Genomic DNA, 60,948 nt, shown 5'->3' on the forward strand with positions numbered 1-60,948 from the left:
AATTTTCAGACACTAGTTGGCTCTATTGTCGAATGCTGAGTGCTGACGTGTTTCTGCAGAGATTCTGGGTGTTATGGCCCTCAGTCGTTTTCTTTCGTTGTGCTTTCAATATCAGACTTCTTATCTGTAGAATCAGCTCCAGTCACTCGATTGCGGCTTCGAGCTCCAGGCTGGTACAGCTGAATAGCTGGACGATCCTAAAGTGCAAAAGGGGATGTGTGATAAGATAATGGGTTTGTATTAAATTAATATATAAATAAATAAATCTTATTACCTTATTCCGCAGACGCTCTCTTTTAACACTGTCCTCCTTATTTTCTTTAGTGGATTTTTCATTCGGAGGAGAGTCTGTCATGTTAACTAACTTTTTCTTTTCTATACCATGCTCCTTTTCCCTTTTAAACTCATCTTCTCGCTTTTTGTATGTATTTTCCCCATCTTGGCGCTCCCTCCGCCTTCTGCGCTCATCATCCTGACGCCTAAGGCGCTCCTTCTCTCTAAGTCGCCGTTCTTTCTCCCTGTCTCGCATTTCTCGATCCCTATCTCGATCCGTGTGATCTTTGTATTCTTTTCTCCCTTCTTCATCTCTGTGTGAAAAAACAAACACATCTTTATTATTTATTCATATTTACAAATTAAATGGCATAAGAATCTTACCTTCTGCCTCGATCGTCTTTGTAGTCGTTGGTATGGCGTCTCTTGTGGTCAGTAATTCCTACTGGTCTGTCGTCCTTATTTAGTTTCTCTGGTTTCTTGAACTTTTCTTTTGTTTTTTCAGAATCTCCATCATCAGAACGCTCTGGCTTTTTGAGCAACTAAAAAAAAAATGTGACAAGAAGTTGTTCATGTGACCAATTATTTTTATTATTATTAATATAAAAAGAAAACTACATGCCTTGATTTTTGGTTCATCTCTGACTTGGTCCTTGTCTTTCTCTGGAGTCTTTTCATGTCGTTTAAATTTCTCAGATTCTTTGCGTTTTTTCCTATCCTCCTCCCTCCACTTCCGTCGTTCTTCATCACGAAGACGCTTGCGTTCCAGTTCTCTTCTTCTTCTTTCCTCTTTCTTTTCCTCCCGCAATCTCTGTTTAATTGATTTAATTATAATGTTGGAATCATTATACACAAACCGTAAAGGCTTACATTACCTGTTTATTCTTTAAGAAGTCAAGCAGAGGAGTAGATTTTTTCCCTAAAGAACACAATAACTTGAATAAAATAGTCCAAAAGCCATAACACATAAATGCAGTAACACTCACCAAGTTCTTTGGATTTTGCTTCAATTTCCTCCAGCAAAGTTTCAGGTGTGCACGTCAGTTTTTCGTCATTTCCATTGTAATACTCAAGAAACTTTTTGTAATCAAGATCTTAAAAAGGAATACGAACAACCATTACAACACCATAACATTAGAAAACTATAAATTGTACTTTACTCATAATTGCTTACCTTCCACTATTGTTCCACATTTGGCATCCTTTTTCTTTGTTCGTTTTTTGGCAGTTTTTTGAAAAGGAGCAAATTCTACAACAGCAGGATATTCCTGCCCTGTGTAAGAGAAATAATAAACAAATAATTAACACAGCACATCTATCACTAAGACTAAACTAAATTTTAAGCATGTTTAACATACCTTTACTGTCAATGAATACATATCCATCAAACCGATCTCTGAACAATACGATGTCTTCCTGATTTTTAAAATTAATATAAGCTCTTGCGAAGAGATGGGGATAAAGGCTGGATTTTTTCACAGAATTGTAAAGATACAATTAACAAACTTGATTTGCAAATAAGTATGCAATTTATTATTCAAATAATTATACCTGGTGTCATTAGAGAAAAACTCCATGTAGTCCATTTCAGGAAGAGGCTGCAACTGTTCCTCAAGCTCCTCCTTGGTGATAGTTGGTGGTAATCGTCTAATGATGATCTAATACAAGTTAATTGGATTAATTAAACATATAATAATTATCAGATAACAATATCAATCAATACAATGCCATAGCGTTAACGCTATAAATTGCTGAAAGTAAGGTCCCTTTCAGTAGCTAACTTAGTAATTTAATATACTTAACGTTAACGTTACCTAACCACAGGATAAGAAGTTTGAACAGTTATTCAATTGTATTGATGTAAACTGCTAGCAACTTTTACCTTTGTCATGGTTTCTCGCTTTTCCTTTGACTTCTCTGACTTTTCGCCATCTTCACACTTGATATCAACCCGTAAGTCTTTCGGTCGAGTATTTTCTTTATCTTCCATCATAGATGCAACAGTGAAGTGTTTTAAAGTTTATTTCTTCTCATGCCTCACGCTTGTTTACTTTCTAACTCGTTAGCCGCTAGCAGCAGATGCGATAACAAACTTCCTGTTTGACGGTTAGCTGCAGTGCTGCATCACCACCTGAGGGGGCGTCATACACATGTTTCCTTGATCTTCAAACACGTTCAATCTCTTTTTTTTATTTTTTACTTCAGCATTAAGTAATCTTTCTAACACAACAACATTATAGAACACGCTAGCTAAATAGCTGGCATGTTCTATACAATAAAAACAATCAATAATACATTACGGATGTAGGTTTCCAGTTGCTTTCTAAATAAGATCAGTCTGTAAAGTTAGACAATGACTTAGAAACCTCTTTTCTTTTTTTCCATATATATTATTTTATTCGAAGATAATATTTGCATCAGGTGTATTTAGCAAATATGAGTGCATCGATAACTCTGAACTACTGGGCTTTTTTACTTTGAAAATCTAAGTATCACACTTCCTTTCATGAGGTCGTAGGGACGTTCGACATTTTGTTAGCTATTTTGCTAAATTTAAGGCTATCCGGCTTGTCCCGAGAAAACGTGAATGATCTCGAGTAAATTTGAGTCCTAAAATTCATCATGTGGTATGAAATATTGCCCGGCTTTGCCATTATGACTGGGTGCTTAATGATCCCTGGCATCGCTACAGCAAACATTCATAAGTTCACCAACGGAGGAAAGGTTAGTGCCCGTGTCCTGCTCATTGAGTCTGCGGCACACATCAGCACAACAGCGCATTAAGTGTAGTATTTATCTCCTAGGAAAAGAGGATTGTTCGAGTTCCTTGGCACTGGTACCTTATGGAGAGAGACCGACGTGTATCTGGAACTGGACGTTATTACGACTCCAAGGTTAGAGCCGCTTTTACGCATGTTCTGGAAATAACGATTTATATATGCAGTTGTATATACACTAGTTTAAAGGTTAGTTAAACCTGTACTCTGGTGGTAGAAAACACTATAATTGAAGATGTGGGAAGTTCATAATTGTATTTATTTATTTTCTTCAACAGGGGCTTGAGAACATCCACTGACTTCCAGACCTTCAAATGATTTTTTTTTTTGTAAAAATGTTGTAAAGGTTCTATTCTTTCCTTACCAATTTATCTAGAATAAATTGTATCACACAAGTTTTAAATAAAGTATGTATATGTGTACAGTATACAAATTGTTAAATTTACCTTTCACAAAAATTAGTCTCTTATGGCATACAGGGGTATTTATTTAAATCTTGGATACACACATTAATATATACAATCAACACAAAAACAAATTTAAAAAAAAGGTTAGAATTGGCTTAAAATGCTAAAAGAAAATACTACTCAAGTTACTTCTCATCTTTGCCTTTTGTTTTTCTGTACACCATTTCTCTGAAGCTTGACAGGATCTTGCTCTCTCTCTTCCTCCTTTCTTCCTGGTTAAATGATGCCAGAGCTCGCTTTTCATCCGCACTGTAAATCTGGTTTTCCTTTCGTAGACGTACAGCTTCCATACGACGATGTCTGTAGAGATACATTATTTTACACATAACAAAAAGGAAAAAACAAACATTTCTCTATCCCTTTCAAAGAAAAATAATTCTTTTAAAAAGGTAAGGATTTATTTTTGATGGTAAAACTATTTCTAGTTGAAAAAGAGATAAATTTCCACTAGTTCAGTTGAAGCTAAGTGACAAACATATTAAGGTCTTCTTCACAAACCTGCTGCCGCTCATCACATAGCCAGATTTTTCAAAGTTTGCAATCTCATCACTAGTGAGTCCAATTTCTCCTCTTCTTGGAATACGTTTGCCAGCTTTTACATATTCTGCCATAGCGGCACCTTCACCTGGCAGCAGTGCGTGCCCAAAGCTGAAGGACACAATTCATGTATTAGTCATAAATAACACAAAACCAGGGACATTAAGAGGGCAAATGGACTCACTCCAGTGGTTTGTCATCCTGGGACAGATGTGTGAGGGGAGCTTCGGGACCAACGACATGCTCATCAATACAAGTTTTCTCCACCCACATTACAGCTCCAGCATCATCATCATCCTCCTCCTCTTCGTCCCCAGATTCTTCACTGCTCGCCGCGCTGGACTCCTTACGGTTCTTTTTAGTCTTCTTTTTCTTGGACTTTTTGGACCTTGAGGCAAGAGCAACATTTGAGTTTTTAGAATCAAGACAAGCTAGATAATACATCTGTTTTGAACAAACTTTTTGCTCTTCTTTTTCTTCTTCTTTTTCTTAAGCGTTTCTTCTGTGCAAAAAGCAAAATATTATTTCCAAATGCCAATTATTGAAGGCAATTGACGATCATTGCATATAAATAATTCCTTTCATACCATCAGACTCAGATTCCAGGTCACTGTCCTCCGAGTGCTTTTTGTTCTTTTTCTTTTTTGATTTTTTTTTCTTCTTCTTTTTCTTCTTCTTTTCCTCTGTAATGTAATAACCAAGCTATGATCATTAGTTTGAACTCATGTATGAACTTGTGTTTTTGGAGAATATACAAATTTCCAACTACCTTCAGAACTTGATTCAGAGCTGCTGTTTTTCTCATCATCTTCAACAGGGGTAAATTCATCAGAACTATTCAGAACAGAAGAGTAAGCTGTTAATATAGTGATTTATAAAAAAAATAAAGGCGCAGTACAACTTACTCTGGTTCTTTCACTCTAGGCGAATATCCCCAAACTTCAGGACAACCCGATTCGCCAATTCTTTCTCTTTCTTGTAGTCGCCTTTGGAAACAAATACAACGTTACTCGAAATGCAGAAAAATAGGAACGGATGGCGACACAGCATTTGATCTTACCTGGCAATGAAAGCTTCTTGCCTCTGCCTCTGCGCATCGTCTCTTTGCTCTTCATAATAATATTCCTCCCTGAGCCCACCACCGTGCTCCCGCTGCTCGGACCAGTGGTGGTTATTGGTAGCCGCGTGTCGCTCCCTGGACCTCGATCTAGATCTGGACCGACTTCTGTGTGGGGTTCCGATTCTGAATCGCTTGAGCGTTTTCGCCTCTCGGAACCGCCGCTCACGGTCCTCCCGCTCCCGCTCTCTGTTCCGTGGTTTAGGGAGTTTGGGGCCAAAGCTATCCGGAGACAAACTGAGTGATCGACTACGACTTCGAGTCCGCGGCCTCCGTGACCGAGGGCTCCGTGGGCCACCGGAGCTGGACCGGTCCGAGGATGGCATGTCGTTATCGTGTTGCCACGTGTGCTCTAATCGACAAAAAAAGTTAAATAAAGGCCTCACACTTGAAGTTTACATTTGAGAAACAACCACGGAAACAACAAGAAGAACGTGACTGAGGAAGTGACGCATTTTGGTCCCAATGCAAAAGTGCTCGTTAAAAATGAGTTAAAAAAACAATGGTTCCGTTTCAGGAGAAATACATTTCTAAAATACACACACACAATATCTGTTTTTAATGTGGTTATTTACATATATATACAATGAATCAAAGTTTCCCAGTACCTCCAAAATGTAAACTAAAATAAATAAATAACCAGAACGCTTTAAGCGCGACTCCTTGTGGTGGACATGTTGTGAGGCGTTGTGCGTAGCGTTCACGTAGACGTAGCCGCCACACACAGCGCCTCTTCCACTGCTCAGAGGCTTTTGTCTGGAGACTGTCAAGTTACGGTTCCTCAAAGATCTCGCTTTATTTTGTGTGGGAACATAACATTTGCAGGTAACAGTTAAATGACCCTTGATGACTGATGTAGAAACATTTAGTTATGTTATGTGCACGCTGTCTTTTATACTAACGCGATGAAGGCCGCTTTGAATGATAAGAAGCAGGAAGCGAATGGAGCTAGCAGCAGCATCGACAATGTTTGCTATCACTAACCCGAACCAACAAATAAAACGCTTATCTGTGCTGAAAATAAACACACTTTGAATGCAGCAGTCCTTTCAAACGATAAACTGCTTATCGTGAAATAAAATAAGAGAGAATTTGGCCAGTTAGGTGAATGTTAGCTCAAGTTCACATACCCTGTTTTTTTTTTTGCATAGCAATAATAATTTACAATGTGTTTCTTAGGAGCTCGGTTAACATATTGTAGTTGTGATTAGCGTTATTTTTTGGTGTTGAAGAGTCACTGATTATTTTTTGATTAGTCAACCGATTATTGTGCAGTGAGATTTTTTTTAAGTTCCGTTTGAATCATATAGGTTTAAATGTGCTTGATAGAGAACAAATAACGCATTTTTTCAAAACTCATAACGCATTTTATTTTGCGTCTGTATAATCCAGATTAATATAATGGTCAATGATAATTTATTTGTTAATTATTCCAATTAATTAGTCTAGCTTTGTGTCAATGTCAATGATTTATGCTATGATAAAGCAATGGAGATGTTTGCCAGTGTTTTCCACCAATGTCAAATGCGTACATGTGTTATTGGTTGTATAAATTTGCAATTAATCGTAATACATCGTTATACTTTTTTTTTTTCTTCTAATAGATATGCCGAGCCTTAAATTGATATCGGCCACGGACACCGAGTACTCCACAGCTGTGCTAAAGTCATTGAATGAGCAGCGAAATAATGGACTATTTTGTGACATCACAATTATCATCCGGGACAAGAAGTTCAGAGCCCACAAAACCATCTTATCTGCCTCGAGTACATACTTTCATCAGCTGTTTACGGTGGCTGGACAAGTAATTGAACTTAACTTCATCAGAGCAGAAATCTTTGAAGAAATTCTTAATTACATTTACACCTCTAAGATTGTCAGAGTTCGATCTGACAAGCTTGAGGAGCTCATACAGGCTGGGAAAATACTAGGAGTGAAGTTCATTGCTAACCTGGCTACACCCTTATCACAAGTGAAAGGGCTCCCAGGCTTATCCAAAGAACCCGAAAACAAGACGGATGCATCTTCAGAGGTGATGCCAATAATCACAGAATCCTTTTCAATATCTTCGGAGGAATTCAATCAAACCTCAAAACCTGACGAAGACGATGAGGACTCGGACGGTGATGTGATGTTCGTCTCACAAACAACAACAGCAAAGCAGAAAGTTAACACAGAGGTTATTGATTTAGAGTCTTCAGAAAACATAAATAATGTAGATTCACAACAGGAAGACTCTGAACCACAGAAAACCTATTCAGTAAAACCCCCTCATTCTAAAGAGAACAGCAGTTCTAGTGGCAACTCCAAAGATTTGTCTTCCCCTGGAACTACAACCACCGCACCAACTACATCCACAGGCCTCAACCTTGACACTTCAGGTCTGTCATTATCTTCCTTAAACAAAGATCTTTTGGCAGTTCACAGAAAGCAAGTAGCAGCTCCTGTCTCTCAGCAGGATGATGTTAAAATAAGACTGGTTGATGTGCCTGATGCCTCTAAAGTGTGTACAAGTCAAAGTCAAACCAACACATCCATCAAGGTGGGAGCAAAACAGACCGTAACTCTAAAAACGGCAGCAGACATTGATTCTATTGGTTCAGTATCTCCAGATTGTCGAGTATACGCCAATATTGGAGAAAATACATATGACATAGTCTCAGTAAAAGATGACCCAGGAGAAGGAGGATCTAAAACGTATAATGGGAAAAGAGCATATATGACCACCCCCAACAAAGCCACTGATGAAGGATCATATTCCCCCACAATTGGACCATTAAAGAAAAGCAAAGTGGATGATAGTCAATATTATGAGCTGGTCATGGATGGAAAGACTTTCTATGTTTGCGTGGTTTGTAAACGCCCCTATGTGTGTATGACAAGTCTTCGTCGTCACTACAATACTCATTCATGGGAAAAGAAGTATCCGTGCCGACACTGTGACAAGGTATTTGCCTTGGCTGAATACAGAACTAAACATGAAATCATCCACACAGGAGAGAGGAGATACCAGTGCTTGTTGTGCAAAGAAATGTTTATGAATTACCAGTTTCTAGCAAGTCACTGCAAGTCAGTTCACAACCAGGATCCAAGTGGGAGAAAGGCAAAAGACGAGGCAGAAAATAATCTTTACCGGCTTTATCCATCCAAAACTGTGAAAATGAAGCCGTACTCTTGGGTCTCAGAAGAAAAACCATCTGACATAAGAACTGTAATGACTGAGGACGGCAGTGTGCATATCACAACTACACATCAACAAGACTCCACTCAGAAGAGAATGTTAAATTGGGATGACATATTTTTAGAGCCAGATGCAAATTCCCAACCTGGGGGTTCGATGAATCATAAGCAAGATCCTGAATATGACTTCAGCCTACCAGAGACTTACTAAACAACAGTCTTTTTACATGCCCCATCTCCTCTGTAACAAATGTAGCATGTGAAATTAATAGAACATATTACCGAAAATAAATCTGCAGAAGAAAAGTTAAAATGTTGCATTTGTTTTTGAAGCCTGCAGCAAATAAAATAAAATAAACAATTATTATTTATTTTAATATAATAAGGGGGAAGAATCATCAGACCAAGGGATATTCTATGGAAACTTTTAATTTGTATTTTATTATTATTGGAATTCTGGCAGTGATTACTGTGTGTAATTTTAAACAGTCAAAGATTCACCTTTTAGCTGATTACTGTGTATTTTTATACTTTAAACTACTTTTTATTATGATTTTTTTGCCAGTGGCAACATACTTAACATACTTAAAAGTATACAACCTGTATGCAGATTCAACTTTACTGATAGCACTTAGTGTCACTGAAGCAGATTTTTCATAGCCAGCTTTTAGGAAGAGTATATGTCAGTCTGTAAATGTAATGTCAATGCTTTATAATAATATGACCATGGTTTCAATGTTTGTGAATAAACACAATGGTTTGGTTTGTAATAAACATGGGAGTGTTTATATTGTATATTTTAAAGAAGAAATGCCATTTGATAAGCAAGGTTTTTTTTTACTTAGGAAATAAAATGTTAATATGCTACTCATGCTTGTTTGTTTTCTTATTGTTGAAGTCTTTACGCAAATATGTTCTGTCTTACATGGTGTTTGCTGTGTTACTTCGCTGCTTTGGCCTTTTATTTTTAAGGTCGAAGTTGAGTTCCTACGCTGAAGCAGTTGAAAAATGTCTGAGGCTAGTGAACTTAAAACATTTTTTTAACCTATAAAACAAAAATTCTGAAAATATTGAATACAGAATCCAAAGTTGACCTTAAATAGGACTGGTTTCAACAGCATATCAAAAATTGAAGTCAAGGTTATTTGTTTTTGTTTTTTTGTTGCCTACAACTCCTGAAAGAACCAAAATAAGGCAGAATACTGATTTACTGTGGTTATATTCTTCATTCAAGATACATTAAGTTCTGTTTGCTCCAGAATTGCTATTACTATTTAAATTTACCAGATTTGCTTTGACGTTACTAATCTGGATAAATAAGAACTTTCCGCCCACCTTATATCTGAAATAAACATGGCTTGAAATATTTGCTGACTGTGAACATTGAGTAACATAACAAACAATAATTAACAAACAGGCCAAAATTACACAATAAGGTTGACTATGTACAATCCCCTCTGATGTACATACAGTAAGTTACAAGTTGCATTTTTACAGTCCCTGGTCAAGCATTTACACATGGCATTAGGCCTCCACAGAGAATGACAGTTCTGTGACGTTTACATTAAGGCAGATACTTGATGTCTGTAAACAAACTCGTTTTACAAGTTACAAGTACAATAGTATGTTCATTGATATGCTGTTCGTGTTCTGGGCACATATGACCTGTGTCCCTGTATTCAAACTCATGATCCCTTGTGCAGGCCGGACCATTCATTTTCAGAGACCAGAGGCGCATCTCTCTTTACAGTAAAATTATGAGGCCCAAGTGCATGGTGCTTTTCTTGCTGTATCCATGCTGCTGTTTTAAGTGTCTGACCATCTTTAAATGTTTTAGGGGCTGTATGGGGGGGGTTTCTCATCTGGGTGGTTGTGAGGTGGTGAGTAACGAGGAGGGATCATAGTGGGCCATAGATGACTGGCTCCAGACTGAGATTCATCAGACAGGCCCGAAGAGTCAGGGAACACGTAGGACCCCTGCAAAAGACAACATTTTCAGACCAAGGATAAGATTATGGCAAGAGAGTGAGAGAGTATCGGTAGATAAAATGGCAAACGATACTGTACCTGCATGTCATAAGCTGTGTATTGTGGTAGGCAGGGGGCAGTGTTGCAATAAGCATTTCTTGAGTTGGAAGGGGCAGGAGGCTGTGTTGGGACAGGTACAGTGACAGCTTCTGGTTCAGAAGTACTTTCTGAAGAAGCGGAGGGTGTCTATTAAAGAAATGTAGTTTATTTAGAGCAGTTATGTAGGCGTATCATTAATAATAATAATAATAATGACAATTCTGTTTTAGATTACATTAGACCAGTGACATTTCATTCACCTCCTCAAAAAAGTGGTGCCTTAAGGAAATAATGGATTTGAAATAGGGCTGCAGGGTTTTAGAAAAAATATCAAATTGAGACGTAAAGTGGATTAGATTTTGTTGTTGTTAAAATTCACATTTTAAACACGTCAAGAGAATTGACAAAAATACTGAAGTAGGCCTGCAAACTTACACTAATAAATTAATTACATCTATTTCAGCATATATCGGCACAGCTCCAAACCATAGAGTTAGTGGTTTTTATGCAGTAAAAGTCATTCATTTTTATTGGGAGGAAATTGTAGCGCTTCAAAAATGTGCAGCCTTTCCGATTTACTAATTTTGCTCATTCAAATCGTGATTCGACTGCGATTAATCTTGCACCCCTGGTTTGAATTGTGACTTAAAAGGTCAAAACAAGGGTCAAATCCAGGCATTCACATTTCAGAGTGGCACTATTTATCTGGAATTTAGGTCTATTTAAGACAAGGGGAGTCAAAATTGTGACTTTAAATATCTGTCCCATCAGCTTTTTGGTAATACTGTATAAAGAAGGATTCTAATCTGACGCAAAGCACTAGAAGTATTTGTCAAATTTGATGTAACCCTTAAATGTCCTACCAAGTCTTTGAAACCTCCCAGCACTGCCGCAGTTATGATGCCGAGGAAAAGAGCCACAATGTTCAGGATAGTGGCCGACCAAAGCAAATGGTACAGATGGACCACGTCTTGGCAGCTCTTCACATCGGTGTATTCATGGTAGCCTCCATGAACCTCTACACGGCTGGACCAGTGGACAGGACAGAGAGGACAACAGTCAAGGCCCAAGCTGCTGAAAGGTTTGTGTCAAATAATTCTAAGCAGAAATGTGTTTGGGAAATGGATTATATACAGACAGTGATTTATGAATGGGCTATCAAGTTTACTACATTTGTGTTTACATATGAGAGAGGGAAGCAAGCAGCTTAAGCTTCAACATCCAAATGAGCACATTGATGCTTGTTAAAACAAAAGAAAACTGCACATGCATTTGAGGTACATGATAATTACATGTCAGGCACAAAACAATATGACTTATAATTATGAAAACTATTAATATGACCGCTTATACAGGTCTAGAAAAAGAGACGTACTTCCAAATCATGGAGGATTTCCTAAATTTTTTCAAAACATCTTTATTCTGAAGTCCCATTAGAGGGTGCTCTCTGAAAAAGTCAAAGGGGAAAAAAGTTCTAAAACATAACTGTAAAAAAACAAAAAAAACTTACCCACAAAAACTGCACAGTATATGAAAAGTCTAATCAACATATCACAGCAAAGCAAACAGCACCTCACTGTTGTTTAAACGTGTAATATATACTTACTTGCCACAGTGGTACAGGTCACAGCAGTAGCAAGTGTTGCTCTTCACTCTGAGGTTACAGATTGATCGTGATGTTGATGTCTGACAGGGGACCTGGGATTAGCACATTTATTAGACATGAATTCTATTGAAGCCTTGTATAGATTTGTGAACGATAATATTTGGATTATAAAAATTGTGTTTCTTACATCTCTTTCAGATGCAGTCTCACTGGAGTGATAATCACAACGGCCAGCATATAGAGGCCTGAGATCCTAAAAACAATAAGGTTTTTAATTCATAGACTTGATTAAAAAAAAAAACATTATGGAATGACTCACTAAGAATTGTTCCTGATTATGCCAATTAATTTGACTTTAAAATAACACTACTAAAAGATGCTTATTTTTATATTTATTGGACACATTGTTACTACATTGCAATATACAACAAGAGGCTCATTCAATTTATGCCACAACAGAGATGATAATGATGGTCATGTCCATTATTTTACACTAATTGTTTTTAGAGTGCATTAGAGGTTTCCTGTTTTATGTGCCTTGCATCAAAAGCAAAAGGCTGATTTTTCCAGAAAAAATCCCATTGTTGAGGGTGGGGCTCCATATCCACCACACATTACATTGCTCTCTCCTTTCAGAAGGGCATGCATTTAACTATGTCATTTGTGATTGTGATGGAAGCACACATAAGTGAAACTCGTATGATTTATCAGTTCATTAAGTAATAATGTAAGTTGTTCAAATTATAGACAATACTTACAATGTGTCTTGCAGCAAAAACACCATCTACTATTGCACAACAAAAGGCAGCAACCACACCAAAACTAATGAAGATGATAGATGCCACAAGCTGTAAAACAAAAGATAAACCTTTTTATTTTTTACTTACCAAAACAACAAGAAAAGTCAAACTATCCTTGATTATGCAAACAGAAAAGGTGAACACATGAACACAACCTATTCATGATGTTACATGACTGGGAAAATAACTCAATAGTACTGGCTTACTGTGGTCTTCAGGTACATTTATGCAAAGGCTGAATTAGGGGCTCTAGGTTGAATAAAGGACAGTGGGAGGCTGGATTTTCACCTTGCTTCTAGTATAGAGCCTGGCACGGTGCCCAGTTCCTTGTGGGCACTGCAAGGCTTATTCTTCCCCATTTGCTTCACTGTCCTCCGCACATTCTTCAATGAGATGGTGTGTATTCAATTACAAATCACCCCACCCTGTGCCGCCAGCCTGTTAGCATGCACATCCGACATAGCAGAGCCAGTACTCTATAGCCTTACATACAGAAATTACTGGATGTATTGCATTTGGAAATACATAGTAACATTTATACATCAACCTTGCTTTAACCTTCTATGGCTGATGCTATTTTTGGTGTTCTCTGTTATATTATGCCAGATATTGGCAGAATATTTCAGACCCACACCATGTCTTTGCTGCAACTGAGACAGGCCACTTCCTTTAATTGGGCCTGTGGTAGGGCTGTATAATATGTCAAAATGTATATTATAGCCTGATCCTGATTTTATCATGAATTATGTACTATTTAGATTTTTCTATTCCCTTAAAGAAATAAATAGTTATCTCTCTGTGATTGGTTGAATCAGTCACTCACTCAGACCATGACAGAGGCTGACCAAAAAGTGTCTTTGTTTGAGGTCAGCTGCATTAAACAGAAACATTGAATCACAATATAACGACAATATACAAAAATAGCAAACTGTCACAGGGATCAGATCCCTATTTGATTTTTATCACCATATCACCATATTAGCTTGAGGTTAACACAAACAGATAAAAAAAAATATTATTTCATTCCTGACTTTTGTTTTTAGAGTTTTTTGAACTGTCAGCTTCATACCTGTATTTGGTTTCATTTACAATTCAATATAGACAATATAACTCACTTCTAATTCAATATTATGCTAGATGATAGCTAAAGGATAGAATGATCAGCCTGGCGATCGCAGACACATTTTGCATAAAGACTTTGTGGTAATAAAGAGCTCATAGAATATGGGGTGTACAGTGACAATTTGGATTCATTGGGATAAGTACATTTAGACTGCAGTCTGCAGTATAATGGAAAAAGATGTCGTAGTGCAAAGTCCTTCTTTGCTTTTGCCATGACAGACCCTCCCACCCTTCTCATGTGTAGTTTCCTTCCCTACATTCCCTCATGGTCTGTTCTCCTCTCCTTACACTCGTCTATTTCTAGCTGCATCTCCAGTCAAGCTTCTGGGATACTTTCTCTTATCCACAACACCTCCAGGAGTTTTTATACTGCCACAGTATGGCTACATCCTATTGTACAATTACACTGCTGCAAAGTCAATCGGAGCTTAAGGCAAGTGACATTCATTTTATGCAAAATAAAGATTCAAGCTGTAAAATGAGACCAAGAACAAAGTAGATCATTTCTGCTTACCATTTGCCTCTTGTTCTCTATCAAATGAGCACCAATAATCCCCAGAAATGAGCCAAAACCAAGCTGTAAAGAGGAAATAAAAAAAACTGTTATTGCTGTTATAGAAACCTGGTGCTTCTTGTAAACATACTTGGACAATGAGCTTAGGAGAGGCTTTCATAAAAAAAATAAAAAATAAAGCATGGACTTCATTATTTTTGCTTCAAAAAGTGGGACAGCCTGTTTTCTTCTTTTTCCATAGACATGTTTCCACATACATAAACCAGAACAAATAATCTAAAATGTTAGTGTAATTTTGTACCTGATTGATCTTCTCTTTCTCAAGTATAATGCTTAAAGCCAAGTGCTGTGAAGTAAACTAATTGATGGAGCAATACTAGACTTCACTTAGCCACTAATGATGACGATGCTGAATAATGAATGCTGGTGAAAGTCACCCCTTAGGGACACTGAGTTATTAATTTGGGAAGAGCTCACAGTGTCAGAGCTGCTGTGCACTCACTATGACTCCAGGGTAGTAGCCGCCCACGGTGATGTTCTGAGTCCGGGTGGTGGCAGCTGATCCAAACACAAGTATGAGCACAGATACAATGAGCAGCATCACTGTGACTGTAATAGATTTCCTCTTCCTCCTTTTGAATGAACCTGAAAAACAAACAAATAACATTAATGACATAATAATAATAATAATAATAATAATAATCTGCAGTTGTTATCTTATATTAGGTCATTGTCAAATTATGACTGAAAACCTCAGGCTAAATTCTCCTAATCATGAACAGTGAGAAGAGTGAACTCTGACCTCTTGTCCCATGTGGCCTCGTAGTAAAATCCCATTCATGCAATTGACGGTGTTATATATATACATGCCATATAGGATAAGGCCTATAGACTATACGTGATTGTACGGACAACTCAGATCCGATGTGTCTCACGTGGTTTCTGCGCGTGTATGACTAAAGTGTCAGTTGCATGCACAGGCCTGACTGTCGGGCCACAACAAAGAAACGTCTACTATGGCTATGCTGTCATCGTTGCTGCACCTGCAGTGACGCTGCGGCCCAAAATGGTGATGCAACGAGTGTTTCTCCGTTTTAACAAAGACACAACAATGTTATCTTTCCGGACCAACAGCCATTACCGAAATATCAATTTACACATTTAAAAAATATATACATTTGATATTCAGTTAAAATGTCCTATTTGACGGACTAAGGGAGCTTGAAGCGTGCGCAGACACGCGCTGACCTTGCACCTACCCATGCTTATCTCGGACAGAGAGAGCCCGCTGGACTGCAGGCTCTGGACAGGAGGCATGACAGCTGGACCCAGCTCCTCGGGCTGCACAACCTACTCGCGCGAGCTGGACCGCAGGGAAAGAGAAAAGGCTACTTGTTTACAGTCGTCACCAGGCGCACATGGCGGGTCCTTGTGCTTTGGCATTCTCTGTCAGTCTGTCCACCGTTATTCAATCCATCCGTGTGCTGCACGGTCCCCGTCGCCGCCGCACACTCCCCCTGTATTTGGTGGTGAATGATCCTCTTCGATGTGGTTGTATCACGGCTGCTGTCTGAGCCTGTGCGCGCTCCGTGCGCGCTCTGTGTGCGCATGTCACGGGCTTTCAACGCTGTGACTAAAAATGCAGAGCTCTTATTCACTGAAACCATTAACATGATTGCCTTAACACAGAAGGAGAAGACTTCACTATTCTCTTAATAAGCTATGGGTAGCCTGCTAATTTTAGCCTCTGAATTTATATATGGATTACTACAGTTTACTGGGCACCAGGGTAAATCTGAGAAAAGAATGCTGCAAAAATGCTAAATGTTTTACTTCAAATATTGTCATATAAACACCCAGTCATTATAAAAAGGTAAAAACGTAAAAGTAATATGGAAAACTGAAAAAATAATTTACTGGTTCAAAATGCAGCAGCAAGATTACTAACAGGAACAAAAAGAAGAGAGCACATTGAGCACATTACGCCAGTGCTGGAGTCTCTTCACTGGCTCCCCGTCGAGTTTAGAATCAAATTTAAAATTTTACTCCTGACCTACAAAGCCATAAATGACATGGCCCCATCCTACCTCAAAGATGCTATAGAACCATATCATCCAAACAGAGCTCTTCGCTCTCAGAATGCTGGCATTCTGGTGGTCCCAAGAGTCTCTAAAAGTACTGTAGGAGGTAGAGTGTTTAGCTACCAAGCTCCTGTGTTATGGAATCAGCTCCCGGCCCATGTTAGGAACAGAAATATAAACCCACAGCTTTAGCTACGCTGCCCTAGGAGCAACTGTGCTGGGGGAAGTATGACAGCTTGAGCACTATCCTCTTCTTCTGACTACTTATTCTTTCAAAAATATTTATTTTTTAATTCCACTTGCAAACTGTTCACCGCCTTCTTTTTCTTTTTCTCACTCCTGAGGACCTGTGGACCCAGATGCCCCTCTCCTGGTGAAGTGGTCCCTGCCCCGTATGGACGGTCCCTCATCTGCCTGAAGAGTGGGTCCAGCTCGACTCAGACGGTCCCTCTTCTGCCTGAAGAGTGGGTCCAGCTCGACTCAGACGGTCCCTCATCTGCCTGAAGAGTGGGTCCAGCTCCAGTCTCCCTCGCGTCCGTCTGTCCGTCTGTGAGAGTCGGATCTCTCCTTCACTCTGGAACTCCTCCAGGTTTCTACTTTTTCCCAAGCAGGTTTTTTTTGTAGTTTTTCCTGGCCGAGAAGGAGGGTCTAAGGACAGAGGACTCTGGGACATCATCCCTCGCCACCACAGACATTGTTTGACTCCATCGCCACCACAGACATTGTTGATTCATTTCTCACTGTGGCCCTCAAAGGCAACCATTGTTGTGATTTTGGGCCTTACGAAAATAAATTGAATTGAATTGAAAATGTGTCACAATTTGCACCCCTTTACTCCGTGCCTTTCCTCCTTTTGCCAAAAGATCTTTATTTTCAGTAAAGTCATTTTGAAGTATGTTTTGAATAATTAGCCTGCTCTATGGTCCAACCATGCCCCATTTCTGGAGGGAGAAAAGACGATGTTCCTTTTAAAATTGTGTTATCCACAATGCTATGATTGAGCAAGATGTTTACATGTCCTAAAGCGGCAAAAAAGCCCCAAAACATGAAAGTCTAGCAAATAACACAATTTCCTCAGAGCCATTTCCCATTTTGTGAAACTTAACAACAACAGTAGAGAATTAAAAAAAAAAAAATCTACATTTCAAGTAAAATGGAGTGCAAATAAGTGGCCCTCATATTTTATATGAAAATATAAACTTAAATCAAATCAGTTCTGTAATCCCCCCTTTTTTCATTTATTTTTACATTTCATCCAAAATATTTCAATATTTTTAAGTATTTGTACGACAAATTATATCATATAATAATATTAACATTATTACATGAATAATTATTGAGGGGAGGTGTCCTCTCTTTTTACTTTTATCACTTAATACAATATATAAGAAACAATATATAACAAATATAGCGCTACATATTTGAAAAAAACAAAACACTAAATGTTGCCATTTAAGTTGGTTTAGGGTATCTTAAAAAAAACAAACTTTATGAGAGCATGCCAAAAAAAATTCACACAAATATTACCTTTAATTGGGAAAAATATAAGAAGTCAAATCTCTCCCATTTTAATTGGCTAGAAAAGTCGAACCTGCCCAGCATAGCAGAGTTTTGAGCTCCCTCTGCTGACAGCAGTGCTTCATGGCGCTGATGGGAAGCTGTTACACAAAATTCCTGGGACGAATTGGTCTCTGCAACTAACGAATGTGTGTCCACTTTATGAACATGGAGGTGCATATAATACTGAAACCATAGGCTGTGATATCTGTAAAATACCACTTGATCATGATAATTCACTGATAGACTGGCTTCAATTTCAGTGTCAAGAACTAACTTTCATGTGAGCAGGGCAGAGTTTTTTTTTGCCTCACAAATTTCAGGGGTTAGGGTTAGGAACATTTTCCATGACGCAAGTTCTCCTTTTCATGTTAAAAAAAAAAAAAAGTTCCCTCTCCTCTTTACACAGTGGACCAGGCTACGTGAGCCGACTGCAGATAGGAGCGGGGATGAGGAGCACCATGAGGTTGACCAGAGCAGAGCTTATGGTAAGCAGCTGCCGCCAGAGTCTATAGAGCGGCTGGTGTTGGCAACAGACATCAGTATGCATGCATGTGCTTTAACATCACTCATGGCTCAAAAGCATCTTTAGTTTTCTACACTCAGAAATAGCCTTCACTCAATAAAAATGTAAATTGCACTTGTTTTATTATAGGCCTGCGGTAACACATTGATGACCAATTGTCTTGTGTTGTAAATAGCAATAAATATTGTATTTAAATGTAGGCTTACCCCAAGCTTAATAGACAATGAGTGATGGTGTGTGTTCAGAATTCAGTGCTGCGGCCCGGGTCATTCACTGCCAAAACGTTTCTGTGAGGAAAAAAAGTTATCCCACCCCCAGTTTCTCTCCCACTGCTCAGTCTCCATTCAGTATGATGCGCGCCTAGCTGAAGGAGGTTCTTTATTCCACACCTATAACTTTCTAATGAAATCTCCAAATACCTTTTGACTTTTTGATCAAAGGTGCTTGGGCAAGCACAAATACCTTTAACAAAAAATTAAGGTATGTCATTTTTAATTTCCTTTCATCTCCTTACATTTACTCAATGTTGTGTTTGATCTTACAATCTAAATATAAGGGAACACGTGATATACATATTTGACCATGTTTTTTTAGAGAACTGTAAGGAGTACCTTTCCTTTTTGTGGTGGATATGGAGCCGACCCCCACAGAGGGAGAAACAGAAGCTCAAACTCAGCAAGTTCAACTTCCAGAAGAAGTTAAACCAATCAAGCTCTCTAGAAGTCCAGTGAGTCGCATTAATCCTGCTGTCGATCATTTAGTTTAAATGTGAATATAGAGGGAAAAGTCTCTTGAGTATTGTGTGGTCTGGATGACCTTTTGATCTGCTGCTTACAGCTGTGTCAAGCAGGAGGGTCCAGGAGTAGAGCTCTCTATTAGCCTTAGAACATACCACTATAGTGTATGAGACAATACAACGTCTCACTCCCAAAGCTATGAACAATGGAGTACTAGTGATGTGATTATATTTATATTTTAGCATGCTTAACTCCATCAGGCTGGTTGCAAAACATTGCAACTGAAGGTCTTTCTCTTTTTGTTTTTAACAGCCTCACAAAGTAATACTCAAACATGGCCAAGAGCTGGAAGAAGAGCAGGAAGAGTTGGCTGAGCACCAGCCGCTGGAGCAGGAAGACCTAAACTTTGAAAAATTCAAGCGTAGGCCATTACCTCAGAGGACCCTCCACCAGAAAATTGATGACGTAAAGACATACCTGTGGAATGCAGAGACCAAGGAATTTATGGGCCGCTCTGGAAAGAGCTGGAGTGAGTTCATATAATATTACATGTAATTTAATCAATAACTTTAACCTTTGCCAAGAGTAATGGTGGGTTGGTGTTTGTACATCATACTCTCTCCTCAGTCCAGTTACAAACCAGCTTACTGTGTGTGTGTGTGTGTGTGTGTGTGTGTGTGTGTGTGTGTGTGTGTGTGTGTGTGTGTGTGTGTGCGTGCGTGCGTGCGTGTGTGTGTGTGCGTGTGTCATGCACAGTGTTGACTTAGGTGCATGGATGATTCTGACTGTCCTGACAAAAACAGACTGCCTGGGGACATGTCCGCAGCGGGAATGCACTGTTCTGGGCCTTGGATTGGCCAGAAATCAAATTCCTCTGCATCTTTCCATGCTCCTAACTGCCTCTTTCCCAAAGCTATCTCACCTTTGTAATTGTACATGTTCTTGGCCCTTCAGACACAATATTTTCAAAATTCTTAAGTGTTACTGATGGAACAGTCCGTTACAAAGTTGCAAAGATGCATTTTGCATTTCTAGTCATGAGCTAACATCATATAGCAAGTTATGCGGACAAGGCCAATGTTCTGCCCACAGCCAGTTGGAGCACTAACCAGTGTGCACACACTTGTGCAGCACGGGGCCCCTGTCCCTGAGGAAGAAAGGACCTGAGGTTGAAGTCGTTGTTGTGTGCCCTGTGTAATAAGTGACATAATACCAAAGTGGGGTGATTGGGGCTCCTTGGAGCTGGCTGGGCCTCTATGGCTGCAAAAGACCTCCACTACGATGGCAACCGGAGGTTCACTCTGTTCCTGAGTGAATGGACCGCTGGGAGAATTCTCACTGAGCTTAAACAGTAAGGTCTTTGTAGCTACAGAGACACAAGGCTGGCTACGCTTAGTCCCCTGTGAAATTGCCTGCACAGCAAAAGCTATTACATTTAAGGCACGTTTGGCTTGATTAATTGCCAATAGATTGTTAGTCAAATGTTCCCTAGTATGTTAGTTCACACAGGTTTTGCTGGGTTACAGTAGAGAAGTATGTTGACATAAAAATCTATAAAGCAAGTGGCATTCTAATGTAAATACTTGTTTTTCTCTTTTTTAGGCCTCATCCTTCTGTTCTATGCTACACTTTATGCCTTTCTTGCAGCTATGTTTGGAGGTTGTATGTTTTGCCTCATGTGGTCCATTAGTCCCTATCATCCAACTTATAATGACAGAGTGATGCCACCAGGTAAATACAGTACAGCCCGCTCCTTAGAAATGTTTTTGTTTCGTTGTGTTTACTTGTCCTTGTGTTCATTGCCTGTACCTAGTTCTCGGCACAGTTGACTGTCTTTGCGTCTCCACTGGCAGGTATGACGATGGCTCCACACCTGGAAGGTCATGACATCCACTTTAACGCCTCTGAGCGGAGATCATGGAAGAAGTATGCGCGGTCAATGGACGAACATCTAAAACGTGAGTCAAGATTGTAACTGAACACATTAGAATTATATAAAGGTGGGAGGTCTGGCGTTTCTTTCATTAGTATTTTGCAAGGCATGCTGGGAAGGAAAGCCTCTTTGTGATCAACCATTGAGTACTCTTTTTCACACCCCGCTTTGTCTGACTTCCTTGACCAAAGCCTCAAGTTTGGCAGGCCATAGGGTTTATTTATGCCCCTCCCCTTTGTGGGCCCCTCCAGTCACCTCTCTGTGCTTCACTGCAGCATACAACGATGGAGCTCAGGACAAGAAGAATATCCGCTGCACACAGGATGGGAAGTATTTCATGCAGGATGACCTAACGGAGAACGAGGAGAGGAAAGCATGCCAGTTTAAGAGGTCCTGGTTGGGGGACTGCTCTGGGATGCAGGACCCTCACTATGGCTATTCTCAGGGAAGACCATGCATCCTCCTTCGAATGAACCGGGTAAGGCCAAGACATATCATAGACATGAACTTTGCAAATGTTACTTGCAGTTTATGATTTGACTAGGAAAAAAACTTCCTTTGTGGTCAAGTTTTGTATTTATTTTCTGATTATTTTTGGCTCCTTTGCAGTGAACACAATTTGCAAACTAGGAATGTGCTTTGGCAATATGGTGTAACACAAAAAAATGTATAATAATAGTAAAAATATACTTTTACTAAATATAACATGTTATATAATACAAAAATTATGATTTACATATATAGGCATATAAAATATACCAACATGACAATCACATTACAACCTGTGAGAGTTAAAGTGTTACTGGCCAACAAATATATCTCAGCATTTTGAATCATGTCAGTGTCAAGCCCTGTTGAATTTGCTTTTCTATGCTTCAGTAGTAAAGTATAGTCATATAAAACGTATCATGGGAAACGCTTACATAATAACATCTTGTGCTGCAGATTCTTGGATACTTACCTGGGGAAGGCAAACCAATAAACGTGACTTGTGAAGTTAAGGTACAGTTTTTCTAATAACAAAGTTCACATTTTGCTAATGGCAATTAAAGCCTTTTTTCTCTAGAAAGGACCACCTGAAGCCCTTGGACAGCTGCAGTTCTTTCCAAAGAGTATTTTTGATTTGAAGTATTATCCTTACTATGGAAAACTCCGACATGTAAGTAAAAGACTCTTCTACTTGAGATTTAGATTCAGGTCCTATGATCTTATATGTGTGTGTCTTTAGGTAAACTACTCTTCACCAGTGGTGGCAGTGCGTTTTGCCTCGGTGCAGTACGACACTCCCATTACAATACTGTGCAAACTCAATGGAAAAGGCATCATCAATGACTCGCCCACTGACCGCTACCTGGGCAGTGTTGCCTTCTCTTTGGTGATAGGAGCATAAGGCGAGTCCATCACTGCTTACAATACAACAAAGCATCACATCATGGCCGCACAAAATATCTGTTTAAGTTTAAAGCATTTATTAGTTGTCAGCCTGTTCAATATTATACTACATACGACATATTCTGCCTTTAAGAAAGATCTGCTGCTGGATCTGAGAGATCCAACAGCTTCCTGTGTGCTTCGGTTACCAGCACCTTCAGTCAGAAGCTCATGACCAAGACTTACAGTGAGTTACAGCTCATGTCTTTAATAGAAATATTAACCCCACTAGCCCAATAGTTAGTATCTGACAATGCAAATTGTTTGACCTGAACATAGATTAGAAATGCTCCTTTGATTTCAAATTGTAATACATGGTTTTATTTGCACGTTTGTGTCACGCATTGGACTAATTTGTTTTTCAACCATGTATATTCTAAGAACATGATGAATGCAAACAGGACTTGTACTGTACTTACACAGTAAATAATAAATACTGCAAATACTTTTACTTTATTTTTTTCTGAATATAGTATTGTTTGTAATAAAGAATTTTAAGTCATTCATTTGTTGTCTTCTTTTAAAAACACAAGTCACTATAGTTATGTAATTCCAAGTCTTACATTTTCTCTAAACTGTCATGTCACTTATTCTGAAAAAGGGAATAAACCATGTCTATCCAAGAGACATTTACAACCACTTTGGCTTACCCGTCATCATCCCTTGTGACTTGCTACAGCCATAGACCAAAGTTTATAGAGCAGGTTTAGCTATTCTCCCTTGAATTCAACCACCTGATAATTTATTAAACAAAGACAGTTGTACAAAACAAGAATGACACTTTATTGAATTTGTCTCCCATTTGTGTTAAACAAGCATATCATTACACATTGTTCGGATGAAAACAAGCTACAAGCAAGCAATGCAGGAGGCACAAGCAGAATGCTCTGGTCTGGTTAGGTGCAGTGACTGTGGGGCGGTCACTCTCAAACCAGGTGAAGGAAATTATGACATTCAAAGAAATAATTGTACTTGATTTTTGCTTTTTAAAAGTGCATTTTGACAAAGATTTTGTTCCGCATGGAACACATCTGGTCCCATTGCTAGTAAAGTGACTGGTTACATTTAAGTCCCTTTTATCCAAACTACAATGAGCATTTTAACTGCAATGGCTCCAGAAACAAAAGATGTAACCGCTTGCTCAAACATTCATCTCATTTATAAAGTTTGTAGTTTATTCCAGAGATTCATACATAACACATACCATTATATTACAGCATTTTATTGTCCCTTTAAATTTCTCAGAGATAGGAGTGAGCCTATACAATGTGTCCTTGTAAACATGCAGTCTAAAATCATAGTAATCATTGTACTTTAAGAGAAGTGATTATTGGTTGAAAAGAAACTAAGAAGGGAGGGGTGTGCAACAGGGTTTACTTTTGGTGATTCATCAAACGGAAGGGTAAAAGAGCAGAGGATTTTTTTTAAATTAAATTTTCTATTTGTGTGTGGGGGGCATTAGAAGGATTATACGGACTGATAACCGGTGCGGCTCTTCCTCCGGCCAATCAGATAAGAGATAAGCACAAGGATGATTAAGAAGCTGAGAGCCACGCCCACTGCAATGGGGACCAAAAAGCTCAAATCAGAGTCCAGGAAGCATTCCTCAGCTGACAGACAAAAGACAAAGACAGTAGATTAGTAAAAAGCAGGAGAGATTAGGATAGGGGTTCCCAACAAGCAGTGTGTGGGGTAAAAGGCACCGGGGCATTTGGTCAAGAGCAGCAATTGCAAATTCAAACAGCTGAAAGACATCAACATGGCACAGCGTTATACATAAACACGGCAGTGGTCATAATTAAAGCCCAAAAATAAAAAAAAAATAAAATTCAAAAAGACTCATAACCGCTGGCCATGTTTCTCTTTCGTCCGATGAAATAGGCCACCAGAACGATAAGAATGAGAACAAGCAGGGCAACTCCAACAGCTATGGGAACTATGAAGCTCTCCCCATCAGGCATGCAGTCCTCAGCTAGGATAAAGAAAAGCACAAGAGTGAGTGTCTCAGGAGGTTAATAAATAAAGAAATACTGGAAAAATGAAGAGCCCGAAATAGATGGAAGCCTGCTTTTTAAAGAGGAAAAGAACTGGACCTGTTGAGGGAAGGAGAAGCAAACATGATCTACAGGACTATGGAAAAGGTTATTAAAAATGATGCATTTGAATGCAGTTTATCATTTTAAATCCAATTTATTTCATTAAGAGTAGCAATTGAATTAGCCATCATCTTGACATTCAAGATGGTTTTGCTGCACAATTCCCTTTACAATTATTTTTACAAGACTGCTTTAGAACATTTCAACATCAGAAATGAGTTAAGACAGACACCAAATTAGGATGGTTTGGTTTCCTGCTCACTAAAGACTTTACTTTGTGTAGCAAAACCATCTCGAATGAAATTAAGGCAGGTTCAGCATACAGCAAAAATCATCTTTTGAGAGCAACTATTAGATACACACAAAAGGCTTCAATCAAAATATTGTGCAACATAAAGGCATACAATTTCATTTGATCAAAAGTTCATTAGTGCACCCAGTCCAACTCAGAGCTCCAGGCTGACCGTACGCAACAGCTATCACGTGGTGCATTGTCTCATCATAAGAAAACTGTTCTTTTGGGGCAGAACTTCCCTGATTTTTCTGACCTCTCCAACAAGATGCAGGCCAAATAACCCAATTCATGCACATGTCCAGTTATATTGTCTCCAACATTCCAATATTGAGGCTCTGTAATTTAAATCTATTTTAGAGTACATTGACATCTCATACAAAAAGTCAAAAATATGAATACATTTAAACAGACTGAATACAATAAAATTATCCACACATTAAGCGATCCCTTTTTCAAAACCAATAATGCCAAAAGTACTATGCAAGCAAACAAAACCACTGACCTGAATGATAAACCTGTTGCAAGAGTAAGATAAACACATTAGACCAATGGCTTGTAAAGCTAAATGTATCTAATCATAGCCTCAGTTGATTATTTAACATTGTGCATTTGTTAATACTAATTTTCACCATTCAGAATTGATTCTGTAAAGCTGTACAAATAGCGTTTACACCATTTAAACAAGAGAAAATGTCCAGCCATCTCCTCAGACCATGTCAAAGTTAACATGACATTTTCTATTGACATAAAGAGTGAAAATGGCCCTGGAGAATATATCGGCTTAAGAGCTGAAAATACCAAATTAAGAATGTGTGCATCAACAGGGGGGAATGATTTGTTGTTAGAAATGTATGATTTCGGAATTAAATCAGAGCACATCTAATTTGATAGGTTTAAAACAGTGGTAACATTAAATCAGATAATGAGACCATACACACAACAGAAATGAAAAAAATGGGGGGCTGACAACACACACCACACACCCACACACAAGATTGGTCCTTTAGAATTAAAACAAAGATTCCATGAGTAAATAATGGGCTATTTCAAAATAATCCAAGACAGATTCTTTTACAATTTGCTGCTCTTGTTTTCAGTTTTTTTTTTCATGGAAAAATCTATGCAGTATTAACTTTTGAAAGCCAAAGGACCATGCTTGGGAACCCCAACACTAACAGATTACAATTGTAATTAAAGAGTCTGATATCCAACATAAGTTTTTCTTCGGCCAATCACATAAGCAATCACTACAATGAGAATCAAGCCAGCCAGGGCTGCGCCAACAATGATTGGAATTAAGATGCTGGTGTCATCCATAGAACACTCCTGGGCTGCAGATAAAAAAGGAGAACGAGTCACAAGGTGCAACGTATAGTTTGGAGAGGACAGAGCATTATAAAAATCGGTACACAACAATGATACAAATGATGAGCATTTCAACTCTGTTATGCATGTGGAAATATATATAAAAACTGAAGACCACCTACCCATACTAAAAGAATCCTTCTTGACTCCAAAGGGCTGCACTTGGAGTTCAAAGGTAAAGATGGTGAGGTGTTTTGTGATGGTGTAATTCTGCTCCTTGTTGCACATGTAGGAGCTGCCAAGAGATGCTTGCCAGAGGGTCAAGTTGCTGTTAGTTTCTGTGAATGACACACCTTCAAATACAAAAAACAGAACATGTTAAAACCATAAAACTTTGTGAAATTACAACAATGTAACACAAGCAAAAATTACCAGAGCTCGTCTTTCCAGTCGCATTCAGAGAATGGAGGTTGAACTTCTTTGTATCCTAAAGCAGGAAAAAGCGTTTAGACACAACATAGCAACCCATTTCAGGATATCAATTTTAAGGATAAGAGGTCACATCCTTAAATGAAAGCAAGTACTTACATTTAGGAAGGATAACTTGAGGGTCAGTGTGTCAGAAATGATCAACAACTCACTGCTGTCATCTCCACATGAGCCATTGACACTAGTTCCATTTGGGAGGTTCATTTCTTCATATTTCTAGAGAAATGAATGAGAAATGATTAGCAGATTAAATAACAATGCTGTGACAAAAAAAAAAACGTATTAAAATAAGATGTGAACTTACAACTCCTTGAAAGCCCAAACGAAGACCAAACTTGACCATCAGGCAGGTGACATTGTCTTTTTGGACTTGATACAGGTGAGTGGCAGGACTCGGTAGAGTTGGGGCAGGGGTGGTAGGTGCAGTAGAAGTGGTATTTGGTGCAGAAGTAGTTATGTTTTGAGAACTGGTTGTGGTAGTTAGTGCAGCTGTGGTAGTGGTTGGTGCAGCTGTGGTGGTGGTGGTGGTAGTAGTTGGTGCAGCTGTGGTGGTGGTGGTGGTAGTAGTAGTTGGTGTAGCAGTCGTGGTGGTAGTAGTTGGTGCAGCAGTCGTGGTGGCAGTAGTTGGTGCAGCAGTCGTGGTGGTGGCAGCAGTCGTGGTGGTAGTTGGTGCAGCAGTCGTCGTCGTTGCGGTGGTCGGTTCGGCAGTCGTTGTCGTTGCGGTGGTCGGTTCAGCGGTCGTCGTTGCGGTGGTCGGTTCAGCGGTCGTCGTTGCGGTGGTACTTTCAGCTATACTAGTCGTGAACAAAGTAGTAGTGGCGTCGTCCATGTCAGGATCATAAGTGAATGTAGATGGATCAGCTGCACAAAAAGACATCAAAATATTTATTCTTACATCAGAAATATTTCAAACTTTCCAATTCAATATGAAATCGAAAGCTTTAAAGTGGATCCTTTACAAAAGAGGGAAAATTTACGGACTCTAAACTACACTTAAAGATAACCTTGTTGAGGTCAAGTGGCTATCATTAACCTATTTATACAATTGTGGCCCACGTCCATTCGTGCAAAGTACTTTGGTAACTAAAGCGGTAAAACAGGTTGATCTTTACAGCATAATTGCTATAAGTGTAATGGTTAAACTTGGAGACGTTGGCCATAATGTTTGGCCGCAGTTCGACAGTAATTGTCACGTGAGTTACTGAAACTGCGAAGTATGGTGAAAGCAGCTAAGCTAAGTTAGCTACTTTAGCTCTATTCAGCTAATGGTATACGCTGTGGAGCCGTGACAGATATTAAACTGGACATTACTACATCATCAGTTTGGGCTTTGAGTATAAATAGTAAATATTAGAGATATGTTACACATAAAACCCACAAGCATTAAACCAAACAGATGCCTCCGAAGGTTTGAGGTTAGCCTTGTGCTAGCATCACTGTTACACAAATTGAAACATCATAGGCGTCACATCTATTTTAAACATGTCATTCAAGGACAATTACTTTATCATTTAATATCCACTACAGACAAGAGTTTGTTTAAGCCTCTACAGTTGTCACGGATTTAATCCCGTGTTACGCAGGTCTCAATAAGCGGGGACGCCATCAGCAGCATCACGACTTTAAGACCATTCTTTATGCACAATACATTATCAAATTATGGTTTAACCGACGTAAATTTGTTGTATAAAGTATTCGGGTTTAGCCAACGAGATTAGCTAAAAGGCAAGACACCCAATTCTCGTGATATCTGAACCAACGACGCCACGGCCTCTTCCCCAAAAGTTCACACATTTGTTTAAAATATGCATCCCAATAATGAAAAATACCACAAACTGGGTTAATCATGTTACATACCAAGGCCGATGGCGAGGAACACGAGAAAAGCAGCATAACGGGACATGGCTGGTCGTCGGCTTGGAGTCTGAAGTGATCCGTGGTGGACAGGGCTGACTAATGCTTCAATGCAGCGGGGTCGGACCAGGAAATAGGCGGCGGCGCAGTCATATGACAGGGGGCAATGTGTCAACCCAAACAGGTGTGAACAACACTGATTAGGGTTACAATAGAACAAAACACATTTAACGACTATTCTGATGTCGTACCCATACTACGCAAGACAATAACATTTATAATCATTATTTACCTCCCAGTAACACATTAATCTAATCATCTAAAGTGGCAAGGAAACTTCAGCTTCCTGTTTATAGGTGATATTACATTGAAACGATGTAACAATAATATATTGTTTTGAAATGGTCAATTGCTATGAAATCGGTGCAATAATTTCATCACTCTGAAACTCAAAGATGGTCCATTTCCTCTTTGATCATTGCCTTTGTATGATATATTCAAAATAGCCCACCCTTTGGAGAAGTAGATCCACGTGCACAGAACAACATCTGACCAAACTCTCTTAAAACTCGTGCTGCCTCTCCCTCTACAACATGAAAAGGTGTTTTGTGGCGTTTTATGCTTAAAAGAAATTGTAAAAGATGAAAATATATGTATGTTTTACCCGCAAACAATCTTTGAGGGTAGCACAAGGGCAGAACCCAACAGTTTCTTTATAACGATCATGATGTCCTTTACACACAATTACATTGATTAATAAGAGCACGAACCAATAAAAAACAATAAGCAAAAATGTAATCAGATCTTTTAATCTGAAGCAGTAAGCCTACCAGACTTAAACAAACATTGGGATATTGTAATCCATCGCTTAAGACCAGTCAACACTTATCTGCCCACATTGAACAAAACCAGCAAACCCCAGAGTGACTTTCAATATTTCTGCTGTTTGACACTAGGGGTACACACTACCCCTTACAAATGCTCAAAAACAAACATAATAGCTTTAATTAAAACTAAAGTTTTAGCACTGCACAGAGCCTTAAAAAATACTAAATTTAGGCAGTGCAATCCTATTTAGAAGAAGTGCATCTGTTTGGCACATCGCTTGGGTGTTCATAATAATAGGCCAAGCTTTAAATTTAAGTAATTCACATTTGAGTCAATGCAAACCAGCCAATTCAAACAAATATGTATTCAATTTCTGTACATTTCACACCAATCAAGGGAAAACAGGCACAAGTTTAATTTTTGAAAGTGTGGGACAATAAGACCATAATTAGATGTGTCAGTATTTTCTTGATACAGAGTGACCAAAACAAAAAGTGATCGAAGAGCATACAATTAATATAGATCTAAGGTACAAAATAAATATTTTCCCCTTCCAAAAGAAACATCTGAGTGTCTTCTTTGTCTGTCCAAAGTATTCTCAGAGGCACTGAGAAGTGGACAATATTCACTTTTCAGTGGGCATGCAGTCTGCAGGACCACATTAGTACTGACAAAAGCTGTATCCATTCTGATTTCGGTCAGTGTTGAGATGATAACCTTTACTTCCCAGTTGAGGAAAATAATTTTGCGACCTATCTTAGAGAACAGCTTTAGGCAGGGCCGAATGCATCGCTTTTCAGTGTTTTTGTTTAAGCCACATAGTTGTACTGATTTGAGTTTTCCTTGTCACGTTCCATATAGTCCCTGTCAATGAGAGACTCTATCCTCTTCTTCAAATCTGCAGGCTGAAATGAGAAAGTATGATTGTTATTAGTTCTGCTAAATTCTGCCAGTGTTTAGAATTTTACTTTGAAAATAGTTTTGCAAGTTGATATAACATGTAAAGGTTTTATTTTTTACTGAATAACACAAATATTATAAGAATCACCTTGACTGGAAATTTGAGTTGGTTGTAGACCTCAGACATCAAGAGATTATGGCTCAAAGTCTTACGCATTTTCATGATTCGCACAATGGCTGCATCAATCTGATACTGCCGGTCCTGAAACACTCTTTCTGTTGTGCTAGCCTGCTCCTCCACCTAGAAGAAACAGCATTTAGACCAGCTAGACATTTGAGCATTCAATGCAGATTAAATAAGTGATTTACAACATACCGTTTCTTTCATCTGGATCTGATTTATTTTTATCCTGAAGAGTTTGTGTCTGAAGTCATCGTTGCAGGAAAACTTGTCTCCATCCTCCACATCTTTGCTCTTTGGGATTTTAGTTAGGACACGGGCTTTTCCACACGCCAGTGACTGTAAAGTACGACGCAACTCGCTGTCCTCTGAGTTTACACAAATATTCAATTAGTTTAAATAGGAAAATCTTATCTCTGGAGCAAAAAAACAACAACTTCAATTTATACACTGACCTATTCCTGTTGCCAATTTAATTTCCTCAAACGTGAACTCTTCTCCTTCATTAAACATCAGAAGTACTAGTGTTTGGAAAAGTGACACTTGCAGCTCCTTCTTTCCCTTAAGATCATACATACAATGATCCCCACTTTAATAAAAAATAAATAAAATGCAACTCAGATTTTTGTTGGAAATGTAGTACCTACCTCTTTGAATTCAGCTTTCAAAACACAATGCCCAAGAGTGGATTGCCACTGAAGCTTCCTGCCGCTGTGTTTGCCCAGGTAGAAGGTTTTAAATATTTCCTGCAATCTCACCATCTGGTTGAAGCCAAAAAATGCAATAGTGAATAATCTAGAGAACAATACTTTGAAAAAATACTTTAAGGTTTAACTCCGACCTCAGGAGGAAGGTGTACTTCCATTGGCACATAGGTTGGCCAATAACCCATAGTGAGGATGTTCACTGTAAGTTCAATGTTGCCAGGAATATTTTGGCACTGCATGTACTGTAATAAGTAAATAAAATCACATTTAACATTTAACTTGGCCTGTGAGACGGATACTTCTTCTGAGGAGGTACATGAAATGAGTCACATGAAGTAAGTGGGCAGGTTAATGGCAAAGCGTATAAAATAAAAGGGTCTTGGAACATAATTGTAATCATTGTAAATGATTGGATACCTGCTTGAACTGAACCATGATGTCTTTGGACAGCTCCATATCTTTAAACATTCCTTCCAGCTTGCTAGTGAATGCTGCTCCACATTCTTAAAATACAAAGTGCAAACATTTTGTTCACTCAACTGTTTTGTTTACAATCAGCATGTTGCAGCCGTGTTCTCACCATGTTTCAGTTTAGACAACATTGACTTCTCAGCATCCACAGAGGCACTTTTTCCAACTAATAACCTTTTTGCTAAATCCTTTTTATAAAAGGCCTCAAAAACATCTTTTCCTAAAACGCAAATACATTTCCAGTCAGAAATTAGTGATATTAGAATGCATTATAAGAATAGTAGATTCAACTACCGGTAATTGACATACCATAAATGAATCTAAAGATGATCATAATCTTGTCCAACATCTTCTCAAGCTCTTCATCAGTAGCCTCTTTGTTTCCTGCTCGGAGTTTTGAATCTACATGTTTTGCTGCAGAAAGTATAAAACTATGAAGAAAACGTATAGTAATGCATTCATTCTTATGAAAGATGTTACAAACCTATAAGTTCAGCAGGTTTGTTTGGTCGTTTGTTGATAAATGTTTCAAAGGCTTCTTTCATGGCATTTACAAACTTCTCATTCTTCATAAAGCATATATCTATGATGTGGTCCACCTTGTCCTTGAAGTCCAGTAGCTCTTGTACCATTGTCTTGTCTTTTTCAGGATTGATTACAATTGTGCTACCGAAAGCCTTTGTAGAGCGTAGAGATAATGAAAATAAATGTTTAATAAATAACTTTGATTAAAGCTGTATTAGGTACCTTTATATATTCTATCCAGTGCTGCAGCAGGACCTGAACACCACCTCGCACTCGACTGAAGAGTTGGTAGAGAAGAGACAGATCCTGGATTCTATTCTCATCCAGTAGATGAGTCAGCCCTGAAGATTTCAACAACAAATAGTGAAGGGATAGAACGGTACAAACAGTGACATTGGGTATTGACTCTAAATTTGCTGGATTGGGTATTGGCTCAGGGGCCTTGATGTTATGAGACTATTTGCTGGTTGTCTCATAATCTCATAATAATGACTGAACTTTAATTTACACAAACCAGTTCTGCAGTTAATTAAGGAAAAGCAGTTGCTTTACACATTTAGATCGACTGTCTTACATGTTAATTGTGTTTTATGGAAAGAAATGCTATTTCAGTCAATGCACTGGTTTGGGTTTATATCTGTATCGGCAAATACTTAAAGCCAAACTATCAACATCGGTATCAGAACTATAACAGCTCTCAAATCTGTAATTAGTATTGACAGTGTTATGGTCTCTCACTAAAGAGCTACTAGAGAATGACACGTAGGGAAAATGGGAAGAAATATGTGACGTACCTTTTTGTAGTGTAGCCGTAAGATGTTCACCAAGTAGCTGCTTCTCCACCGTGGCAATAAGCGGTTTTCTGTAATAGAAATAAAAGTGAGTGCTTTTATTTACAACTTTATTTAAGAAATTAGTGTCCATACTGTGTGCTCTGGTCCAAGTATGTAATCACTCTGTCTGCTTCCTCCTCTAAGCGTTTGTTCACATGGTGGAGGTATTCTGGCACCTATAAAACATGAATGTTATAAGGAACATTGTTAGTTTAAATTTCATAATCATGACCCAAATGTGTCCCCAGATCCAAAGTAAACATGTTCAAACCAAATCTAGCTCTTACTGATAGCTGTAATGCAAGTTTATTCTTAAATACAAAAACATGTGTTTTGGTTCAAGCCGATTTCGGCTTTGGGTTTCACAGCCAAAATCCTCTCCATGGAAATATATAATATGATATATCCATGGTCCTCTCTCTGATCGGAATGATTAATACCCAAAGCCAAGCACCTGTAACCACAGTCAGTGAGAATTCTGGAGGTTCTGAGCTGAACATGAGTCATGGTCTGTCCATAAACTGAGAAGGAAACACTTAGATGTGTCCTCTATTCAGGCACGGGCCACTCAGGTTCCGTTGTGATTGTAATACCATTTTTAAACTATGAGATTGCTGACTATTTCAAGAGAGGCTTAAAAGAACCATATGTAAAAACATTTTCCCAAATTCCCCGATAAAAGTCACCAAGTACACGGAACAAAAAAATTCTATGTTATACATCTTTTTTGTACACCAAAGACCCATTACTTTCAAATATTGTTCACAAATCTGTCAAGATGATGTTGCAATGGCATGAATATTGCACAGGTGTTTTTGCTTCCATTTGCAAGTATGAGGAAAATCAGCAGCAGTCCATGCCAATTATATTGCACTATTCCAAATGTCTTTATGCCCCCAAAGCAAATGACAATACATCATGAGCGATGTCATAAGGCCCAGCCTCACTCACAGTATTGACACTGTGCCATATAAATACTATGATAACGCTTATTGTCCTATTCCTAGTCCAGACAGAACCTCTACTGAAGGATCTTCCACATAAAAAAAGTCACACACATATTTAGCAGCGCAATTATGATGCCACCTGCACTCCAAACATGTACTGGTATTTGTATTTTAGGAAAAATTTGCTTTCATGCTGTCTTTTTTTAGCCTGAATGCTTTATTAGACAGGACAGTTTGGCATGAAATGGGGATGAGATAAAGGAGGACATACAATAAATGATTGGAGCTGGGATTTGATCTCACGATGCTGCGGCCGGCCGCATGTACTGCCCCTTGACTGTAGTCAAGTGGTTAACCACTTGACTACCAGGCAGCACATGTTTAGCTCATTTCAACTCTAAAATATTGCATCATTATGTTATAATGGATGGATTTTATAATATCCATCAAGGGAATAACCTAGTATTATTTAGACGACTACCATAATAATAGTGAGTGACCAGGTTATTTCATTGGCGATTGGGCACCTGGAAATGCAGCAATTGTCCAATAATCCCAACCTTGCCTTAATAGCTAAAATAAACTACAATCAACAGTACTTATAAAACACACCTCTCGCTCTTGCATTAACCTCTGTCCTTCTGCAGCATACAGGCAATTTGTCTCCTCCAAAAAGCGCTGCTCAAATGAGTCTTGATAAATCTATAACAAAAGGGTACATGAAGGCTTTAGAATAAGTCCAGTTATGGCTTTTAACAACATAACAGCACCACCCACCTGAAGGTCAGAGAGCATGCTCAACAAGCTCCTGAGAAGACTGCGATCAATGGCTTCACCGTTACGCTCCCTCTCAATGAGAAGCAGAACCCCATCAATGGTTTTACTTTGGACTTTTACATCACTGATGATGTAGAATCTGAATAGTTCCAGGCCCATATCCCTTCAAAAAACAAAAATACCTAGTTAACTTCACATTTATAAACATGAATCTCTCGCTTTTTTGTGATGCCCCAAACTTACCAAATTGATGGCAACAGGGAGTTTTGTAAAACATAAGTACGGTCCAGAAACAAAAATATACTCCTAATCATTATCTGTGAAACAAGTAAACATACTTAAATACCAAATAAATCCTACATAGAAAATCTATTATCAATCAAAAATAAATGCATACCATTTGTCTGCAATGATCTTGCCAACATTTATCAATTTTCTTGAGAAAAAGCACACTATCCAAGGCATCCGTATAAACAGTTAAGGCATTAACAAAAACATACAGTATGTAAAAACATTTTCTACATAACGCAATAATGGACAAACAAAAGGATATTCTCTGAACTGATCAATCTGTGCTGTAATGTGGTCTTCACATACCACCCGTAGCTGCTTGTACAGTTTTGCAGAAATCTTATGGGAGCACAGATTTTCCACAGCCTAGAGAAACAAGATGGCAGTCAGCGGTTTGTGAAGCTGGTCTTTACTTTACCAAATAAAAACGCCTCTCTTTGAGCTGACGGTACCTGGTAAAGTTCCTCTAGATTGTACTTGATCGAAGTGCTGTTCTGTATAGCTTCTACTGCTTCCTTCAGTTTCTGCCATGTCTCCTGAGTGTAGTTCTCTGGCAATTTGGGCTTCTCTGTGAAAATAATAATATATAACATCAATTAAAATATAACATCAAAACAATGAAACTGACTTATAAACTGGTAATGTTGATTTAAAAACAAACAACTAAGAAATGGTTTGTTACATTGATTTGCATGTATAATACTGATCTGAATGAAATCTAACTCTTAAGAGCTGGATTTGACCTCGCTGGGGAGCGGGCATCTGACATTCAACACAAGCTTATTTAGTGAAAACTTTTCTGAGACATCATTCTTGTAACAACTTGTAAATGAGTGTGTTGCAATAATTCCACACCGTGATCTGCATATAAATAGACAAACCTTTAAAGTTCTTGATGACTAGTTTCTTGGCAGCTCCAGGTTTAGTGCTGGAGAAGGTGGTGGAGCCTGCTCCTTTTGTCAGTCCGTTTGCATGATGCCCCACGCCACCGGCCAGGAACACTTTGCTTTTATTGATTGAGCATGAAGCAGCAGCAGATTCCTCAGACATTTTACCATCCAGTCCAATGAAATCGAGTGAATCCTCAAAGCGTAACTTCTTGTGGATGTGCAGCGGGGTGGGACTGGGGGTGCAGGAGGTCGATTTGGGGGGCGAGTGGGAGATCGTGTCGGCGCTGTCGCCCCTCTCGGAGCAGTTTATTTTCCTCTTTTTCGGAGATGTAATGTTGCTGCTGTCGTTTTTGACATTAGCGGTCTCTGCTCTTGCCTCCTGGGTTGGCGGTGGTGGGGGATTAGGGGAAGATAAACCTGTTGGAAACATGAAAAACGGGAATACTAATTCTTCACAGCCAGTCTTAATCCAAAACTTCCAGTTATGTCCAGAAGGAACGAAATGTCCCAGAGTGTTTGTCTGCGCAGTAACGTGTCTGCAAAGTGCTGTATCCAGGTATAAAACAGACAATAAACTACAAACTACCACAGTACTCCACTTGATCCAAGCCTTGTCTCTTTCTTGTTTTTGCTGGTAGAAAAAAGATGGTTGGCTATTGCTTCCTCTTTAGATAGAACCCGCGTTGTTTGTCGCCTAAAGAAAGCGGTTTAATACAGCGTTCGTTTAAGAAAATTACACGCAAACAGAGTCGTAACACAAAAAAACGGCTCTTTATCACAGATAGGCGTCCGCCGGTAAATACGTAGTGATTTCACTTGTAAAAGCGGGTTGGTGACCCCACCGGAAGCACTTTGTACAAAATCGCCTCTCGCACGTTTTTTCAGTTGCACAGAAAAAACTTCTTCCACAAGATGGGGCTGTTAGATTTCAAAATGCTCGGGATAATAAACGTGTTTTTCCTAACTATGATAAATGAAGAATATTACAAAATATGAATAAACAATGCACGGTATTGTTATTCACTATATTTATATAAAAATATAAAATGATTACATTGCATATATATTATATTGTTTTGTTTTTGTGTAAGCAACAAAGTATACATTGTTTCGTTATGCATTATATAATGTTATTCTGAATCGTCAAAAATGTTGTAAACTTGTATGTTGAAAATTTAAAACGTTGTCAATCTTGAAATGAACAGCGATTTTGCATCTATCTAAACGCATCATGATGACGTAAGACGTAAAACACGTCGCTTGACTTCCACGGTAAAACAAGCGTGGATTGCTAATAAGAACTTTACAACAAGTTTAATGTACTGTATTTTTACGAGTGCTTCACTTCCCCACGATTGTAGTTTCAGCAACCTTTGAAGAAATCAAGCCTTCGTGAATTGACCCAACACGATGTTCAAAAAGTACGTTTTTATCATTTTTTGTCTGTAGCATGCAGCAGCTAGCCGTGTAGCCATTGCCAGCACTTCTATGTGTTGTGTACCTTAATGGATTTAAAAAGCAATGTGATTTAACGCGATTGGATTATGTAGACGATATCTACCAGAAATATTGTGTCAAATCAATATATTCTTCAAACTACAACTACTTAAAATAATCCGTGACTGAATGTAATAATGTATTAATTGTGTTGATTGTACTCTCAGGTGATGTGACAGGTTGAAGGTCTGTTTGTTGATCTGATTCTGTTGTGTTTTGATTATGACCATTCCTTATTTGATTGTGTTTTTCCTCAAGATTTGATGAGAAAGAAAATGTATCCAATTGCATCCAGCTGAAAACGTCAGTGATCAAAGGAATCAAGAATCAGCTTCTGGAACAGTTTCCGGACATTGAGTCATGGCTCAATCACATAATGCCAAAAAAGGATCCAGTCAAAATAGTGAGATGGTATGGTACACATTTTAATTCTAATTAGCACTATTTTTGTAGAGCTTTAAACTCACGTTTATGATCATGTTTCTTGCCTCCCTGTAGCCATGAACACATTGAAATTTTGACTGTCAATGGAGAATTGCTTTTCTTTAGACAAAGGGAAGGGCCATTTTACCCCACGCTCAGGCTGTTGCATAAATGTGAGCTTTCATTATTAACCTTGCATGATAGTTGTTTTTGTTTATATACTCTTCTGTACTTATCATTGTCTTCTCATAGATCCATTTATTCTCCCACACCAGCAAGTAGACAAAGGGGCAATCAAATTTGTCTTAAGTGGTGCTAACATCATGTGTCCTGGGCTAACGTCACCTGGGGCTAAACTTTATCCGTCTGATGCTGACACAGTAGTTGTATCCTTTAAAAATCCTTTTTAAAATTCTCTATTTTGTCATTTATCTTCATGGTCACATTTTTCCTATACAAATAATGTAGGCTATAATGGCTGAAGGTAAACAACATGCACTCTGCGTTGGTGTTATGAAGATGTCTGCTGAAAACATGTATGACAGTTTAAAACATTGCCAGATGTTTTTTCTTGTGCAAGTGTGTTTATGGTTTTATTTCTTACAGAGAAAAAGTCAACAAAGGAATTGGAATTGAGAATGTCCATTATTTGAATGATGGACTATGGCACATGAAGACATATAAATGAGAATTTGCATCTCCAATGGTTGGAGATTCTGGCAGAGGCACTGTTTATGATTACGGACTTGCTGGGTAACCTAGTGAATGTGTCTCAACTTAATTTGTGGACAAAAAAAACTGCTTAAAACTCAGTTTGGTAGTTAATTCCCCAAGACTTCTGTACCGTCTGACTGTACCAATAAATGAGGAACCTGTTTTCTTGTACTAGTCTTCGTTTTATGTCATACTATATTAAGATAAGATAAGATATTCCTTTGTCCCACATGGGGAAATTTCATTGGTGCAATGCAGGTAGATACAGAGGTAGATACAGAAGAACAGATCACCCTTAGGAAGTCTGAAAAACACTCCCAGCAGAAGATCTCCTATAAACAAAAACTCCCATAGACAAATAAACAAATAAATACATAAATACCATTGCATGTGATCACGACAGTAATTACACATGAACAATTAGCTATTTAGACTTTGCATGAATTGAATTTAAATGCTATTCCTTTTCTGCAGTTAGTTTAGAAATTATATTGCAAAATTGAAAATTAGAGACACTTATCTATTTTTACATATCGAAGACACAAAATAATTTTACAACAAGCTTAATTCTAGGATAAAAAGTGTTATTTATGCAGTTGGTTTATTTAAAAGTGCATCCACGTTTGTGCAATGGTTGCGCTAAAAAAATGGCATCAACCCACATCGCCCACTCCTAGACTAAAGTTAATCCATTTTACATTAACGTGTCTATTTTATTTAGTTAACATTCATGGTAGAAAAAATTATATACAGCTGTAGTCATCTGGACTGTTTTATTTTCAGGAAAAACGAAACGTTTCGATCTTCATTCGAGGGTCCTTCTCAACATTCTTGCTGTACAAGCTGGCACCATCTTTATTTTGACTTTGTCTTGGTCAGTGACTTGTGAACTGTCCCTATACTAAGAAAAGAATATAATACTATACAAATGTAGAAATTCTACAACAGTGTTTATTGTGTAAATAGTTAAATTGAACAGTTTATAGTTGCTTATATCAAAACAGTGAATAAATGCTATCATAATCACAGAAGTCACAAAAAACAAAAAGATCACCCATCTCACTAAATATTTACATTTGAAAAAGCCTTCATTTGGATATACAAATCAAAACAATGGGCCTTGTGTTAACCCGCCGCTACATTCATTCAGTGATGTATCAAACACAAATTATTTTTGCTTCACAAATAAAATCAAAGTATAAAAATCCATCTGTCTTCAATAGTGCCAGTCCCCAAGAAAAGCATGGTGTGAGAATTTTGCAAATTCAGAAATATAAAAGTATTGTTCCCACCAGGATAGAGCTTCAAAAACCTTTAGAAAAGTAGACATTTTCTGCCATCACAGAAGCAAAAAAAATCACATTACTCTAAAATCAATCAGTCATTGTCAGAATCTTCAGGTGGGTGAAACTCTAACAAATCATGAAAATCATGTCCATAGGGACGCAATCTGTATACTCCAAACATCATAACCTGCATTTGATTAGGGGACATCTCACCGAATGTGATGGCCATATCAGAACAGCAGCCCTCCACGACATTTGTGGGGTTTTCTTTCATGCCATTTGATATTAGTTTGTTAACGCTCTGGCTGTTGAAAAGGCCTTTGCCTTGTGCATCTTCTCCATTCTCTGCAAACACACCCTTGTATTTAAGGCATACGGCCAGCTGCTTGTCCTCTCCCAGCTTCCACAGTGCACGGCCTCTCTCAGGACATTTGTCCTCATCCTCAAATACATCCACCAGTCTTTTCAAGGCTTCATAACTTAAAACAATCCCACTGTCATAGGATACATACTCCAGCTCCCCTGACTTCATGGTATGGCCGAGATAGAAAGGTTCTTTTGGATCCTTTGTGAGCACCAGATATTTGAGGTTCTCAATAATGGCAAATGTTGTGGGCTGTGCAATAAAAAACCACTGTAGGTCTCCAGCATTATCATAAGCATGTTTCAGAGCTTTCCGCAACCTTGCCCAGTCATCTTTTTCATTCAGATCTACAGCCTCAAGGGCTTTGGACGCTTCAGTGGTGTAAAACACAGACTTGTCACAATGTTTGCTCCAGGTGTCCAAAGCAGTGGCCCAGTAAACCAAGATTTTTGGTTGGACCATGATGACACAATAGACGCGGACTTGATTATTCAACTCTTGAATTTGATCATCACTCAGACGTTTTAGCTCATCTTTGCTTGCAGCTTTAACATGATGGTGATGGTGGGGTTCGTTGGGTTTTGTCTCAGTGGGGACATTGGCGAGGAGTGACAGGACAATGCAGAAGACACCTCCAAGCACCATTCCTTTAATGAAAGAGCTTCCTTCAGACAACATTTTGGAGGTTGGTACTGCAGGGGAAAATACACAAAACAGAGAGCGTTATATACAGAACTTTGATTTGAGATAGTGTTCATTATGTGGAGCCAAGAAAATGTCCTTCATTCTGGTATTGAACTAATTTCATTTATGTAATCAGACATGTATGTACATTATAAATGTATTATTGATTAATTTAAATGAATTGAAAACATACCTTTTCCTTCAATGTTGTTTTTTCTTTATGTTTACTACTTAGTCAAAAATATGAAGCAAGGTGAAAGGAATCATGTAAATATGTCTGATTCAGACTCATCAAAATATCCACTCGTTGCTTTGTTGACAGCACTGCAAACCCTTGGCCTTCTCTCAAGAAGCTTCATGATGATGCAAACCAGTGTTCAGAGCAAAGGGAGTTTATTTCAAAGAATCTAAATATTTTTTTGTTCAAACCTATGAATGCATTGGGATATTGATATGTCTACCAAGCTGTGGTGTTGGGATTTCTACAACAAAATACATGAAACATAGAAATTGTACAGCCACATTCCGCACAGGGAAATGGCTTCATTAAGATTAGTTATGCGTTCGATTCTGATCAATGATTAACATTTGAGATTCAGTTACAGGTCTAACGAATGCGCTTGGATTTCAACTAAAATATAGCTAAGCTTATAAAGATCTTAACTCTCCGTGTGAACGCGTATAGTTTCTAAAACAAACCTTAAGTTCAAACCAAGCTAAGTGTTACTCGTTTATTTCCAGACCCAGTCAGAAAAGCCTAAATCACTGCATACAGTATTTAAGTATGTTAGCAATGTGATATATTAATTATGTTTAAGTAATTTCTACGAAGTTCAAACTTACTGCGAGATCTGCTTGCGTTTGTGCTCGTCACCACTCCCAGAAAACCTGTTTTGTAGGATGTACGGGCGTCAGCTGTACTGAACTAAAACAGAGAATATTCATTATAAATACTGCTCCTTGGCTCAGAGCAACACAACTTCCGCGTTTGTGGTCATGTGATTTAGTTGGAGGCACCAATGAGGAGAGATAATGAAAATGAACAAAATCCTGACAAATGCATCCTGAGCCCTGAGTACTTGACCAGGTGGGTTCGTGTTTAGCTCATTCAAGTCAATAGCAGCTGATACTATAATATAATAGATCCATGGTTTAGCTGCGCCTCATCTGAAATGAGCAACACATGCGCAGATCAGGTCTGGCCGAGGCTGCTCGTTCTGAGCATTGGACACGTCAGCTTCCGTCGATCATCCAGACGAGGTGCAGATAAACACGAACGCACTTCATGCCGCTGGAGAACTGGAAAATTATTTTCATACTCGAATTGCCGGGATGAAATAATAACCTTTGAACCCGCAGAATGTAGCAAAAGAATGAAAAATAATCTATGTATTCCTTTTTGTCCACGTCTGATGAATGAAACTATCAAGCTGCTGAACATGTTAAATATAAAAAGTGGATTTTTTTTTAAGGACGCTTGAATATTATGGTACCCACCGTGTATAAATGTATAGCTCTATCCCTCTCTATCTCTATCTTTATATATCTATATCTATATCTATCTTTATCTATATAATCCATGTCACTTATAGGTCTACAAACACAACGGCTTATTACTCAGTTGTCAATGTTTGATGAATAAATATATAGGACTTGATTTTGTTTATACATTAGTGTCTTGCATAAACAAATGAAGACTTCTGGGAGTATTCTTTCACCCATAGAGCGGCCGTGAAGAAGAAAATGCATAACAAGTTTCAATCTCACCTTGAACATGTCGCCAATGATATGAGCAGGGCTTGTAGGATGCCAAAACCTCCTTTGAAACATCCATCCATCCATTCATTTTCTGCCGCTTTATCTGGGGCCGGGTCGCGGGGGCAGCAGTCTGAGCAGGGACTCCCAGACTTCCTCCTCCCCAGACACTTCCTCTAACTCCTCCGGGGGATCCCAGGCCAGCCGAGAGACATAGTCTCTTCAGCGTGTCCTGTGTCTTCCCCGGGGCCTCTTCCCGGTGGGACATGCCTGAAACACCTCCCGAGGGAGGCGCCCAGGAGGCATATGGAACAGATGCCCGAGCCACCTCAGCTGGATCCTCTCGACATGGAGGAGCAGCGGCTCTACTCCGAGCACCCCCCGGAGGAAACTCATTTCGACCGCTTGTATCCGCGATCTTGTTCTTTCGGTCACTACCCAAAGCTCATGACCATAGGTGAGGGTAGGAACGTAGACCGACCGGTAAATAGAGAGCTTTGCCTTTCGGCTCAGCTCCCTCTTCACCACAACAGTCGATGCAGCGACTGCATCACTGTAGCCGCTGCACCGATCCGCCTGTCGATCTCACGCTCCATCCTTCCCTCACTCGTGAACAAGACCCCGAGATACTTGAACTCCTCCACTTGGGGCAAGGACTCCCCACCCACCTGAAGAGGGCAAGCCACCTTTTTCCGGTCGAGAACCATGGCCTCGGATTTGGAGGTGCTGATTCTCATCCCAGCCGCTTCACACTCGGCTGCAAACCGTCCCAGTGCATGTTGCAGGTCCGGGTTTGATGGAGCCATCAGGACAACATCGTCTGCAAAAAGCAGAGATGAGATCCGGTGGTCCCCAAACCGGACACCCTCTGACCCCTGACTGCGCCTAGAAATTCTGTCCATAAAAATTATGAACTGAACCGGTGACAAAGGGCAGCCCTGGCGGAGTCCAACAGGCACTGGGAACAGGTCTGACTTACTGCCGGCAATGCGAACACAGCTCCTGCTCCGGTCATACAGGGACCGGACAGCCCTGAGCAAAGGGCCCCGGACCCCGTACTCCCGGAGCACACCCCGAGGGACACGGTCGAAAGCCTTCTCCAGATCCACAAAGCACATGTGGACTGGTTGGGCAAACTCTCATAAACCCTCGAGCACCCGATGGAGGGTATAGAGCTGGTCCAGTGTTCCACGACCGGGACGAAAACCACTCTGCTCCTCCTGAATCCGAGGTTCGACTATCGGTCGGATTCTCCTCTCCAGTACCTTGGAATAGACCTTACCCGGGAGGCTGAGGAGTGTGATCCCTCTGTAGTTGGAACACACCCTCCGGTCCATCTTCTTGAACAGAGGGACTACCACCCCGGTCTGCCAGTCCAGAGGCACGGTCCCCGACCGCCACGCGATGTTGCAGAGACGTGTCAACCAAGACAGTCCTACTACATCCAGATACTTTAGGTACTCAGGGAGGATCTCATCCACCCCCGGAGCCCTGCTACCGAAGAGTTTGCGAACAACCTCAGTGACTTCAGCTTGGTGATGGATGAGCCAGCCTTCGAGTCCCCGGTCTCTACTTTCTCCTCGGAAGACGTGACTGAGGGATTAAGGAGATCCTCAAAGTATTCCTTCCACCGTCCGACGACATCCCCAGTCGAGGTCAGCAGGCCTCCACCCGCACCGTAAACGGTGTTGGTGAGGCACTGCTTCCCCCTCCTGAGGCGCCGGACGGTTTGCCAGAATTTCTTTGGTGCCGACCGATAGTCCTCCTCCATGGCTTCCCCGAACTCCTCCCAGGCCCGGGTTTTTGCCTCTGCGACAGCACGAGCCGCGGCTCGCTTGGCCTGCCGATACCTGTCGATGACCTCCGGAGACCCACAAGCCAGAGTGGCCTGATAGGCCTCCTTCTTCAGTCTGACGGCATCCCTTACTCCACCAGGGTTTGGGGGTTGCCGCCACGATAGGCACCGGAGACCTTGCGGCCACAGCTCCGAGCAGCCGCATCAACAATGGAGGCGGAGAACATGGTCCACTCGGACTCAATGTCCCCAACCAGCCCACACCAGCCTGCCGCCTCTCCCCGCGGGCAACACCAGAGAAGTGGAGCGTCCAGCCCCTCTCGAGGAGATGGGTTACAGAGCCCAAACTGTGCGTGGAGGTGAGGCCGACTATATCTAGTCGGTATCGCTCAACCTCCCGCACAAGCTCAGGCTCTTTCCCCCCCAGCGAGGTGACATTCCATGTCCCCAGAGTTAGTCTCTGTGTCTGGAGATCTGGTCGCCGAGGCCCCTGCCGTCGACTGCCGCCCAGATCTCTCTGCACCGGCCCCTTATGGATCCTTCTGCGGGTGGTGGGCCCACAGGAGGGCGGCCCCACGTCGCACCTTCGGGCTGTGCCCGGCCGGGCCTCCTTTGAAACATGTCATCTGCAATTCTTCTTCTATGGTTGTTGTTGTTGTTGTTGTTTTATGGCGGTTGGCATCCAATTGTTGCATCACCGCCAGACTTTATTCCTCAGACTTTTCGTAGTCCTGAGACTGTCGTAGTGCGTAAAAGTACTCCTTCCATTGCTTTGGTGTTACAAAGCCCATGAGGTCATGATATGTCTTTGTGACTAGAATAGTTGTTGTTTCAGAGACCAACCGGCTTTATTCCAGGGAGACTCGTCTCCGGTCTGGAGAGACGGGAGATGGCGGAGGAGAGTGGATCGGTGGTCGAAGATGTTCTGGACGGGGTGGAGGAGCAGCCTTTTCTGGCTGCACGTGCCCGGAAACGTAAAAAGTCCCTTAGCTCGTCCGAGGGTTCTGGGAATGACCAGCAGGATGAGGCTGAAGCTATTGATATCCGGAGTGAGAGCAGTGACTGTAAGGTGATCATAAAGCTTGCACATGATAGTGCATCCTTTAAGGAGTGGAATTCAGTGGCATTGTCAAAGAGCCTAACTGTAGCTGTGGGAATGATCAAGAGTGCGAGTGTCCTTAGAGATGGCTCGCTGCTGGTCGTGTGCAAGGACGCGGCTCAGCAACGGAAGGCGATTGGAACTAAACGTCTGGGTGGAAAGAACATTCTTGTGTCTGATGCTGAAAGAAACACGGTCAGAGGAGTTATCGTAGGTGTCCCTACGGCGACGTCTGTGGATGAAGTTAAGGAGAATTTGACTGGAGCTACGGTGGTGGACGCTAGGCGGTTGAAGGTGACCCGGTCTGGGGTAAGATGTGACAGCTTGTCGGTAATGGTAACACTTGAAGGGAGGTGCCTGCCTAGTAAGGTGTTCATTGGGTTGATGTGCCATGACGTTAGGCCATATGTTCCACCGCCCCTGCGTTGCTTTAAGTGCCAGCGCTTTGGGCATATTGCAGAGGTCTGTAGAGGGAGGCAAAGATGTGGTAAATGTGCAGGAGATCACGAGTATGGGAAGTGTGACGTGGGAGCAAAACTGAAGTGCTGTAACTGTGGGGAAGAACATAGCTCTGCCTACGGGGGATGCAGGTTTAGCAAAAGAGCTGCTGAGGTGCATAAAATAAAGGTCTCTCAAGGTATATCCTATGCAGATGCAGTCAAGAAAGTTACAAGTAACGAGTTTAGAGTAAATACAGAGAGAGGAGCCAGCGCTGCTCCCAGCCAGGGCGAAATGAGAAAGGCCAGCGTGGCTCCCAAGAAGTGTGAAGGTTTCAAGAGTGGAGGTCCCAAGTGTGCAGGTTCCAGAATTAATGAGAATACCCTGGTTGTGGATAGAGAGGATTTTGTACTCTTTATGGTGGATGTTGTAAACTGTGCTGCTCAGACTCAAAGCAGAACTGAAAGGATCAGGATCATTGCTAAAGCTGCAGGGAGATTCCTTGGAACAAAGGAGCTTGATTGGGCAGATATAGAAAACAGGCTAAAGGCGCTAAATGGGAGTCGGAGTGATGAGGGTCTGCTTTTGGGGAGTCAGAGTGATCAGAGTGATGAGATGGGGGTGGGGGTGGTCTCCTGTCCTCGTCCAGTCTCGTAGACGCACGGCTACCAAGCAGCGACATCAGTGGAAATATTAAAGCCTATAGAATGAAGCCTAAAGAATAAAGCTGTACGGTGGAAGCACCGAACGTCAAAGAAGGAGAGGAAGATGAAGAAGGGTCTCCCTGGAATAAAGCCGGTTGGTCTCTGAAACAACAACAACTATTCTAGTCACAAAGACATATCATGACCTCATGGGCTTTGTAACACCAAAGCAATGGAAGGAGTACTTTTACGGACTACGACAGTCTGAGGACTACGAAAAGTCTGAGGAATAAAGTCTGGCGGTAATGCAACAATTGGATGCCAACCGCCATAAAGCAACAACAACAACAACAACAACAACAACCAACCGTTCTTCTTCTTCTTCTTCTTCTTCTTCTTCTTCTTCTTCTTCTTCTTCTTCTTCTTCTTCTTCTTCTTCTTCTTTTGTAGTTGTTGTTGTTGTTTTATGGCGGTTGGCATCGTTGTTGTTGTTGTTGTTGTTGTTGTTGTTTTATGGCGGTTGGCATCCGAGTGTTGCATTACCGCCAGACTTTATTCCTCAGACTTTGTCGTAGTCCTAAAAGTTCTTCTTCCAGTGCTTTAACTTCCAGTTGTTGTTGTTGTTGTTGTTGTTGTTGTTTTATGGCGGTTGGCATCGTTGTTGTTGTTGTTGTTGTTGTTTTATGGCGGTTGGCATCCGAGTGTTGCATTACCGCCAGACTTTATTCCTCAGACGTTTCGTAGTCCTCAGACTCTGTCGTAGTCCGTAAAAGTACACCTTCCATTGCTTTGGCGTTACAAAGCCCATGAGGTCATGATGTGTTTTTGTGACTAGAATAGTTGTTGTGTCAGAGACCAACCGGCTTTATTCCAGGGAGACTCTTCTTCATCTTCCTCTCCCTCTTTGACGTTCGGTGCTTTGGAAGTACAAAGCCCATGAGGTCATGGGACGTCTTTGTTGTTTTACAAAGCCCATGAGGTCACGGGACGTCTTTGTCGTTTTATCCTTTAGAAGTCCTTCTTCCATCACTTTGGCGTTTCTAGGCCCATGAAGCCAAAGCGCGTTAGAACATCCTCTTGCTCCTCATCCTCGGCTCAGTCTCTCTCCAACACCCCCCACCTCTATAAACGTTTACCCAGCCCTGTGCTACATAAGTAAGCAACCACAGCCTGACACAAACCCTGTGACTGGATCGCCAGAACGTTCCGCAGATTGAACTCCCGCCCATTATTCCGAAACCACAAGGCCAACCCGGCCCTTTCTCTATCATAAGCCTCACAGCAAATCAGCACATGCTCGACAGTCTCTGGCACCCGACAGCGACCACACAGACCGGTCGGATGCTTGCCTATCCTACTCAGTGACCAATTGAGTCCAGCATGGCCAATCCTCATGCGGGCGAAGGCCCTTTCCTCCCACGCGTTCCTGCCCATAGACCCGCAAGGACCCACACTACCCTGTATGTGATAGAGATGCCGTCCAGTAACACAGTGGCTCCAAAATTCCTGCCAAAGGCCGACCACATGACTCTTGATAACGGGCTTGACTTCAGATTTGCTTAACTCAACCGCCACATCAATTGATGGCCGCCTAAGGGAACGCTTAGCCAGTGCATCAGCCATTTCGTTACCATCCACCCCCACATGCGCAGGGACCCAAAGGAAGGAAACCCTCACATCCTTCCTGGACAGGGAGAGCAGCAGACAGAAGATGGCATTCAACACATCCTGTCTGCAATCCGATTTCCCAGATTTAATGCTTTGCAATGCAGAAAGGCTGTCAGAGGCCACCACAATGCCGCAACACTGCAAAGCAGATTCCGCCCATTCCAATGCCAACCGTATCGCTATGAGTTCCGACGTGAAAACAGAAAGGCGATCTGTCAACCTCTTCTTGACCGCCAGCCCCAGGTCAGGCACAAAATAAGCTGCACCAGTACGCCCACTCTCAGGATCCCTAGACCCGTCGGTATAAATAAACACATCACCTGAGTGCTTATCAATGAGCGCTTGAACGGCAAACTGCGGTGCCCTCCCAGCGACTCCTCTAAGCTTGCCATGCAAGCTAACATCAACAGGAGCCGGGACAAACTTCCACGGAGCTATAGCAGACAAAGCCACCGACGGGCTCACACGCAGATCACCAACCCCCGCAAGCCGCGCCTTCACATTTCCTACCTGGCTAAAAACCATACCGCCAGCCTCACTCTGCCCCCCATCAACCCTGAGAAAGTCCCTCACCGGGTGAGAGCTCGTATGACCTTGCACATTCACCCAGTAAGCCAACAGAAGTTCTAGCCTCCGGAGCCGCAACGGCAATTCCCCCAACTCAACCTGCAGCGCCGAGACAGGGGAGATCCTAAAAGCCCTACAGCAGATGCGCAAGGCCTGGGCTTGCTCCACATCAAGCTTCTTTAAGTTAGTCTCAGCCGCAGACATGTAGGCTATACAGCCATAATCAATAGCCGCCCTCATGACGGCCCGATAAATACCCAGGAGCGACCTTCTGCTGGCCCCCCAGTCCTGGCCGGATAGACAACGAAGCAAGTTATTCACCCTTTTGCATTTACCACTGACCTCATCAATGTGCTGACGCCAACTAAGCCTCTCGTCAAAGGTGACCCCCAAGAACCTCACCTCCCTGACCTGTTCGAGCACCTGCCCATACAGTCGAAGGGAGACGTCCCTATGCCCATTGAAGAAACAGATCACTTTAGACTTCCGTACGGACAGTTTAAACCCCCACTTCAGGGTCCACTGCTCCACCTGCTGTATTGCCCTTTGCAGTTTCGCCTCGTAAAACCGGAGATTCCTCCCTCTCACCCATAGACCGCCATCATCAGCATAAAGGCTCCTCCCAACAGACCCATCCACGTCGTCAAAGATGTCCTTAATCATAACATTGAACAAGATAGGGCTACACACACTCCCCTGCGGGATCCCATTCTCTACCTCATAGACCCCAGAGTAAGCAGCGCCCCCTCTGGTTTGGATACGCCGGCCAGACAGAAAGCTCCGGACCCAGTTAAACAGTTTACCCCTACACTTCCGCAGCTTAATGAGGAGCCCATCCTTCCAAACCATATCGTACGCCTTCTCCACATCAAAGAGCACCGCAATAACCTTTTCTTTCTGAGCCCTGGCCAGCTGGATATCAGATTCCAAACACAACACGGAATCCATGGTGTTCCTGCCCCTACGGAAACCACTCTGGTGCGCGGGAAGCAAACCCTGACTCTCCAAGAAGTAATCCAACCGCTCGGTAACCATGCGCTCCATCGTTTTCCCGAGCTGCGACGTCAAGGCAATCGGCCTATAACTTGAAGGGTCAGACGCTGGCCTACCCGGCTTCAGAACCGGCACCACCGTAGACTGTTTCCACGCAGATGGAACACAACCTGAATCCCAAACACGGTTGAAAAGACCCAGGACTAGCCCAAGCGTGTCATCAGTCAAATGAGAGAGCATGTCATAGCACACCTCATCTTTACCCGGGGCTGTCTGTTTCGCCTTAGAAAGTGCTCTCCTTAGCTCAAACAAACTAAACGGAAGGTCAAGGTCATCTTGAGTCGAAGGCTGGTGCCCAATCAGCTCAGAATTCTGGGCCAAAGTACTCTCCCTGTAGTGCCTTTCCGCAGGTGAGAGATTGTCAGAGCTGTGCACCGACACAAAGGTGCTGGCCAACAGTTCAGCTTTGTCAACGTCGCTGACTGCTTCAACACCATTCAGTATTAGGACCGGGGTCCCATGACGGCGCTCAACCCCATGCATCCGCTTAATCATCCCCCAAACATCCCCGAGACGCGTTTCTCTCCCAATTTTGGAACAATACCGCCTCCAATAGGCACTCTTGGCCGTTCTTACAGTTTTCCGCACAACAGCGCGGGCCCTCTTGTAGTCAATGAGGGCACCCTCAGTGTGGGTAACCCTTAGCCGGCAAAACGCCGCATTTCTCGCCCTAACAGCATAACCACATGCTTCATTCCACCACGGCACCCGCTTCCTATGTCCACTACCACCACTCTTAGGAATCGTGCCTACCGCTGACTGCGTGATGAGCGAGACAATTGCACTATTGAGAACATCCACCTGAGTCAATCCTCCTTCCCGCAGAACCCTAGAACCATCATCAGCTTTCCTCAGGAAAGCCCCCCAGTTCGCCCTTGCCAACTGCCACCTCTGGATCCTCGTCCCCCTGACCACACAGCTCCCAAAGCCAATCTCGGTGCGGACTAGATAGTGATCGCTACCAAAAGAAAGATTACCAAGAACCTCCCAACTACAAACACCAGCTAACTCCTTGGACACAAGCGTAAGATCTATTGCACTTTCCGTACCGGTCCCCATATCATAGCGGGTCCCACTCCCATCATTCAGACAAACCAACTCCCTTTGATTGATAAAACCCTCTACCACCTGCCCATACCTATCGGTACCACTACCGCCCCACAAAGCGCTATGCGCATTAAAATCCCCACACCACACGGCCTTTCCCCGAACATCCTTACCGATACTATGTAAGGACTCTAACGTTAACTCACCACACGGATTATAAAGGTTAACCACAGTAACAGCTTCACCACCCAGCCAGACCCTTACCACCAGAGCCTCCGGCGCTTTACTCACACTGACAACAACGTAATTTAGGTCATCTCGGACAAACACAGCCACACCTCCGCCTCTACTCTGCTCCCTATAATTCCTTACACACACATACCCTTGTATCCCAAAACCCCACCTAGGTTGTAACCAAGTCTCCTGCACGCACATAACGTGAGGCTTGTTCAACAAGGTAGAGACAAAATGCTTAAATTCCTGGCCATTAGCACGAAGACTACGCGCATTCCATTGCAAGACAACCACCGCCATTATGAGCCCCCGGAACCTGACGGCGCATCGGGAGCCCCCCCACTCCCACTGCCAGAATGGGGCAGGGTGCCTTCCCGCAGCGCATCCTCTATCTCCGTCCACTCGGGACCCCCAGCTCCAAAGTACTTCCCTGCAGCCTTAGCGATGATCCTAGTCTTTTCGGATCTCTTCTTGGTTTGACCAGTACAGTTAATCACTTCCACCATAAAGAGGAAGAAATCTTTCCTCTTCACAACCAGTACATCCTCCGCACCCACAGGGCCTCTGCCCGTGGAAGCCACACTCACAGGCATCCCAGTTAATGAGGAGGCATCGTTGTTTTATGGCGGTTGGCATCCATGTGTTGCATTATCGCCAGACTTTATTGTTGTTGTTGTTGTTGTTGTTGTTTTATGGCGGTTGACATCCGAGTGTTGCATTACCGCCAGACTTTATTCCTTAGACTTTGTCGTAGTCCTAAAAGTTCTTCTTCCAGTGCCTTGACTTCCAGTGCTTTGTCCTCAGACTCTGTCGTAGTCCGTAAAAGTACTCCTTCCATTGCTTTGGTGTTACAAAGCCCATGAGGTCATGATATGTCTTTGTGACTAGAATAGTTGTTGTTGTTTCAGAGACCAACCGGCTTTATTCCAGGGAGACCCTTCTTCATCTTCTTCTCCTTCTTTGACGTTCGGTGCTTCCACCGTACAGCTTTATTCTTTAGGCTTCATTCTATAGGCCCCAATATTTCCACTGATGTCGCTGCTTGGTAGCCGTGCGTCTACGAGACTGGGCGAGGACAGGAGACCACCCCCACCCCCATCTCGTCGCTCTGATCACACTGACTCCCCAAAAGCAGACCCCCATCACTCCGACTCCCATTTAGCGCCTTTAGCCTGTTTTCTATATCTGCCCAATCAAGCTCCTTTGTTCCAAGGAATCTCCCTGCAGCTTTAGCAATGATCCTGATCCTTTCAGTTCTGCTTTGAGTCTGAGCAGCACAGTTTACAACATCCACCATAAAAAGTACAAAATCCTCTCTATCCACAACCAGGGTATTCTCATTAATTCTGGAACCTGCACACTTGGGACCTCCACTCTTGAAACCTTCACACTTCTTGGGAGCCACGCTGGCCTTTCTCATTTCGCCCTGGCTGGGAGCAGCGCTGGCTCCTCTCTCTGTATTTACTCTAAACTCATTACTTGAAACTTTCTTGACTGCATCTGCATAGGATATACCTTGAGAGACCTTTATTTTATGCACCTCAGCAGCTCTTTTGCTAAACCTGCATCCCCGTAGGCAGAGCTATGTTCTTCCCCACAGTTACAGCACTTCAGTTTTGCTCCCACGTCACACTTCCCATACTCGTGATCTCCTGCACATTTACCACATCTTTGCCTCCCTCTACAGACCGCTGCAATATGCCCAAAGCGCTGGCACTTAAAGCAACGCAGGGGCGGTGGAACATATGGCCTAACGTCATGGCACATTAACCCAATGAACACCTTACTAGGCAGGCACCTCCCTTCAAGTGTTACCATTACCGACAAGCTGTCACATCTTACCCCAGACCGGGTCACCTTCAACCGCCTAGCGTCCACCACCGTAGCTCCAGTCAAATTCTCCTTAACTTCATCCACAGACGTCGCCGTAGGGACGCCTACGATAACTCCTCTGACCGTGTTTCTTTCAGCATCAGACACAAGAATGTTCTTTCCACCCAGACGTTTAGTTCCAATCGCCTTCCGTTGCTGAGCCGCGTCCTTGCACACGACCAGCAGCGAGCCATCTCTAAGGACACTCGCACTCTTGATCACTCCCACAGCTACAGTTAGGCTCTTTGACAATGCCACTGAATTCCACTCCTTAAAGGATGCACTATCCTGTGCAAGCTTTATGATCACCTTACAGTCTCTGCTCTCACCCCGGATATCAATAGCTTTAGCCTCATTCTGCTGCTCATTCCCAGAACACTCGGACGAGCTAAGGGACTTTTTACGTTTCCGGGCACGTGCAGCCAGAAAAGGCTGCTCCTCCACGCCGTCCAGAACGTCTTCGACCACCGATCCACTCTCCTCCGCCATCTCCCGTCTACTCTGCTCCCTATCATTCCTTACACACACATACCCTTGTATCCCAAAACCTTATTCCTCAGACTTTGTCGTATTCCTTTGAAGTTCTTCTTCCATTACTTTGGTGTTTCAAAGCCCATGAGTTCAAAGCACGTTAGAACATCCTCTTGCTCCTCATCCTCGGCTCAGTCTGTTGTTGTTGTTGTTGTTGTTGTTGGTGTTTTATGGCGGTTGGCATCCGAGTGTTGCATTACCGCCAGACTTTATTCCTCAGACTTTGTCATAGTCCTTAAAAGTTCTTCTTCCATTGCTTTGGTGTTACAAAGCCCATGAGGTCATGAGATGTCTTTGTTTTTGTATCTTTTAGAAGTTCTCCTTCCCCTCAGACTTTGTCGTAGTCCTTAAAAGTTCTTATTCCATTGCTTAGGTGTAACAAAGCCCATGCGGTCATGAGATGGTGTTTTATGGTGGTTGGTATCCAAGTGTTACATTAACGCCAGACTTTATTTTTTAGACTTTATCCTTTAGACTCCATTCTTCAGTTCAAAACCCACAAGTTCAAAGCACATGAGTTCAAAGCACATGAGTTCAAAGCCCACTTTATACAGCCTTGTCGAGTTGGTCTCACTCTGAAGTGGGACTGCACGGACTACGACAGAGTCTGAGGACTACGAAACGTCTGAGGAATAAAGTCTGGCGGTAATGCAACACTCGGATGCCAACCGCCATAAAACAACAACAACAACAACAACAAGTCTGGCGGTAATGCAACACTCGGATGCCAACCGCCATAAAACAACAACAACAACAACAACAAGTCTGGCGGTAATGCAACACTCGGATGCCAACCGCCATAAAACACCAACAACAACAACAGCAACAACTACGAAAAGTCTGAGGAATAAAGTCTGGCGGTAATGCAACACTCGGATGCCAACCGCCATAAAACAACAACAACAACAACAACTCTGAAGTGGGAATTTCAGATCCGCAATTTGCCACTATTGAAACAGAATCAGAAAAGGTTTATTGCCATTGCCAATGAACAGAATTCACAAACATAGAACTTGCTTTGGTGATTCGGCGCAACATAAAACAATTATACACAACTTGTATAATTTATTTGATTTTATTTTAAGTTGTGTATAATTGTATAAGTAAAAAAATCTGCTATCGGACAAAAATCAAATAGGCTATAAGATAAAAATAAAAACAGTCTTACTATGTACACAAAAATGTACAGTTGAATTTACAGATGTAGTTAAGAAAGTGAACAGTGCAGTAAGTGATTGATTAAATTATAGCTAAAGGGACAGTGTTTAAGAAGTGTTCACGAGACAGCAGAGGGAAAGAAACTGTTCTTATGGCGGCAGGTTCTGGTCCGGATGGACCGTAGCCTCCTGCCTGAGGGGAGTGGCCTCCTGCCTGAGGGGAGTGGCTCAAATAGTCCATGTCCAAGGTGAGAAGGGTCGGCTGTGATCCGACTTGTTCATCCCAGAGCCGTGGACACGCACAGGTCCTGCAGAGATGGAAGTCTGCAGCGGATCACCTTCTCAGCAGAGCGCACAATGGGCTGTAAGGGCATGGCTTTAGCTTGACTCATTTGCCCAAGGTGAATAACAATATAATCAAACTTACACACTTTGTTTAATTGAAGATGAACAAAGATTCTACGATAAATCATATTTCACAGAGTCAAAAAACTGTTTGGCCTCAGCCCTAAACAGCTTCCACAAAAGACTAATGAGGCCACATAGCTCACCTGGCTATGAGCAACAACCTTAAAAGAAACACAGAACAAAATCGTCTACACACTCACTCTTTAAAAAAAGTTTCCATGACAAAAGTCAAGACAAGACAAAAGTGCGTTTCCTTTCTTTCAGTGTAAACACATACATCATGGTTGACATTTCATCTGAGCCACAGTATTGACCTATCCGACAAAAGTAAACTCTGTGAGATGTATGTGTGCTTAGATCTTACACCTTGTATAAAGTAGAGCAAACACATAAGATAGCAAGTCTAATTTACATCTGTTTTCTCAACTGTTTTGATATTAAACCTACGCTTTAACTAAGAGAAGGTTAGGTTATTGAATGATAGATAGTTACAACAAAAAAGTAGGCTGATCAGCTAGCACTGGGATCACAGGGATATGGGCTTCAGCCCTATGTGATGTGAGTGATTGTAATTGTAAGCAATGACACTGCCACATGTGACACACTTTTCATAGTGGCATAAGCGCTTACCTGTGATGTCAGTGATCAGAAGACAGGCAGGCCATTCGGTGTCAGACATAAAGCATTGGTCCTTTGTTGTCAGCTGCTGATTGTTGCAGCAAAGTAAACATTTGTTAGGTCTCTCTGAACAAGCAGAGATAGGCCTGAGCTCAATTGACAGCGTCCTCTAAATTGTGACTATGACGCCTGGTCCATCACGCCAAAACCATTATGAAGGAGATTGACCGTGGTGATAATGTATTGATCATGAAGTGATGGATGACTTCTCAGCATATAAAAGTGAACGCCTTGGCTGGGTGAGGCTATAGTCCAATGGTGGTCATCATGCTGTCTTTACCGCTGTTATACCTCATAGCTGCGCTTTGTTCAGCGAGACGGACACATGCAGTACCTCTGTATCCAGACTCCAGCTTGGAGCCGCAGGCAGGTAGGACTTCTGATCATTCTCACTAACAATAATCAATCTACAGACATTAGGTCTGTTTGTGAGTTTCAGCTTCCAGTTTAGGCAGCAATTTGTGGACTTTTCATCATTCATAAGATATGTTCTATGGCAACTTTACTAGATTTTAATCACTCTGAAACCCATGGATAAACTATTTGAAATATTTGATATTTGATGACAAAAACATAACAGATAAGGCATTAGTGGAAGTCACAATCGAGCAATTTCTTATGCCCTCAGAATTTCTTCAGAAGCTTGTAACAGAGGTAGAGGATGGAGCCACTGCAGAGATGGACCAGAGAGAGATGAACAATCTGTATCCTCTGATGATGCAACACAGCACTGGAAGAGACTCCTGGAATAAAGGTAACTTTTCAATATGCCCAAAAACACTGTATGCAAGACCAATGACCATTTTAATCTGTTTCAAGGAGTCAAAGAGTCTTCCAAAGAGGAAAAATATGTCAACATGGTAACGTTCATTTCTAAAAGGGGCATGAACAACATCTGATTATCTCATATGTCCCTCATTGTTTTTAGGTCGAAGACTTGAAAGAAGTAATTCTAAAGCTGGCTGCTGCTGACAAGCTTCACTCTCAGGGTTTTATCAGATCACAGCAGAGCCTGCCAAAGACAAGCAAGAGAGGTACAAGGCAGTGGTTCCAATGTTTTTTTTCATTCAAATATTGATCATTCTGGTCACATTGTATTAAGTTGTATTGTCATGTGTGCTATTTCCACAGCCTGTTTCTGGAAATACTGTGTGACCAATTAAACACACAAAAAGGAGATTTATATGTAGCCTTTTCGTAAACACTGCCTTTCTTCATCATTGTACTTTGTATTTATTTATCATCTTTACCTGATAAACAGAAATATATTTTTAAAGTTGTACAGTTGTCTTTTATTGTGGATAAAAAATAAAGTTGAAAATAAAAAATGCCAATTGCCTTTGGTTATGACTGTACATTAGGTAAAAACAGTTTGAAGTATTATGCTGCACATTACTTGATTATAGAAGTGAATAATTATAAAATCATATATTTACACTATAAACAATTCGACTAAACTACATTGACAGTCACTTGCAGATTTGGCTCCGCCAGTGATGCTTAAGAAAATTATGTCTTATTGCAGTGTTGCGTTAAGTCGCTTCCCCTGACATCTGCCCCAGGTAAATACACAATAACAATAGGCTTTATTTCCTTTTGGCCACACCAAGGTAAGCTTTTTCTATCTCAATATCAGCAGGACATGTCTGTTTGAACTCCTCTCTTTCAGAGGCATTCTGCAGGTATCTCCACACGCCTGTGAACTCCGTCGGAATCTCAAATTCACAGTATTTCTTGGTAGCAACCTAAAAAAAAAGTGAAAATTAAATTAAAAACACAAAAATGATGTTTTTGTTTTCTTATCATGCTTGTGTAGATGGAGATGTAAGTGTTTACTTGAAATGTTCCACATGTATTTATCTCCATGGTGACAAGCAGCCGACGCACAAGGGCAAATTACAGATAAGATACCTTCGCAGTAAAAATACATTTCTTTCATGGGATTTTTTTCAGCAATAAAACATAAATACCTATTATGAAGATGTTCAAAATTAAAAAAAATTACTCTTGGTGATCACTTTGCATAGCCCGATTGTGATAAATGAGTAAACCATTTAACCCTCTACATCCCTACAGTCCAATGTGCTTGTCCTGTTCGGTTAGCTGTATCTAGGGGCCAGAGGTGTACCCCCAATAACATAATTCATTTTTGAATATTGAAAGACACTAAATATGACTGACCCTGATCACATGCAGTTTAGGCAGCAGGTTGCAGTCTGCTAATGTCAGACGATCGCCATCCAAAAACTTCCTTTTGGAGATGGTGCCAGTGTCAGTGGAGTTGTGGTCAATCTCATCTGGCAATGGTGAGTTCAGATAGTCATCCAGACGCTTGAACTCTCGTAAAAGGTTTTTCCTCTGAACTATACAAACAAACATTTCATTCTTACATTTGTTCTAAGCTGTTCGCTATAGTTTTCACCTTTTAACTTGATATAGACAGAACCATTCAACAAATATTTATTATTATAAGAATACAGATTGAAAAAGATGATATTACACATATTTGTACAATATTCTGCTTATCACTTCTTTTGCTACGTACTTACATGCATTAGTCGGACTGTTCTTGATGAAAGCTGAGAACTTTGCAAAAATATCTGCCCCCACATCAAATGATTCTTTGTTTATGGGACTGAGATGAGGATATCTGTGGAGCATAATGTTTCAAAGAAAAAAATGATTATGTGGATTTTATGGTCATTAAAAAAGTTACCTGATAATTAATAAGATTGCACCAATACCTGGGTGGGGCAAGAGTTTGCTCAAGAAACTCCTCAATTTTGATAAAGTCTGTCTTGAGGGTGCCATTGTAGAGAAGGAATGGCGGGTTTGTTCCAGGAGCTAAGTCTTTCAGTTCTGCAGGTTTTCTATGGTGGACACATAGACAATATTGTAGTCATACTTGCTAGAAAATGTAAGTGTCAAGGTCAAAAGTGCTGATGGTATTTGACTTAAACATACTGTATATTGCTTGGTTATAAGAAAACATTGCTCTGGGAGTGGTTGAAGCCTGCCTTGTGTGCCTTCTGAATCATTCACTTATATCCACATCCTTTGAAAGTTCCTGATCTTATTTACTTACTACTAATGACTCACACAATTCACACAATACATGCTCAGTATAAGACGCTATTTGTTTGAGATCAACACAGCACTCTTTGTACCAGCCAAATTAACAAGCCCCGTCAACATTTTAGGTCAATGGAAGCCAGACACCTTTTGGAAGTGGCTTTGATTTACAAGAAAGCAAATCTATTCCCCTTAAAAGAGGTTTGTGTGAAAGTCCCTGCCACCAGATGCTCAGGAAGTGTATGTTTTTGCCCGGGGAGGGAGTGATGCAGGGACTCACTTCCTCATGTCAACGGTGGTCACTGTGAACTTGACTCCTTTGAGCCAGAGGACCATGAAGAGGCGCTGGCAAAAGGGGCAGTTCCCCACATTTTCACCATCATGTCCAGCCTGAAAAACGCACACGACACAAGCACAGGAAATGTATTTGAACTTCAGAAATACTTAAGGTCATTTTACATTGTGTCCCATTTGCTGATAAAGAGAGACATAGCCTTGCATGCCAAGAATTTTTGACACTGGAAAATATGAGACACTTATGAAACCCTAATAAACTAATAACCCCTAATAAAGTCCTGTTTATAATATTATGTCACTGTGTGATTTCAATGATTAATGCTGTTGTGTGTCATTGCAAGTAACAAACTTGTCTATCAATAAATACGTTTTTTGGGCAAAGTTTAGCTAAATCTATACTCCAACCAAACCAAGAATTACTCTGGACTTTAAGAGGTAATATGCCCCACATTGCCACAACAACAACTAAAATATGCCATGGTTCAATTATGTACATTTGGATATAAAGTTTTAGTTTTCCCCCCTACCAGTGTACTAAATATATTTGAGCTATTTTGCATTTCAGTTCCTGAGTGCTAATTGTATTTGTAGCTGGGGGCCAATCACCCCGTTCCCCTTTAAACGCCCCTCACACAGCCTCTGAGTGTGGCCTGATAAGCTCAGCCATCTGGGCCTATGCTCCACTGATAAATGAATAAACCACAACAAATACATTTTAACACCTGCTGCTTCCGTTGAAAGACGTCTTTAAAACGTGGAAGATCTTTATTAGTTAAGTGACTTTACCAACAAAGATCTTCCACGTTTTAAAGATTTAATTTCAACAAATTGTGAATAGTGTGTGTCAGATACATTTCTGAAAAACATTACCTTGATGAACAGCTCAATACTTGGCTCCTTATCAGAGTTTTGTCTCAGTGCCATGGTATCCTTTCAAAATATTTTCCAAAAACTTTCAAAAGTCCTTGTAAGGAATTGTTGTGGAGAAACAAAATCCAAATAAAGAATGCTGCTTTGGTTTGGAGAGCGTCTTGAAGTTGAAATCCAGGAGTTGAACACCTCAATTGTTGGCTGGGTTTAGATGGGAGCTCCTTGGAGACTATCGCTCTGAACATACTTCACAAGTCAGGAAAAAGAGGGAGGGTCCAAAAGACTGAAAGAGAGAATGGGCGGGGGTACTACCTCTTATATACTGAAGTCAGAAACGCTCAAAATAGGACCAATGCCTGTTGCAACATACAGAAACAGAGAGTCAAATGACACAATCAAATCCTTATTTGTGACAAGTTAAACCCAGTTCAAGTATTCAGATGGTTTATTGTTTGTTTATAGGGTATTGGAGGTTTTTTCCCAGATATCGGGTATTGAACATTTAGCCAATATTTGATCTACCTTGCCCCAATCTGTGTGAGCATGTGTCATTCCTAATGCATCAGGTTTGTCTTTTTAATCAGACAATGTGTGAAAATAGAAATAGAAGAAAGGTTTGGCTGAAAATATGTCTTTATGTGTAATCATGCAACAAATGATTTTATATCCCAGACAAACACA

General features: G+C 41.0%; 13 protein-coding genes across 20 annotated transcripts in view; 5 read left to right on the top strand and 8 right to left on the bottom strand.

Annotated features, from left to right (window-relative positions):
- The window catches only part of upf3b (UPF3B regulator of nonsense mediated mRNA decay), a 2,907-nt gene extending 525 nt beyond the window's left edge, over positions 1 to 2,382 (bottom strand). Inside the window, exons 1-10 of one of the 2 annotated variants that reach the window (XM_072436163.1) lie at positions 2,156 to 2,382; positions 1,825 to 1,931; positions 1,632 to 1,738; positions 1,448 to 1,546; positions 1,260 to 1,367; positions 1,149 to 1,192; positions 896 to 1,084; positions 658 to 815; positions 275 to 587; positions 1 to 197 (exon numbers count right to left, since the gene is read on the bottom strand). The exon at positions 1 to 197 is cut by the window's left edge and continues 525 nt beyond it. In XM_072436163.1, coding sequence (XP_072292264.1) covers positions 81 to 197; positions 275 to 587; positions 658 to 815; positions 896 to 1,084; positions 1,149 to 1,192; positions 1,260 to 1,367; positions 1,448 to 1,546; positions 1,632 to 1,738; positions 1,825 to 1,931; positions 2,156 to 2,266 — 1,353 coding nt within the window. In that variant the 5' untranslated portion in view covers positions 2,267 to 2,382 and the 3' untranslated portion in view covers positions 1 to 80. Of the gene's footprint in view, positions 198 to 274; positions 588 to 657; positions 818 to 858; positions 1,085 to 1,148; positions 1,193 to 1,259; positions 1,368 to 1,447; positions 1,547 to 1,631; positions 1,739 to 1,824; positions 1,932 to 2,155 lie in introns of both variants that reach the window. The other variant, XM_072436169.1, reaches the window with a different exon arrangement.
- rpl39 (ribosomal protein L39) overlaps positions 1 to 2,804 on the bottom strand; it is a 4,909-nt gene extending 2,105 nt beyond the window's left edge. Inside the window, exon 1 of the mRNA XM_072436158.1 lies at positions 2,799 to 2,804. Within this exon, the coding sequence (XP_072292259.1) occupies positions 2,799 to 2,804 (6 nt within the window). The remainder of the gene's footprint in view (positions 1 to 2,798) is intronic.
- On the top strand, positions 2,793 to 3,470 carry ndufa1 (NADH:ubiquinone oxidoreductase subunit A1). The gene is made up of 3 exons (XM_072436143.1): positions 2,793 to 2,997; positions 3,078 to 3,167; positions 3,329 to 3,470. Exons 1-3 carry the CDS (start codon positions 2,896 to 2,898, stop codon positions 3,347 to 3,349), a joined length of 213 nt encoding a protein of 70 aa, XP_072292244.1. The 5' UTR covers positions 2,793 to 2,895; the 3' UTR covers positions 3,350 to 3,470.
- A 152-nt stretch (positions 3,471 to 3,622) lies between these two features.
- Positions 3,623 to 5,602, bottom strand: nkap (NFKB activating protein). Of its 2 annotated transcripts, none has more exons than XM_072436114.1 (8): positions 5,115 to 5,602; positions 4,960 to 5,040; positions 4,824 to 4,888; positions 4,642 to 4,737; positions 4,514 to 4,553; positions 4,239 to 4,442; positions 4,016 to 4,165; positions 3,623 to 3,817 (listed from the first exon to the last, which is right to left on the bottom strand). In XM_072436114.1, the coding sequence occupies exons 1-8, from the start codon at positions 5,495 to 5,497 to the stop codon at positions 3,643 to 3,645; spliced, it is 1,194 nt and encodes a 397-aa protein (XP_072292215.1). In that variant the 5' UTR covers positions 5,498 to 5,602; the 3' UTR covers positions 3,623 to 3,642. The 2 variants fall into 2 exon arrangements, with proteins under 2 accessions (XP_072292215.1, XP_072292214.1); XM_072436113.1 differs by having other exon boundaries at positions 4,514 to 4,556; positions 5,115 to 5,601.
- Positions 5,603 to 5,860: 258 nt separating this feature from the next.
- zbtb33 (zinc finger and BTB domain containing 33) lies at positions 5,861 to 8,590 on the top strand. Its single transcript, XM_072436092.1, has 2 exons — positions 5,861 to 5,996; positions 6,776 to 8,590. The coding sequence occupies exon 2, from the start codon at positions 6,778 to 6,780 to the stop codon at positions 8,560 to 8,562; it is 1,785 nt and encodes a 594-aa protein (XP_072292193.1). The 5' UTR covers positions 5,861 to 5,996; positions 6,776 to 6,777; the 3' UTR covers positions 8,563 to 8,590.
- On the bottom strand, positions 8,562 to 16,038 carry tmem255a (transmembrane protein 255A). 3 transcript variants are annotated; one of them, XM_072436095.1, is made up of 10 exons: positions 15,720 to 16,038; positions 14,963 to 15,105; positions 14,461 to 14,523; positions 12,783 to 12,872; positions 12,212 to 12,277; positions 12,025 to 12,116; positions 11,794 to 11,865; positions 11,282 to 11,444; positions 10,419 to 10,546; positions 8,562 to 10,328 (listed from the first exon to the last, which is right to left on the bottom strand). In XM_072436095.1, the coding sequence occupies exons 1-10, from the start codon at positions 15,775 to 15,777 to the stop codon at positions 10,250 to 10,252; spliced, it is 954 nt and encodes a 317-aa protein (XP_072292196.1). In that variant the 5' UTR covers positions 15,778 to 16,038; the 3' UTR covers positions 8,562 to 10,249. The 3 variants fall into 3 exon arrangements, with proteins under 3 accessions (XP_072292196.1, XP_072292195.1, XP_072292194.1); XM_072436093.1 differs by having other exon boundaries at positions 8,735 to 10,328; positions 10,419 to 10,565; XM_072436094.1 differs by lacking the exon at positions 11,794 to 11,865 and having other exon boundaries at positions 8,728 to 10,328; positions 10,419 to 10,565.
- A 2,917-nt stretch (positions 16,039 to 18,955) lies between these two features.
- atp1b4 (ATPase Na+/K+ transporting subunit beta 4) lies at positions 18,956 to 23,227 on the top strand. Its single transcript, XM_072436119.1, has 9 exons — positions 18,956 to 19,108; positions 19,219 to 19,351; positions 19,674 to 19,890; positions 20,964 to 21,092; positions 21,215 to 21,319; positions 21,570 to 21,772; positions 22,240 to 22,296; positions 22,361 to 22,453; positions 22,523 to 23,227. The coding sequence occupies exons 2-9, from the start codon at positions 19,256 to 19,258 to the stop codon at positions 22,682 to 22,684; spliced, it is 1,062 nt and encodes a 353-aa protein (XP_072292220.1). The 5' UTR covers positions 18,956 to 19,108; positions 19,219 to 19,255; the 3' UTR covers positions 22,685 to 23,227.
- Positions 23,228 to 23,484: 257 nt separating this feature from the next.
- lamp2 (lysosomal-associated membrane protein 2) lies at positions 23,485 to 28,907 on the bottom strand. 3 transcript variants are annotated; one of them, XM_072436117.1, is made up of 6 exons: positions 28,768 to 28,907; positions 27,215 to 27,771; positions 27,010 to 27,126; positions 26,854 to 26,908; positions 26,604 to 26,774; positions 23,485 to 24,335 (listed from the first exon to the last, which is right to left on the bottom strand). In XM_072436117.1, exons 1-6 carry the CDS (start codon positions 28,811 to 28,813, stop codon positions 24,193 to 24,195), a joined length of 1,089 nt encoding a protein of 362 aa, XP_072292218.1. In that variant the 5' UTR covers positions 28,814 to 28,907; the 3' UTR covers positions 23,485 to 24,192. The 3 variants fall into 3 exon arrangements, with proteins under 3 accessions (XP_072292218.1, XP_072292217.1, XP_072292219.1); XM_072436116.1 differs by having other exon boundaries at positions 24,160 to 24,697; XM_072436118.1 differs by lacking the exon at positions 23,485 to 24,335 and adding an exon at positions 24,896 to 26,447.
- Positions 28,908 to 29,990: 1,083 nt separating this feature from the next.
- Positions 29,991 to 36,955, bottom strand: cul4b (cullin 4B). Its single transcript, XM_072436097.1, has 20 exons — positions 36,106 to 36,955; positions 35,677 to 35,792; positions 35,487 to 35,590; positions 35,331 to 35,400; positions 35,177 to 35,250; positions 34,934 to 35,096; positions 34,769 to 34,858; positions 33,303 to 33,385; positions 33,171 to 33,238; positions 32,599 to 32,717; positions 32,336 to 32,528; positions 32,161 to 32,265; positions 31,961 to 32,071; positions 31,798 to 31,883; positions 31,515 to 31,622; positions 31,321 to 31,434; positions 31,129 to 31,234; positions 30,869 to 31,041; positions 30,641 to 30,793; positions 29,991 to 30,497 (listed from the first exon to the last, which is right to left on the bottom strand). Exons 1-20 carry the CDS (start codon positions 36,542 to 36,544, stop codon positions 30,402 to 30,404), a joined length of 2,571 nt encoding a protein of 856 aa, XP_072292198.1. The 5' UTR covers positions 36,545 to 36,955; the 3' UTR covers positions 29,991 to 30,401.
- Positions 36,956 to 37,363: 408 nt separating this feature from the next.
- On the top strand, positions 37,364 to 38,909 carry mcts1 (MCTS1 re-initiation and release factor). Its single transcript, XM_072436138.1, has 6 exons — positions 37,364 to 37,535; positions 37,870 to 38,022; positions 38,110 to 38,207; positions 38,287 to 38,420; positions 38,503 to 38,570; positions 38,641 to 38,909. The coding sequence occupies exons 1-6, from the start codon at positions 37,525 to 37,527 to the stop codon at positions 38,720 to 38,722; spliced, it is 546 nt and encodes a 181-aa protein (XP_072292239.1). The 5' UTR covers positions 37,364 to 37,524; the 3' UTR covers positions 38,723 to 38,909.
- Positions 38,910 to 39,848: 939 nt separating this feature from the next.
- Positions 39,849 to 41,116, bottom strand: c1galt1c1 (C1GALT1-specific chaperone 1). The gene has a single exon (XM_072436120.1). The coding sequence runs from the start codon at positions 41,074 to 41,076 to the stop codon at positions 40,126 to 40,128; it is 951 nt and encodes a 316-aa protein (XP_072292221.1). The 5' UTR covers positions 41,077 to 41,116; the 3' UTR covers positions 39,849 to 40,125.
- A 14,963-nt stretch (positions 41,117 to 56,079) lies between these two features.
- On the top strand, positions 56,080 to 57,311 carry urp1 (urotensin-related peptide 1). Of its 2 annotated transcripts, XM_072436313.1 has the most exons (5): positions 56,080 to 56,398; positions 56,657 to 56,782; positions 56,848 to 56,888; positions 56,957 to 57,062; positions 57,160 to 57,311. In XM_072436313.1, exons 1-5 carry the CDS (start codon positions 56,284 to 56,286, stop codon positions 57,189 to 57,191), a joined length of 420 nt encoding a protein of 139 aa, XP_072292414.1. In that variant the 5' UTR covers positions 56,080 to 56,283; the 3' UTR covers positions 57,192 to 57,311. The 2 variants fall into 2 exon arrangements, with proteins under 2 accessions (XP_072292414.1, XP_072292405.1); XM_072436304.1 differs by lacking the exon at positions 57,160 to 57,311 and having other exon boundaries at positions 56,957 to 57,106.
- clic2 (chloride intracellular channel 2) lies at positions 56,816 to 60,521 on the bottom strand. The gene is made up of 6 exons (XM_072436292.1): positions 60,268 to 60,521; positions 59,381 to 59,490; positions 58,773 to 58,898; positions 58,578 to 58,678; positions 58,210 to 58,391; positions 56,816 to 57,773 (listed from the first exon to the last, which is right to left on the bottom strand). The coding sequence occupies exons 1-6, from the start codon at positions 60,319 to 60,321 to the stop codon at positions 57,615 to 57,617; spliced, it is 732 nt and encodes a 243-aa protein (XP_072292393.1). The 5' UTR covers positions 60,322 to 60,521; the 3' UTR covers positions 56,816 to 57,614.
- Positions 60,522 to 60,948: the final 427 nt, after the last annotated feature.

This window comes from Eucyclogobius newberryi, unplaced genomic scaffold (assembly GCF_026437365.1).
Source record: "Eucyclogobius newberryi isolate DKJ021-1_F unplaced genomic scaffold, fEucNew1.0.hap1 SCAF_11, whole genome shotgun sequence".
NCBI classification, from domain to species: domain Eukaryota; kingdom Metazoa; phylum Chordata; class Actinopteri; order Gobiiformes; family Gobiidae; genus Eucyclogobius; species Eucyclogobius newberryi.

Excerpts from the sequence above, each read along its gene's own strand:
- lamp2 (XM_072436117.1), bottom strand. The coding sequence starts at position 28,813 with ATGTCCCGTTATGCTGCTTTTCTCGTGTTCCTCGCCATCGGCCTTG. Across the intron at positions 27,772-28,767 it reads GTTCCTCGCCATCGGCCTTG|CTGATCCATCTACATTCACT; the intron begins GTATGTAACATG and ends CTTTTTGTGCAG. Across the intron at positions 24,336-26,603 it reads GAAGGATTCTTTTAGTATGG|CTGAGGAATGCTTCCTGGAC; the intron begins GTAGGTGGTCTT and ends TTTGTCTGTCAG.
- urp1 (XM_072436304.1), top strand. The coding sequence starts at position 56,284 with ATGGTGGTCATCATGCTGTCTTTACCGCTGTTATACCTCATAGCTGCG. Across the intron at positions 56,399-56,656 it reads CAGCTTGGAGCCGCAGGCAG|AATTTCTTCAGAAGCTTGTA; the intron begins GTAGGACTTCTG and ends TTATGCCCTCAG. Across the intron at positions 56,783-56,847 it reads AAGAGACTCCTGGAATAAAG|GAGTCAAAGAGTCTTCCAAA; the intron begins GTAACTTTTCAA and ends ATCTGTTTCAAG.
- nkap (XM_072436113.1), bottom strand. The coding sequence starts at position 5,497 with ATGCCATCCTCGGACCGGTCCAGCTCCGGTGGCCCACGGAGCCCTCGG. Across the intron at positions 5,041-5,114 it reads CAAGAAGCTTTCATTGCCAG|GCGACTACAAGAAAGAGAAA; the intron begins GTAAGATCAAAT and ends TTGTTTCCAAAG. Across the intron at positions 4,889-4,959 it reads CCTAGAGTGAAAGAACCAGA|TTCTGATGAATTTACCCCTG; the intron begins GTAAGTTGTACT and ends TGTTCTGAATAG.
- zbtb33 (XM_072436092.1), top strand. The coding sequence starts at position 6,778 with ATGCCGAGCCTTAAATTGATATCGGCCACGGACACCGAGTACTCCACA.
- ndufa1 (XM_072436143.1), top strand. The coding sequence starts at position 2,896 with ATGTGGTATGAAATATTGCCCGGCTTTGCCATTATGACTGGGTGCTTA. Across the intron at positions 2,998-3,077 it reads AGTTCACCAACGGAGGAAAG|GAAAAGAGGATTGTTCGAGT; the intron begins GTTAGTGCCCGT and ends TTTATCTCCTAG. Across the intron at positions 3,168-3,328 it reads GACGTTATTACGACTCCAAG|GGGCTTGAGAACATCCACTG; the intron begins GTTAGAGCCGCT and ends TTTCTTCAACAG.
- tmem255a (XM_072436093.1), bottom strand. The coding sequence starts at position 15,777 with ATGCCTCCTGTCCAGAGCCTGCAGTCCAGCGGGCTCTCTCTGTCCGAG. Across the intron at positions 11,866-12,024 it reads GACCTGTACCACTGTGGCAA|AGAGCACCCTCTAATGGGAC; the intron begins GTAAGTATATAT and ends TGACTTTTTCAG. Across the intron at positions 10,329-10,418 it reads ACACAGCTTATGACATGCAG|GGGTCCTACGTGTTCCCTGA; the intron begins GTACAGTATCGT and ends TGTCTTTTGCAG.
- clic2 (XM_072436292.1), bottom strand. The coding sequence starts at position 60,321 with ATGGCACTGAGACAAAACTCTGATAAGGAGCCAAGTATTGAGCTGTTC. Across the intron at positions 58,899-59,380 it reads ACCACCGTTGACATGAGGAA|AAAACCTGCAGAACTGAAAG; the intron begins GTGAGTCCCTGC and ends TGTCCACCATAG. Across the intron at positions 58,392-58,577 it reads GAACAGTCCGACTAATGCAT|TTCAGAGGAAAAACCTTTTA; the intron begins GTAAGTACGTAG and ends TTGTTTGTATAG.
- mcts1 (XM_072436138.1), top strand. Across the intron at positions 38,023-38,109 it reads CCAGTCAAAATAGTGAGATG|CCATGAACACATTGAAATTT; the intron begins GTATGGTACACA and ends GCCTCCCTGTAG. Across the intron at positions 38,208-38,286 it reads GCTCAGGCTGTTGCATAAAT|ATCCATTTATTCTCCCACAC; the intron begins GTGAGCTTTCAT and ends GTCTTCTCATAG.
- atp1b4 (XM_072436119.1), top strand. The coding sequence starts at position 19,256 with ATGGAGCCGACCCCCACAGAGGGAGAAACAGAAGCTCAAACTCAGCAA. Across the intron at positions 19,891-20,963 it reads CCGCTCTGGAAAGAGCTGGA|GCCTCATCCTTCTGTTCTAT; the intron begins GTGAGTTCATAT and ends TCTCTTTTTTAG. Across the intron at positions 21,093-21,214 it reads TGACAGAGTGATGCCACCAG|GTATGACGATGGCTCCACAC; the intron begins GTAAATACAGTA and ends CTCCACTGGCAG.
- cul4b (XM_072436097.1), bottom strand. The coding sequence starts at position 36,544 with ATGTTTCCAACAGGTTTATCTTCCCCTAATCCCCCACCACCGCCAACC. Across the intron at positions 35,591-35,676 it reads ATCTAGAGGAACTTTACCAG|GCTGTGGAAAATCTGTGCTC; the intron begins GTACCGTCAGCT and ends TTGTTTCTCTAG. Across the intron at positions 31,235-31,320 it reads TGAAAGCTGAATTCAAAGAG|GGAAAGAAGGAGCTGCAAGT; the intron begins GTAGGTACTACA and ends TATGATCTTAAG.
- c1galt1c1 (XM_072436120.1), bottom strand. The coding sequence starts at position 41,076 with ATGTTGTCTGAAGGAAGCTCTTTCATTAAAGGAATGGTGCTTGGAGGT.